The 72,089-nt window shown below is 38.7% G+C and overlaps 2 protein-coding genes across 5 annotated transcripts in view; one reads left to right on the top strand and one right to left on the bottom strand.

Moving 5' to 3' along the window:
- LOC132142213 (2-hydroxyacylsphingosine 1-beta-galactosyltransferase-like) overlaps nt 1-10,546 on the bottom strand; it is a 21,882-nt gene extending 11,336 nt beyond the window's left edge. Inside the window, exons 1-2 of the mRNA XM_059551897.1 lie at nt 10,151-10,546; nt 2,049-2,875 (exon numbers count right to left, since the gene is read on the bottom strand). Of these exons, the coding sequence (XP_059407880.1) occupies nt 2,049-2,873 (825 nt within the window). The 5' untranslated portion in view covers nt 2,874-2,875; nt 10,151-10,546. The remainder of the gene's footprint in view (nt 1-2,048; nt 2,876-10,150) is intronic.
- Nucleotides 10,547-30,667: 20,121 nt separating this feature from the next.
- LOC132142211 (testican-3-like) lies at nt 30,668-58,614 on the top strand. 4 transcript variants are annotated; one of them, XM_059551893.1, is made up of 12 exons: nt 30,668-30,781; nt 30,874-30,990; nt 39,510-39,549; nt 43,128-43,236; nt 44,475-44,580; nt 44,788-44,887; nt 49,978-50,091; nt 50,186-50,407; nt 54,471-54,533; nt 56,835-56,981; nt 58,046-58,216; nt 58,252-58,614. In XM_059551893.1, exons 2-11 carry the CDS (start codon nt 30,874-30,876, stop codon nt 58,189-58,191), a joined length of 1,164 nt encoding a protein of 387 aa, XP_059407876.1. In that variant the 5' UTR covers nt 30,668-30,781; the 3' UTR covers nt 58,192-58,216; nt 58,252-58,614. The 4 variants fall into 4 exon arrangements, with proteins under 4 accessions (XP_059407876.1, XP_059407878.1, XP_059407877.1 ...); XM_059551895.1 differs by having other exon boundaries at nt 30,740-30,781; nt 56,835-56,972; XM_059551894.1 differs by lacking the exon at nt 30,668-30,781 and having other exon boundaries at nt 30,868-30,990; nt 56,835-56,972.
- Nucleotides 58,615-72,089: the final 13,475 nt, after the last annotated feature.

Raw genomic sequence — 72,089 nt, 5'->3', positions numbered from 1 at the left:
TAATGAACTCAAGCATCACGAGCACTGCATGTGCACACAATGCATTTACTGAAAGAACAAGGGAACTTTGGAATAGAAATTGTAACTGTAGTCTCAACAGAGGATTGCAGAGCAAACAAACAAAGATTACTGCTTAAACTGATCCAAATTTTTGCACATTTACTCTGACAGTGAACACTACAGTGGCCAAGTAGCCCATAGAACAACAAAATGTAAAAAACACATAATTTTACAACACTAAGCCACAATCCAACAGAATCCAGCCACAACAAAACTCGCCTTTCTCAGCCACACCAGATGGTGGGCTAAACCTAACACCAGGGCTAACAGTTCATGTGTTCATAAAATGAATGCTACATTCAATTCAGTTCTAAATTTGGATTTCATAAGAACATTACTTCCAGTATACAGCCTGAATGTTCGCTTTAACACACTCTCAATGGTGGCTGAGAAGCATCACACCAAAATGAGCTGAGTGCACAATAGCTGGCTTTGTGTGTATTGCCCCATATGCAAAATTCAAGTGTTCATAAAAAAAAGATTGGTACAGTAAAACTGTTCAATGTTTAGTTTTCATTATTTCATTATCCCTAGCATTAACCACTTGCACGAATCAGACTTATTAAGCAATATGGCAGCTCAGTGTTATTTTGTTAGAGCATTAAACAGTGCCGGTATCTTAGATTTTAATGCAACCTTGAAGGCTGAGAAAGGCCATCTCCAACTGACTGGCTCATTCGACTGTAGTAATTAATATATGTGAATTACTAGTGTCCATAAAAAAGACTGGAACAATAAAAACTGTTCAAAAAGGAATTTATTAAATCATTGGAAACTGCATTAAATCCCAATGTCAGATAATCCTAGGTGTATTTTTTCTTCTTTTAGATGAATACAATCAAGAGTTATATAAAAAAAAATGTCTTGGCTCCTCAAAGCTTTATAATGGTAGTGAATAGTGATCAAGATTTTGAAGCCCAAAAAAGTGCATCCACCCACCATAAGATGTGCTCCACAGGTTTAATAAAGGCCATCTGATGTGAAGTGACAAAAATATCCATATTTAAAACTTTATACAATAATCTCTTGCTTCTGGCTAACTGTCATACATGCATTCACGAGAGAGTGGTATTCCAGCATAGGACATATGTGTAGTGTAAGCTCCAGTGAGAAGTGAACATGGAAGCGCAAAGGAGTGAGCAAAACAAAACACCAGTCATAAATTAGAAATGTAGAGAAATATTTCGATATAAGCCAAGAGAAGACTGGTTTTCCTTTACTGTAAACAAAACTCGGTTCTCGCGAGACTAGCATATTCTCACCAGAATTTAAGCTATGCCCATATTCTATGTCATCCGATGGAATCCCACTCTCTCGTATTCGTGTGTACAGCAGTTTGCGAAAACTAAAGATTACGGTTTATAAAGTTTTAAATATGGATATTTTTCATACTCAAATGCATCACTTTGCTTCAGAAGGCATTTATTTAAACCCCCAGAGCCGTGTAGAGCACTTTTTATGATGGTTGGATGGACTTTTTTGGGCTTCAAAATCTCAACCACCATTCACTGCCATTATAAAGTTTGGAAAGGCCAGAACATGTTTTCATATAACTCTGACTGAACTCATCTGACAGAAGAAGTCAAATACACCTAGTGTGGCTTGAGTTTAAGGAAATCATGGGTTAATTTTAATTACTGGGTTAACTTTCCCTTTAAGGAAGCGTCACATTATTTAAAGGGGAGGTTTACACATCAACAAGTTACTAATGAGTAGGTAGTTGAATTTAGCATTGAGATAGCATAGCATTGAGCATAGTTGGTTAAGTACACTTCCATTAAGAGCATTTCCATATGTTTGTTTCCATTGTGTTGTAGCTTGATTCCACCGTAAAGTTATGCTTGCTTTTTAAATTAAACTGTGCATTAATGAGCCATCATAGCATTATCTTGTGCATACCTAAAAGTGATACCACAAAAAAATATTTTGCAAAAGTAACATAACAATGTTTGGAGAATGTTTTAAATGTAATACCACTTGTTTCTTACCTGTGGCAAGGGGCTGGGGGGTTTGGTGAGGATGCCACCTACATAGACAACATGTGGCAGAGTGGGTCGTGGGAACTCGAGGGCCATGTCAGTACACAGCATCCAGAGTCGACTGTTCTGAACTAGATCATGCATGGACACAGATGGCTGGATGTTGTATTTCCTCATGATGCGATCATACTTGGGCAAAACCAGGAACCGGACACCAAATCTGGAAACAAGGTACACTGCTGTGTTAGCTACCCGTTGGAACAATGACATACGGTCCGTTAGTAGAGAGTTAAATTCTGGGACGTAAGACAGAGGTGCTGGCGCCCCAACTTCCGCAGGGTACCACAGTCCTGTGCTGAATACTGCATACTGGACACCCAAGATGTGAGCTATAACAAATCCACACATTTCATTAGGATCAACGAGCAGGAGGTCAAACTTTTCACGTTTTAGCTGCTCCATAACAGAAGCACTCCCAACAACGGCATCACAGTTTTGAGAATAATGGTCAAGGATGTCGAAAAGTTCCAGTGCTGTGAGACGACCTGAGAAAATGTTGTGAACTTTTGATTGGAGGAAGTCATCGGCTGAGGTGCTGTTAAAGATTCCAGGGTAGCGCTGGAGACGATAATGGTTGGAAGGTGGGACCTCGCGACCTTCGGAGACCAGGAAGACTGTGTCATGTCCCTCAGCATGGAGAGCAGAGGCCAGGGTTTTAAAAATATAAAGGTGGCTCTCAAACATAATTGGAGGAACTACCACAATCTTAGCTGCCCAGGAGAAACTTGCCGTTAAACACCACAGCAATGTGGCAAGCTGGAAAAAAGCCTTCATGCCTGCAGAAAGAAGGACAACAAATGATTAGATATACTTCCATCTATCATTGACCCTTGTACTGAGCAAATACACAAATCAATACTTGAGTGTAAGCATTTTAGCATCCATGCAAGCATAACTGGGGCCTGTTGCAATATTAGCAATGCTAAACAACCCTATCCCCAAACTGAAAGTATATTGTGGTCTCCTGTTAATTGAACTGTTATCACAAAACAATAAATGGAATAAATGGTAGTTGTTACCTTCCCGCCCAATCCCCTATAATACATCCAGGGATGTAACACTCTGGCTAATTACGTAACCTTGGTTCCCTGAGATAAGGAAATGAGCATTGCGTTAACACGCTATCTGGAAACTCCTGTTTACTCTCATACTGAAGCCTGATCTGATCACATTCATGTAGCTGCACAAAACAATGGCGCTTCAACCCGCCAAAATGGGTAAAGCTGACTGCTATATAAGTCGCCTCTGATTACCATTTTGTAAGAATCTTTTGATTGAAATGACAGTCATCGACTCACCTACAGCCTTATAGCACGGCAGCCTATGAAACGCTCATTCCCTTATTTTAGGGAACCAAGCTTACTCAAGTAATTGGAGAGTTCCCTTTAAAATGGTCTCTCCCATTGCGTTAACATGCTATGGGGAACAAATCCAATAACACGTGCTATAAGCAAGTGCAAAACTAAGTCGCTCTGCGGACCCAACCCAGGAGTGCCCATATTGAGGGCTCCTGTAAGCATAGGCTAATAATGAGACCCAAGCCGCTGGGTTGAGGACTTCATAACATGACCTTTCCTACTTACAAAGGGGGACAGGTAGATTAAGCTGACAAAATCCATGCCTGCAGGGCAGGGACATCCAAGTTATAAAAACTGGTGAAGGTAAATGGCGACGACCAGCTGGTGGCTACACAAATATCACAGATAGAAGTTCTGCTGGACCAAACCCAGGATGCGGTCAACCCACAGGTGGAGTAGACCCTCACTCCTATAGGACACTGTAAGCCAACTGAGGCATAACAGAAATATAGCACTGACTATCCAGTGAGATTGGCAGCCCTTTAGAGCAACCTCCGAAGCATACAAAGAGCTGCTATGAGTGCCAAAATGTGACAGAGTGCGGCCAACTGGGCAGAATGGATGAGGACCCTGCTTAACTTCTAAATTGGGGATCGATAGAAGGGTGATGACTTTTCAAGCCTGAAGCTGGATGGCAAGTAGTTTAGTTTTTTGAGTGGCCGATCACCAACTAGGGGGTGAGGGTAGGAAAACAACTTCTGTGCCGCTGTTAACCGCTAGGCAAACCCGTCCATGGAAGGGCCAAACAGTCCTTTGGGAGAGACTTGTGAGTCTAGGAATGCAACCTTGTCAGAGTCTCTGATCTCAGTTAGATTCAATTAAAGGTTCTCTATGGCTGAGGTTGTCCTGCGTGGACTTTTAACCCCAAGGCCGGTGCAGGGCTCCGTAAACAATGGTGAGAGTGGCAGATTGGAAAAATTAACATGTGCCGAGTAGGGGGATTGTTGATGGCGACCTTTCAGGTACCACTCATCAAGTAGGCTGTGGGCAGGCTCTTCTGGGCCGACTAAGCCAGGCCGACATCCTCCACAGTCTTGGTTAGAATGCAGATCATCTCACCGTCCAGACTGGGCCATGCTGCCGGAGTAAGGGTGTCAGGGTCTTTGCCAGAACACGCCCACTCTTCTGCATCTGAAGCGGTCAATTAAAGAGTCATCCATGACAGCTTCCTCCTGACATACAGCCAAGTATGGTGACCCATACTCAGAATTCATGCTCTGCATTTAACCCAGCCAAAGTGCACCCACACAGCAGTGAACACACACACACTGTGAACACACACCCGGAGCACTGGGCAGCCATTTATGCTGCGGCGCCCGGGGAGCAGTTGGGGGTTCAGTGCCTTGCTCAAGGGCACCTCAGTCGTGGTATTGCCGGCCTTGAGACTCAAACCCACAACCTTAGGGTTAGGAGTCAAAAATCTCATAAAAGAGATTTTTCTTTTTTTAATCTAAATCATTCATTTTGGGTGTAGTTACAGATCATTTGAGCTCAAATACAAAGGGATAGCATTTAGAATCAGTGACTGATTCAACCCGCCAGTCCAAGACACACACTGTGTTCTCTGTGTGTCTGAGAAAATGTGCGTCATAACTGAGGTCATATATGTAGGCTTATGATACTGTGGATTGTTTCCTCTAATATGTTGAGCAAAGTTCACTGTGCATTCTGAAAAAATACACTTATAACTATACTGAAATGTTCATGAGTTGTTTACACAGTTTGATTTATTTTTCCAAATATGATCTTTAGGCTTCGTTAAAATAACCAAGGCAGGTTTCCCACACTCTTTTCAACCAGCTGAACAGAAGGAAGAATTATATTTCAGAATTCTAATGTATATGTAGCAATTTAACAAAACGCAATAATGAACAACATATTTACATTAATAAACATTATCATTTGGGGTCAGGTTTAATTTTTTTTCATGTTTCTATTCAGCAAGGACTTGTAAACAGAACAAAAGTGACACTGAAGATTTTTCAATTGTTACAAAAACATATATTTCGAATATATGTTGGTCTATTGAAATACCACATTTTAGAATGATTTCTGAAGTGAAGACTGGAGTAATGATGCAGGTTTGCCATCACAGTAATAAATTATATTTCAAAATAATATCAAATAGAAAACGGTTATTTTAAATTGCAATAATATTTCACAATATTACTGTTTTCAGTGTATTAAATAAATTCAGGCATCACAAGTGTGTTAAATAAATAAATAAATAAATGTTGAGAATTGTTTCAAAAACATTTTTTTTTCAAACTTTTATTTTTTGTTTTTCCTTCTGAAGTTTAAATAATCAAATCTCTCTTTTAGCTTTTCATGCTTCTAAGTCATAAGACTATTCTAATTGCTCTTAATGTAATGCAAGTTAAAAATGAATAGTTGTAAGAGCCTTAAAATACAATGAATCAACAAAAATAACCAATTTAGCTCTGTTGCCCAGGAAACATCTGCATGCCTTAGCAGCCCTAGAGTTTAACAACATGTTTTAAACACAATCCCTAAGGCTTTGGTGTTCTCGTCTGTCATCTATAAGTCTCACTTCTGTCTCACACCTTAATTAAAACACATAACCTACAGCAGGTCATGAGCCTGGGGATCCAATAAACAGGTGTATCTCAATATGTGAAAGGAGAAAGACAAAGATGCACATAAAAAAAAAAAGGTAAAGGTTAAGTGTAGTTTTTATTCTGTTCAGAAATGATGTCTCCACATTGTCTCTCAGGCAGACAGGACCCTGAGTGGTCTGCGTTTATAAATTGCATCTATTCAAACAATTGTATTTTCATTTGGGAGTTCATCCAAATGAGGTTTGCCACATTTCTCTTCCCTCAGATAGCTAAAACAACAGTGCTGCATGAAAAAGCCTTTCCTAAAAACAAAATCAATGTCCCTGACAGTAAAAGTGAAAGCTATGAATCTAGCTGTTATGTTTAAGGCTTACAAACTGCTCCCAAAATTATAAAGAAGGACTGTACTTAAATAATAAGGCATGTCAAATCGAATGTGTTGAAATAAATCTATGAAACCCCTAACAATACCTGTAAATACCAAACAAGTGTTTAGTGGTGTTCAGGCACAGTGAAGCTTTGAGGAGAACAAGTAGACTTAAGAAGGTATGTTTCCCAGGTCATATAAGCCAGCTGCTGAGGTAAATTTCCCATTTCTCCTGCTTTTAAATAACGGCCATTGTTTCTAACGTGACCCTTCCACCATTTGGCTCTTTCAGTTTTAGGTGGGCTATCAGTATTACAACCTTTTTTAAATCAGACTGTTGACTGTTGCCATGCCATGGCGAGTCAAGCTGTACCCTAGCAACGTCATAGCTTGTATTACTAATGGACGGTTTAGGTTTCCTGTCTATCAGAATGGAGAATCATTCGCTATTAAGCACATGGAAAACGTTGAGATGAACGATAGAACCAATAACGTGATCGCACTGTTGCTTAGGCTGCCACACAAACATCACCTGATAAAAGCAGATTCTCTTATTTTATAATGCAATAAAATGAAATAAATAAAATTCAACCAATATTCCCTTCCGTGACCAATACAATATTGCTATGCAACAACTATAACTACACGATCATTAGACTAAAACGATAAAAACATAACCTATTACTATTTTGCAGATATTTATACTGATTAATATTGTTGTCGTCATAACTTTTGGGATCTAAATGGCCAAAAAAAAAAGAGTAAATATTGGATGAATAAATGCCCAGGCTTTGCTGTCATACCCAAAAGCTTGGAGTGTTATGAATTTGTTTGCCATGCTGCTTAAGTTAATACTTTTATTAAAACAATATTTTACTTAAGTGCGTTTGTTATTTAGCACCATTTCATATCTTTATATATATTCCTTAAACAGACAAAGTAACATTTTAACAAGAAACATCGAATTTTACATTTACAAGTGCATTTGTCAGACTAAAAGTTCATGAAGAAGAACTTTCTAGGAGTCACAGGTTATCTACATAAGTAGGCATGGCTTGATGTTATCATCATGACATTTTACATGCCTTACAGACGTGAATAAACATTAACACATGTGCATTTTGATCACGTGACACATTATGATGATTGTGATACCTGATAAGAGAGAATGAACAACCAGACAATCAGAGAGCAAATCCAAACAACACATACAGTGTGATCAGAGCAAATGTGTATCAGGGGTATCTGGGTTTTTCTAACCATAATGGAGGATTTCCCTGCACACGAAAATAAGCTTTTATGGTGTTCACCAAACAATACATACTGTATGTGCTTTTGGTTTTATTTTTGATACTTTAAGACTGAACAAATAGTAGACGATTCATAAAATCAGTTGTGGTGAACTGAACCATGACAGGCCTTTTTCTTCTAGATTAGGCAACAAATGAACTTGATCAAAATTTTGAATTTTTCACTATGGTCACATAAATTAAATACTACAGACGTCTATTAATAACCTCATTCTAGAACCTTACATTGTAGAAGGCCTATGCTTAACGCAGTTCGAGCTTAATGATCAAACCGTCATCTATGACCCCCACTAAAGACATTACATACCAGGAAAAAATGATGTTAGTGAAAATAAGAGATTGGCGAATGGATGCTTTGCGTGTGGTTTGAGACTTCGAATGGACTTTTAATATGTAAAGGAATGCAAAAGCCACTAGGCCACATCCTTTTCAAGGAAAAGATGTCCTCTATTCACAAGAGGACTAAAGAGCTGATCATATCTTACAGTACTAATCCAAATGTCATGGAAAACAGATAAGACTAGTGTGTATAAAAATAATACCTCACACAAAGAGTGAAGGACAAATATCTGTCCAAAACCAAATTATAAACAAAACCATAAAAACCCAGCATATCAGATTTCTGCGATTACACACCTTTTCTGATTAAAACCAAGTACTTTTCTCTAGAATTCCACAACATATACGCACAGGTATCATGACAGCCGACCGTGAGGTGGAGTCCAAACAACAGGTGCTAATGGAGCAACAGACTTTAAACTGGTCTAACAGGATCTTCCCTTCCCCCTGCCACACACACATTTACTAAATGCCCTCTAAATCATACCACTTTGTTAAGATTAAAAAAATTATAATTAATTAATTAGAGCTCTATGAGAAGAGGTGAGAGTTTTTCATATTACTTTTTTATTATTATTTATTTTTTTGCACTACATTAAAAAGGGACACTCACCCAGCACTTAAGTGAGTCAATTTTTAGCTATTGATCTTGAATTTTCTGTGCATGGCATTAATATTAGCACAATCATGCTTGCATTCACCCAGGTTGAGCATGCTTGTTTCTTTTGGCCTGGATCTATTAAGTTAAGTACACATGCTCTATAATAAAACTGTTATCAATTTTTCAAATTAGCTTATGCAAATTTTATGTTTTGATATATATTTAATTTTGGCAGCTAATTTGGCATTACCATTTGTTTTTATTTGATTTATATCTTAACTATAGTATTAAATTATAAATATTTGAAAAAGGTTAGGTAATGTCTAAATAATGAGTGTAGCATAACTATGCATGCAGGCAGTGATGTTGTCATGTGACAAAAAAAAGCCATAAAACAGAGAAGACCCCTGTAAACCCTCGTTACTGTGTCAATGACATTAAGTTTTTTTTTTTTCATCTTAATGAAAAAAAAAACAGGTTTTGTTCAAGGCAAATGCAACAGCATTAAGAAATGTAAATCTAAAAATACATTTTAATTACACTTTTCACTGGTTACATGACTTGGCATCTTTAATTTGGGCTCTCTCAAATTAAGAGAGAGAGAGAGAGAGAGAGAGAGAGAGAGAGAGAGAGAGAGAGAGAGAGAGAGAGAGAGAGAGAGAAAGAGATGTATATTCATACATTAGCGTGTGCGCCTGGATGTATGTTTTTAAGTGCACATCTTAAATAAGAGTTTTAAAAGGTTTCTTCATCATATAGGACCCATGTACATAAAACTTTTTTTCTATCTGTATTAACCCACAAAAAAGGAACTTAATAGACCTATAACCCGACGTTGTGTGAATTTCACAAGTATGTGTATGCAACAAAAATATTACATCACAAAGTTTACAGTCAGTTAGAAACCACAAACTGAGCCACTTGTACAAAAATGTCATTCTTTACAACAAAATGAAGATAACAAATAAAAACACACCGGAGACCACGATGACACTTTTCATTCAGAACTGACATTATCTCTTATTTTAGTTTCTTATACACAGCAGGAGTTAAATGTCAGTCTTACGGTGAGAGACCGTCTGTTAAACTATCGCTGGCCGGTTAAATATTGATGAATGGGGCCGGTAAAAGTGAGGAGGTAAACCTTGAGATCACGTCCCAAGCGTTCACCTGTTCCTCGATCTCTAGGAAACCATTTAAAAACATCATCATGTGACAGGTTCTCGGTCATACCATGATACTGTATTATATAAAAGCCCTATCATGAACGCGAGCTCAGTTTCGATTAAATACCGAGACCTCAGAACATGTCATATGCAGCAGAGCGAACATTTAAATGAACACCCATCTTCTTAAAATAATCCAGAACCCAAAGGGCACAACTAACTGTAGCCTACTCTACCTGGAAAAAAATAGCGAAGGCTAATTTATCCGCACTCCCTGAATGTTGCGAGTAACACCTGTTTCTGAACTGAAACACCGCCCTTCACCGCTTACCTGTACAGGTGAACCCGGCAGATCGGTGTCCGAAAGTCTGGAATTCGCGTCCCCTCGCTCTCCTGAGCTTCTGACACTTTTACATAAATCCACAAATGGTGTTGGCTGGTTAAAACTGCCCCGTTTGCCACAACAGGCGAGGTGGTTATCCTAGTGGCAATGAGATGGGGCGTTGTGTGTCAGAACTCCAGGGAGGGCGGGATATACGAAACCTCTGTTCACAGTCACAGCAGGGAGTGGTTGAACAATTTAAACACTAGAAAAATAGAAAGACTTCAGCCTTCCCTCAGATCCCCCGGGAAGCGTCAGGTTTGCATTTGACATTTGCATTTGAGGTGCGTCATCACGCGCGCTTGTATATAGGTAGAGCTGTGCTATAAATATGACTCACAGGGATCACTGACACCACTTCTGAAGATAACAAACATCATTCCACCCTTAACGTCATTTACTCGCTAACAATAGGCTAATAAGCATGTTGAGTGCCTAATAGTTGTTAATAGGCTATAGTTATAAAAAAAAAAAAAAAAAAAAAAAAAAAAAAAAATCGAGGATTAGGTTTTCTGTTATGATAATGTTAAGGACCAGCTCACAGTACAGTAAAACTTAATTTTCACGAGTTCATAAATTAAGCAGCCCACTAATGAAGTGCATAAAATAAGTTTTCAGAGCATAAAAGTGAAAACTTTTGAAATAAACTAATTTTCAGCCAAAAGTTCATAGTTCTTAGATGAAGATGGGTACAGGACAAAGACGCCTATGTTGCGCATGCGTGTTAGTGATAGCGCGCGACAGAGAGAAGTAGAACATGAGGATTGTGTTTGAATCATTGATGATTCTTTTCAGATGGTGTGGCTCATGTTTCTGTGCAGTGCTTCTGTGGGTGTTACACAGTTTAGAACCCCAACCCTTAGACATGCAAACAAAGGGACAAAAAAATCAAAAAGAAGAAGAAAAGACAAAAGAAAAGTGCTCCATGTATTTAAAAAGAACAGATTCAGCCATCTGAATATGGTAATGGCGATGCTGATGATCTGGACTGCACACTTCCTGAATCTTCATTCAAATGGGCAGACCGTAGCCAAAAATTTTCTTAGATGAGCGTACAGTGTGCTAGATTCAGATGCCATGACTGACTCGTACCAGACAGTTATGGATTATGACTGGGAATATGCGATGATGAACCTCTTGAGATGTCCCAGGAAGTACAACCTTTGTTTTGCCTTTTTAGTTATGACGAAAGACAAACATTGTTACTCAGAATGAAGTTCCCTGAAGAATAAATCCAGATTGGAATCTCCAGTGTTTTTTTTTTTTGTAGGTTACTTAATAGCGGGTGTGGTATTGGACAGGTTTAAAGAGATCTATAATATAAAAAGACTGATAGCATTTCCATTCATCTCAGTCGCAATTGTCAAGAAGACATTAGATGACACAATTTCACCATACATTGCTACTTCTGAAGTTACACAAGAATCCCAACAAAAATTTCCTCAAACATGATAAACCAACAATTTTTTTTAAACAGCCCCTAAGAATAAAAGAGAAGAAAATAAGAAAGAGAGAAGTGAAAAGAAACCATTCTGACATGCCGAGAAAAACAGAGACAGACGGACAGACTTGCAGTGACATGACTGCCGGGTACCAAGCAGTATTTAACATTTGTTTATCACACAAGCCTGCTCTTTATCTCATTCTCTCTAATATATTATTCTCATAAATCTTTCAATATTTCATACGTGTTCATGTACACACATTTTCACAAGTTTGGGGTCGGTAAGATTTTTAATTTATTTTTATTTTATATATTTAAGTTAGGTTATACATTTATTTAGCAAGGATGCATTTAATATGTTGGATTATATATAGTTTTTTTTCTTCACTGTATTATGCAAATTGAATTCACCCATGTTTCATTATGCTCACCCATTTTTCATATCCTGTTTGTTAGTATAAATAGTGTCATGGTTCACTTTACATATTTGGCTTTCCTTTTCTTTCCTCACTGCTATATTATCTTGAACCCTTGTTCTATAACCTTATACTTCAATGAATTAGATTATTTCAATACTTATTTGAAATTTAATAGTGTACCACTTATCATATTAATGCTGGTGTAAATATTATGTGTAAAAAGCACAAATGTCTAAAGCCAAACATGTATTAAAAATGTATTTACCATTATCTTTCAGTTTTAATTTGCTAAAAATGTACTCACTCTCAGGCCATCTGAGATGTAGATGAGTTTGTTCCTTTATCAGAACCAATTTTGGAGAAATGTAGCATTCCATAACTTGCTCACCAATGGATGCCCTGCAATGAATGGGTGCCGTCAGAGTGAGAGTCCAAACAGCTGATAAAAACATCACAATAATCCACAAGTAATCCACACCACTCCAGTCCATCAGTTAATGTCTTGTAAAGAGAAAAGCTGCGTGTTCATAAGAAATAAATTCCATCTGTAAGACTTTAACTTTAAAGCGTTGCGTTACTTACTGCTAAAATATGATTTCTATTTCCATAATACTACATTCTCAAGTGATAATTTAGTTAGTCTGGTTTAAATCAGGATGGAATTATGCACAGATTGTGCACAGTTCAAAACAGCTACAAGAGGAAACGCAAGAGGAAAACAGGAGATGGACTTTTTCAGTGGAATTGATTAAAATTAACAGTACATATTATTACAGAAATTCTATTTCAAATATATGCTGTTCTTTCTGTAATAATATGCACTGTCACTTTTAATCAATTGAAACTCTTTAAAACAACAATAAAACTGAAGTCAAACTTACAAACTTTGAATAAAATTTTTATTTTATTTGTTTAAAGTCAGGCATGTGGAATATGTCTAATAGTTGAGGAACTACACCTGTAGTGTCTCTGCTGGAACACATGTGTGGACATAAATGCAACTGACCTCATACACAGAATTGTTTATTAATCGCATTTACAAATAAAAATGAGGTGTAATGTAAATCTACACAATTATACTTGTACTCTCATGCTTGTGGCAAACACAAACAGAAGGATCTGACTCAGAACCTTTACCAGGACTTATTTACTGTCTGTCATTTGATCACAATTCCAAATGTACATGTAATTTTAGGGTAGTATTGAACGTGTGTCTGTGTGGGGGTGGGTGCGTACTGTCACTTAGCTAGTATCATATGAGACACTTGAGACTGATATCAATACTTAATCACCAACTGATACTGAGAGATAGAGACAGGAGGGGTGGCTGGCGGAGTACAGTGTAGGGTAGTGCAGGAAGAAGGAGGAAAATATGATCATATTGGTTTGTAAACCAAGTCTTAAAAATACCTGTAAAACAAAAATGGTAAATGTAAGACGTAAAAGAGCCAGGACAGAAACAAATTAGAGAGAAAGAGAGAGAAAGCGGTTTACACAAGCTGCTTAATCATTCACAGACACCACACCACGGAGGATAACGTTTCCCTGTTATCACATTTAGAAGCAGCCTTTTTCAAAGTCTAGTTTGAGGTCCAGAGAATGTAAAAGAAAGGGGGAGATAACTTACATTAATCTGTGCTTCTAGTTTAGTTTTGGTGCAATGTCAGAATTATGAGATTCCTCTTGTTAAATACACGTCCTCGTACGACTCATAATTACAACTTTAATCTCTGCGAATCCCAACTGCTGAAACGTCATGCAGAAATAATTAGCTCAAAATGTTGGCAGCCCACATGTATTTGTCTTGAAATAAATGTATTTAATGATTCATGTAATTCCATAATTGATTAATAATTCAAGAAAATAAATGAAAGACATTCACTATAAATTTTTTTTTAAATGACCGCTGTGGTCACCTGAAATTTAGGTTTTTAAAGCCTTAACTAAAAGTTACAGTAAAAACATATTTCATTAACTGATATAATGTTAATATACCCACCTATTGAAATTCTAATGTCTTTTTGTACCTTTGTAATAAACTGACAACCACCAAAATCAGGCAGTGATGAATAAGTCACATGATGAATCAAAGCTTCTGTCAAGCAACTCTTCCATAAGCTGAGGAAGTAAATACTAATATATTAATTGAACTCTCTCTATTGAATGTGTGTAAGACGGTGTGTATGGCAGAAGCTAGAGATCGCTTCACTTAAATTCACTGCCATTAAGCTTGGAAGAGCCAGAACATATTTGAATATAATTCTGATTGCATTCATCTACAGTAAGATGGTTTGAGGGTGAGTAATTCATGAGCTCATTTTTATTTTTGGGTGAAATTAAAGCGTTACTCCACCCCAAAATGTTGTCATTAATCACTTACCCCCATGTCGTTCCAAACCCGTAAAAGCTCCGTTCATCTTCGGAACACAATTTAAGATATTTTGGATGAAAACCTGGAGGCTTGAGACTGTCCCATAGACTGCCAAGTAAATAACAGTGTCAACTTCCAGAAAAGGAATGAAAAGTTGTCATCAGAATACTCCATCTGCCCTCAGACGTGCAATCTGGGTTATATGAAGTGACTGAGAACTTTTTGTAAGTGAAGAAAACAAAAATAACAGCTTTATTTAATAATTCCTTTGTCAACGGTCTCCTCTGTGTCACTCCATTTCTCTTTAAAGGTCACATTTTTAGTGTTTTTTTTTAAGCTTTAATTGTATTTACAGTGTGCAATATAACATGTGTTCATGATTCTGTCATGCTGTCTGGTCTCTGTTTCCCTGAGTCTCCACTAGTGGTCTCACTTCCCCATAGGCACCTCACCGTAGGCACAACAATTCCCACAAAGCCTTGTCCCTTCATCACAGTAATTGAACTCCTGTTAATTGCACTCAGGAGTCTTCACCTGTTAGTCATTATCCTCCCTATATTAACCAGTCCTTTTCTTTTTGTCTGCATGGAGTCCTTTCTTTCCGTCACCCAGTTTCCTCGTCTTCCGAGTTCCTGTTCCCGTTCCTGTTCCTTTCCTGTTTGTTTATTTGTTTGATGGATTTATGGTTTTGACCCCTGCTTGTTGATTTCTCTTTGGATTACCCATTAAAACCCTACTGCGATTGGATCTCTCGTCTCCTGCGTTTCACTGGGTCTCCAATCGTAACAGAAGGACTCCATCATGTCGAGATCCAGCGGTGTGGGACTTCATTCCCGTTCACTTTCCCCCAAGAGGGCAATGAGGTGGGTGCCATGGCACATGTGTTCTAGACCTTGGCGGAGGGTATGGGATATAATGAGGCGGTCCTTAAGGACATTTTCAACACCGGTCTGGATGAACCGGTACCTCGCATAGAAATGGATCAGTTGGACACATTTGGTTTCTGGGAATTCGTGTGCTACTTGCAGCATCGGCTTCCGTGGGATGCCCCAGCCACTCCTGTCTCTCCCGGTTGGATGGCCGATTCTGAACCGGGGACTGCAAACAGGAGGACCGCCAGCCCAGCACCACTGCACAGTATGGTCGCCAGCCCAGCGCCACAGCACAAGGTAGTCGCCAGCCCAGTGCCACAGCACAAGTTGGCCGCCGGCCCAGCGCCACTGCACAAGATGTCTGCCAGCCCAGCGTCACAGCACAAGGTGGTCGTCAGCCCAACGCCACTGCCCAAGATGGCCGCCACAGTTGACCCTCCAGAGTCGAGTCAGGTTCTCGTTGACCCTCCAGAGTCAAGTCAGGTTCTCGTTGACCCTCCAGAGTCGAGCCAGGTTTCTGTTGACCCTCCAGAGTCGAGCCAGGTTCCCGTGGACCTTCCAGAGTCGAGTCAGGTTCCCGTGGACCTTCCAGAGTCGAGTCAGGTTCCCGTTGACCCTCCAGAGTCGAGTCAGGTTCCCGTTGACCCTCCAGAGTCGAGTCAGGTTCCCGATGACACTCCCGAGTCAGGTCAAGTCACCGTTGACACTCCCGAGTCAGGTCAAGTCACCGTTGACACTCCAGAGTCAGGGCTAGTCACCGTTGACACTCCAGAGTCAGGGCTAGTCACCGGTAATCTTCATGGGCAAAGTCAAGTCACCGGTGTTCTTCATGGGCAAAGTCTAAACACCACGGAGTTATCAAGGTCTCTCCACGCCTCTGCGGAACTACCAGAGCCTCCCCACGTCTCTGCTGAACTACTAGAGCCTCTCCTTGTCTCGGTTGAACTACCAGAGCATCTCCTCTTTTCTGCAGGACTTCCAGAGCCTCGTCACGTCTCAGCGGAACTCTCTGAGCGCTCGACTGATCCTGTCGTAGCCACGGAGGCCACCCTTAACTTGTTCATGTTCTCTGTTTCAGACTTGCCTAACCAGAATTTCTCTCCGGTGTCATCGATCCCACTGTGGTGGTCTTCTGCGCCGCCCTGGTGGGCTTCTGTCTCGACCGCACGGAAGTGGTGGTCTTCTGCGCCGCCCGGGTGGGCTTCTGTCTTGCTCCAATTCCACCTTGGTCCTCTCTGGATTCCTGCCCTGTCGGTTCGGCCCTGGGACACTGAACGTTATGTCCTTCCTGGACTTGTGTTTTGTTGTTGTTTTGTTTTGTTTTTTGTTTTTTGCTCCTCTTCTCTCTGTTTCCACCTCCCTCCTGGCCTCTTATCTTTATATTTCTCTCTGTTTCCCTCTATGGACCTGGCCCTCCGTCCCTCCCCCTGATCCTCCACCGGTCCACCTCCCTCCTGGGCTCTTTGTTTTAGTTTTTTGCACTTCTTGTGTCTGTTTACCCATTTTACCTGGCCCTCCGTCCCTCCCCCTGGTCCTCCGCCAGTCCACCTCCCTCCTGGGATCCTTGTTTTTGTGTTTTGCACTTATTGTCTCTGTTTTCCCCATTTTACCTGGCCCTCCGTCCCTCCCCCTGGTCCTCTGCCGCTCCACCTCCCTCTTGGTCTCTGTGTTCCTTGGTCTCTGCTGCTCCGTGGAGGAGGGGGTAATGTCACGCTGTCTGGTCTCTGTTTCCCTGAGTCTCCACTAGTGGTCTCACTTCCCCATAGGCACCTCACCGTAGGCACTACAATTCCCACAAAGCCTTGTCCATTCATCACAGTAATTGCACTCCTGTTAATTGCACTCAGGTGTCTTCACTTGTTGGTCATTATCCTCCCTATATTAACCAGTCCTTTTCTGTTTGTCTGCATGGAGTCCTTTCTTTCCGTCACCCAGTTTCCTTGCCTTCCGAGTTCCTCATCTTCCGAGTTCCTGTTCCCGTTCCTGTTCCTTTCCTGTTCGTTTTTTTGTTTGATTGATTTATGATTTTGACCCCTGCTTGTTGATTTCTCTTTGGATTACCCATTAAAACCCATACTGCGATTGGATCTCTCGTCTCCTGCGTTTCACTGGGTCTCCGATCGTAACAGTTTCACGTTTAAAAAAACACAGTATTTTTCACACAATTCACTTATCTGTATATACCACTGTTTTCACTGTCATAAAACGGGCTGATGTCTTTCTTGTTCTAGAAAGTCCCTCCTTCAGAAGCACTGATTGTGCCAGCGGTTCCTGTGTTGTGATTCGACAGCAGCTTAGTGAAGTGACGTGACATTCAGCCAAGTATGGTGACCCATACTCAGAATTCGTGCTCTGCATTTAACCCATCCGAAGTGCACACACACAGAGCAGTGAACACACACATACTGTGAACACACACCCGGAGCAGTGGGCAGCGCGCCCGGGGAGCAGTTGGGGGTTCATTGCCTTGCTCAAGGGCACCTAAGTCGTGGTATTGAGGGTGGAGAGAACACTGTACATGCACTCCCCCCACCCACAATTCCTGCCGGCCCGAGACTCGAACTCACAACCCTTCGATTGCGAGTCCGACTCTCTTACCATTAGGCCACGACTTCCCCCATAAAGCGCACGTTGCCCTCCTGGAAACGTGATTGGGCTAGTTTTGAGAAGCAAGTGGGCAGGATTTGTTTTGAAAACCTGGCAATCCTGATCTGAACGCACGTGCTGGAGATGTACTTCTAATCTAAGAAAGAACACCTTTACTGACGATATGCGCATGAAAATCTAGTTAACAAAGCTAAACAGTTGCCCTTTGAGTAATAAGTTACAGAAACTGTTAAACGCACCAACTTAAATAATAAAATACACTTACCGTTTGTGGTCCATAAACAGCGCCTTCTCCAGACAAAGAGGGATCTGCTCCATCTTTCAAGAATTATCTTTGTGCGAATCCGACATTAAACCGATTGAGATTGAGGAAGCTGTCCTCAGCAAAATGTGCTGAACATAGTTTTACATGTGGATTATAATTTTCGGGAACCGAGTTAAACAAAAATTGTATACATTGATCTCTAAGTACAGCGTCCCTGGGAAGCCCAAACAAAGATGATTGGACTCCGAGATGAAAATAACAGCGTTTCGACGACATGGCGACAAACGCACTCTTCAAACGCAACTCCTCCTCCTTCTCCGTGCGAGCGCAACAAGACCACGCCCCTTTTTTGTGTATTCATGTGGGCGGAGATTAGTCAAAAACCCGTTTTAGTGATGTCATTACTGCAGGAACTAGCGGGATGTAGTCCAAACTGATCGTTCGATGTAGGCGAATTCTGTTAAATAAAATATCTCGCTTGGCATTGAACTTTGAGCTTTAGAATTTTACAAATATTATTTATACTCTAATATCAACATTACACACTAACTAAACTTTAAAACATGGGATCACGAAGAACGGGACCTTTAATATCTTTCTGTCATATATTTGCATTTAGCAGATAAGAGCTGGGGGATAATATAAATATATTATATAAGCTTTGAAATGATACAACCCATCAAGCAGCTGAGCCGTGTGATAAGTGGTACAGTCCGCTAGATATCAATATTGATTATGATTGACCGGTTGTAAATTATTTCTCATGGAAGATTTTAGATATAGGCTAATATGGCCAGTTCTGCCAGGACCACTATCGTCAAAGATGATTGACAATTGGCGTACAGTTTGGACTGGTGGTATGGTTCTGTTATGGGGAAAAAAATCTCCCTGTCCATCCATATAGCCTAGCATGGATAAGAGCAGGGAGAGCAGTGATAACCCTCTTAGGATAAACATTAATGTAGTAGATATGTAACAACATAATTCAAGATAAAGGGGTCTGATTCAAAGAGGGATATCTGAAAGCCAAGTCCTAACTGTGAACGAAAGAAGGAGCTGGAGGAGGGTAATTAGTTCCTGAACAAAGCAATAAAGCGGCTGAATAATACTGACTAGACTGTTTAAAGGCATGTTGTATTAGGGTTGTATTCCTGTAGAACAAATTTATTTCGTATACTGTGTAATGAAAATCATTCAGAGTGAAGCCAAAGAAGAAACGGGCTACGCAGTCATCGAGCAAAACACAAATACTGACAGTCTTTCTGAAACACAGAGAACTGTAGTAATATAAAAGGTGAACCATTTTCACCAACTGTTATATTAATGATCAGTTTTCCACCTTTTTACTGTCAGATTTTTTTTTCTCTGTCAACTTTAGTAAATAATGTCAGTGTTTACCCACAAGCAGACATTCTCATGGTTCTCTCATAAGTAATAAAGGAGGACACAATGACAGACAAATTTCATGATAAACCTAGATTTCTCATTTTCGCTTCACACAATGAACTTTCACACACTCATGAATGACTCAACTTATTTCCTCTTAAATGTTTTTTCAGGGTAAACCTATATTCAGAAAGAAACATGAACACAATCTCAGGATCATCAGTGCTTACCTTCCACTGTTGTTGGTTTCAGATTTTTCAGATGATTTCAGATTTGCTACCAAGATACACATTTTTGATGTTACTTGACCACTGTTAACAGCTTATTACTATATCAGTGTTATGTATCAAGTCATTTTACAGTTCTGAATGACAGAGCCTTTTAACTTTAATGTGCTCCTACTGGTTACAGCTCCTACAAAAAGAAGTCAGTTTCAACTGAGCTCAGATATAAAGTGGAAAAAGTGAATTATTTCAAGAGTATCTATGTATGCAGCATTGCATTGAGTAATATATATCAAGGTTATGAAGTGGACGCAGTTCCTTTCATTTGTTGCTATACAATACTGTCACCCAGAGGTGAATTTGAAAACTGCACTGGACTGTATTGTCCATGACAAACCAGCAGAGGGAGACATTTCCCACAAGATAAGTAAGCAGTCAGCGTTCCAAGCTGAATATTTCATTCATTGATGGATTTAATGTTTGGTATTTAATATATCATCTGACTAATTGTGCTTGTCCTATTACTATTATTAATTTTATTATTGTTATTATTATGTTGTTGTTGCTCAATCTGGCTGCATTTAAAATTCTTAAGTGAAAATTTACATTTATCATTGTAAAGCTGAATTTTCAGCATGATTACTTCAGGGTTTAGTGTCACATGATCCTTCAAAAATCATTCTTATATGCTGATTTGTCGATATTTATTATCATCAACACTAAAAACATGTCTGCCTTTCAGCACGAAATGACCATAATCTCTTTTGCTTGAGAACAACCGTAAACTCACACCCAAACTAACACTTACACACACACATTTTGAGAACAATGAGTGTTGATAATAACCCTAACTAAAGTGCAGAGTTGCTAAAAGATTCTCTCGTCCTTTCATCTCGCACATAATGAGGGACACAGGCGCACACATAGGCATCCTGTGCTTTCACTCTCACAAAAATGATCTCTCACCTTCCTGTTTCCGTGAACACATGCGTATGTTTTAATTGTTTCTAATGGAGCCATTCTTCCATTTGTGCACACTTGTACCCTGTAAGTGTGAAATCATTACACTTCACCTAAAACTCAGTCGTGCCTAAGGCACAACATGTCCACTGAAAACTCGATTTAATTAAAGATTTATTAATTTACTTTCTCTTATATCTTCCTCTCTGTGGGCAGGTGCACAAGGACAAACTTGTCATGCATAAAAAGCCCTCTGTGTTTAGATAACCCATCATGCATTTCTCTTCAGGCCCTCACTCTTTCTGTTGATCCTGGTGGCTATACACTTCATTTTCCCTTTGTCTTTCCTCTATGTCTATGTCTCTCTCTCTCTCTCTCTCTATATATATATATATATATATATATATATATAAATAAACATTCTTGAATCATTCTTGTGTCTTGTCTTGCCTCTCAACAACTTTTAAAATATTGGCTGTAATTTAGTGACTCTAATACGCTAATTCCAACTTTAATTTACCTGATAATGAGCTAATTCACCTTAAGGAGGTTAATCAATATATTGATAATTCAAGAGCCTAAGACTTTTGAGGTTATTCATTTTTTACAATTGTTTTAAAATTGATATACATCAATATTATCATTTATATTTTTTGTAAATTCATATTTAAATTTGAAACAGTGACTCAAAGCAATCACTTTGAGTAATTAACCTCTGCTGCATCTTGAATCAAAAATCACATCCCCTTTTTTTCCTCAACGGTTTACTTTCACTTAAGAAATAACTGACAGTTTTTTCGAGCATAATTTCCAAGGTGGATATTTTGACATATTTTGTATGTATTTTTCGGCACAAGAGCAAAAATAAGCAAATTCGATGTTCAAGTGTTTTGAGACGCCTTTCTCTGCGTGAGTTTAAGTGCTTTAATGTTTAAATCGACAAGCGGTAAGGCTTAAAAACATGTGAAAAAGATAAGCTTTCGTGACGATGCGCAGCAGTGGCCCGTCAACTGTCCTGAGCATCTTTTTAGGCTGGCCTCAGCCAGTCGGTTATATAAAATATCAAGGTGAAAGTCATCATAGCTTGCTTAGTATAGACCCAGCTCCCAACCCAACTTTGAGAATAGATTAACGGCGATATTACTGTGCGTAGGGCACCAAGTGCTGAGGGGGCACCAAAAATAGCCTAATGAATTTTTTTTTTTTAAATGCCGGTATTATTTCATTAGCCTATAGAAATATTATAGAAATATTAGGCACATTTTAGCCATGTATATGTAACAAAAAAGGGGGAACAAGAAAGATATTTAATAATTGCTCTAGTCTAGAAAGGCTGCGTCACACATAACAGCAACAACAATAATGGCGGACTACATGATTATGTTCCTGCTGCAGAAGCTACTAAGCCTACTGGCTTTATTACAGCAAAATCTATTGCTTCTATGCAATTGTGGTGAGCAACAAGCGATAATGGACAACACCATACGCCACATGCTCTTAGATCCACCGCGGAAGACAGCCAGGAGACCAACCAGGAGAAAATTTTGGATAAGACCAGGTAGAACTAGCAGTTGGTGGGACAACTTTGTCAATGGCATTGTTGGTGAACATGAATGGAGGGAGAATTTCCGCATGTCCAAAGCATCTCTCGTCGCCCTGAGCGAGGAACTCAGTCCGTATATTGAAGGGCAAACAACAAACATGAGGGCACCAATTACTACACTCAAAAGGGTTGCGTTAACTCTGTATTATTTGAGCGACGAGGGACGGCCAAGGAAGACTGCTAACGCCTTCAGCGTGTCGCAACAGGCTGTGTCTGTTGTTGTCAGGCAAACGTGCAAAGCGATCGCTGTCCACCTGGGTCCAAAGTACATCAAGTTGCCTTTTACGGAGTCCGAGGCCGAGGATCTGGTTTTGCGTTTCCATCATGCTCATGGCATGCCACAGTGTTTGGGAGCAGTCGACGGCACACACATAGAAATCAAGCAGCCGTCTGCCAACTCGATGGACTACATCAACAGGAAAGGCAAACATTCTCTCAATGTACAGTCGGTCTGTGATTATAAGTACAGATTTATGGATGTTATGATAAAGTGGCCTGGGAGTGTACACGATTTGCTGCACTGAAAAGGCCTATGGACATCAACTTGCAGGACCTGCCCTTTGTCATTTACGCCTGCTTTGTTCTCCACAATTTTTGTGAAAACTGTAAGGAGACTGTGGCTGAACACACTGTGTTGGGAACAATGCAGGGTGATAATGACTTACAGCCTCCTACACAATGCAACAACTGTATTACAGACTGTAATGATGGAGAGGGAAAGAGAGTGAGGAGAGTACTCACAAAGTACCTTGACCCTTAAAATGCTGGCCATCAAGTTTTTTTTCTATTTTGTTCAGGTTTTTTTTTTAAGTATTTACCTTTTTGAAAATGTACTTATGATTATTTTCAAAGTGTTGTATTGAATATGTCTAGTGAAAATAAATGACTGCAAAAATTCGAGAACTTGTTTTTATTGGAAAATAAATATTTAGGTCAAAGAACCATTTGAAAAAACAGGTAATATTGAACAGGTATAAAGTGCAACAGTGCACAAAACACAATAACTACATACAACATGTCAACTATAACTGTTTTGTGTTATTTACACAAAACAGGTCAAACTGTATAAAGTGCAACCCTGCACAGAACTGAAGTGCAGTGCAAACAATATAAAATCAAGAATTATATAGTGCAACAGGGTAGTCACTCTGTGTCATCTTGCAGCAGTGCACGTCTGTACGAAAATGATGTTTGCTGATGTGGGGTGACGTGGTGTAGGTGTGTAACATTCAGGGCAGTACTGTCAAGGTTGGTTTGCTGGTTCATCGGGCGATCCATTGATGAGCAAGTGATGCAATGCTAAATTTCATCAAATATTTTCTGATTAAGAAACAAACTCATTTACATCTTGGATGGATGAGGGTAATTTTTTTTCATTGTTTTATTAGGTGCACTATTCCTGTAATAACAGTTGTACAAATTGCAAACCACTGCAAGTAGTCCTACTGCAAAGATAAGTTTTGCGGGTTTGTTTGTAAATTGTTTGCAGACTTCCTCTTTTGATTCATCTTCTGAGCCATCTGTTAACACTTTCACATCCCTTTTAAGGGAAATAAAGGTATGCATACATTTACATGTTTTTTTTTTAAATCCCATATTTTATAAGACAGGTGAAAGAGGTCAAATTCTGCAAAAAAAAAAGATATGAAATCAGTCACTTCCCCTGAAAACTGAGAAGAAAACTGAGAAAATGTACCTCCCTTTTCCCACCTGCCAGCATACACACAAGGTGGTAAGAGAGAGCGAGTGAAAGTGTGTGTGTGTGTGTGTGTGTGTGTGTGTGCAGAAAGAAATCACTCTTTGCTACGTCTCAAGCCCAGTATTGCATTTTTAATCATGCTTTAAATAATACAGAACAAGCCATGACCAGAACACTTGTCTGTTGTCCAAAGCGTGTATATGTGTGCAAAACAGAAATGCACTTTAATTTTATTTTTTTGTTTTTATGCAGACTTACTTTGTGTATGTTGGCACACAAATAGTATACTATTTTCCATATTCCATACTGGCCCACTGTATCACTGTCAAAAAAATAAAAAATAAATAACCTGCTAGTCATTATCTATCGGTTGTGACTTTCTTTCAAACAGCAGAGGGCGCTGGACCTGGCTTTTGTTTTCCTTCTCTAAGAAAAATAGTTCTGTCACACATGAAAAACTTATTCCCGCATCACTCTCCCTCGTGGATTCATATGACCATTTTTGTGTTTTAAATATTACATTGGTCTCCATAATTTCTTACATGCTGCGTACTTTCTTTGTCTACCATTACGTATTAATTTTTACAAGCCTAATAAATTCGCCTCTGATCTTTACAAAAGATTCTGAGAAAATACTATGTTCACTGCCTTCCTTTCTTCTGTGTAACATAAAAGCAGATACTGTGAGAAATGTCTCTGTGTTTATTAAGTTGGCTTGAGAAAGCCAACTTACTGAAATCCTATTGAAACTTATTCTTCTTCTTCTTTTTCTTCTTCTTCTGACCCCAAATTTTGCAACTCTTAACTCCTCCTAGAGCGTTAACTCTACAAACTCCAAACTCGGGTCAGACTTTCAGACTGTTTTGACTTGGTGTGTTATATCTTTTCTGTTTCTATCTATCTATCTATCTATCTATCTATCTATCTATCTATCTATCTATCTATCTATCTATCTATCTATCTATCTATCTATCTATCTATCTACAGGGCTGCCAACTTTTGAGTTCAGTTTAGAGTGAGATTATGGGGGCGTGGCTTTGTTATGGGGAGGGGCTTATGGAGGGGCGTGGCTTGATATGGAAAAAAATACAAACACAAAATCCTTGCATTAGCAGAAGTGTGGAGGGCTGATACAAGCGTTTATTTCTTACCTGTCCCTGACACTTTAGATAACATCCTATAACAGAAAATTCAAATTTATCCATACTGACACCGCCAAATATCAAATATCTGACTTGACATTCTGTTTAGAAAACAATAATTAACATTTACTCTTAATTAATTTCACTTTGCTCACCAATGGATGCTCTGCAGTGAATGGGGGCTGTCAGAATGAGAGTCCATACAGCTGATAAAAACATCACGATTTTCACGTACGGGAACACAGGAGACGGAAGATCCAAGTTTAATAGGGTTATCCAAAATCAGAGTCAAAACAAGCCGGGGTCGTAATCAAACATCAGTCCAAAACAGAAACAAACAAACAAACAAGAACAGGAACAGGAACTCGAAGACTAGGAATGCAAGGACACTAGGTGACGGAAAGTAAGGACTCCATGCAGACAAACAGAAAAGGACTGGTTAATATAGGGAGGATAATGACTTACAAGTGAAGACACCTGAGTGCAATTAACAGGAGTGCAATTACTGTGATGAAGGGACAAGGCTAGTGGGAATTGTAGTGCCTACGGTGAGGTGCCTATGGGGAAGTGAGACCACTAGTGGACACCCAGGGAAACAGAGACCAGACAGCGTGACATTACCCCCTCCTCCACGGAGCAGCTACCAGATGCTCCACCCGAACCCAAGAAGAGACCAAGGAATACAGAGACCAGGAGGGAGGTGGAGCTGCGGAGGACCAGGGGGAGGGACGGAGGGCCAGGTAATAAAAGGTAACAGAGACAGGAAGTGCCAAAAAAAAAAAAACACAAGGCCAGGGGAGAACAGAAAGTTCAGTGGCCCAGGGCCGAACCGACAGGGCAGGAATCCAGGGTGGAGCAAGGTGGAATTGGAGCCATGCAGTTGAGTCAGAAACCCACCAGGGCGGCGCAGAAGACCACCACATCCGTGCGGTCGAAACAGAAGCCCACCACAATCGTGCGGTCGAGACAAAAGCCCACCAGGGTGGCGCAGAAGATCACCGCATCCGTGCGGTCGAGACAGAAGCCCACCACAATCGTGCGGTCGAGACAGAAGCCCACCAGGGTGGCGCAGAAGATCACCGCATCCGTGCGGTCGAGACAGAAGCCCACCAGGGCAGCGCAGAAGACCACCGCAACCATGCTGTCGAGACAGAAGCCCACCAGGGCGGCACAGAAGACCACCACAACCGTGCATTCGAGACAGAAGCCCACCAGGGTGGCGCAGAAGACCACCACAGCCATGCGGTCGAGACAGGAGCCCACCAGGGTGGCGCAGAAGACCACCACAGCCGTGCGGTCGAGACAGGAGCCCACCAGGGCAGCACCGAGGACCACCACAGTGTGATCGATGATACATGAGAGCAAGTCTGGATAGGCAAGTCTGAAACAGAGAACATGCCGTGGCCACGACAGGATAAGTCGAGCACTCTGAGAGTTCGGCTGAGACGTGGAGAGGCTCTTGTAGTTCAGCAGAGACGTGGAGAGGCTTTGGTAGTTCCGCAGAGACGTGGAGAAGCTTTGGTAGTTCCGCAGAGTTTAGACTGGATTCAGGAAAATCAATGGTGACTTGACTCTGCTCATGAAGATCATTGGTGACTTGACTCTGCTCATGAGGATCATTGGTGACCTGACTCTGCTCATGAAGATCATTGGTGACCTGACTCTGCTCATGAAGATCGATGGTGACTTGCATTTGCTCATGAAGATCAATGGTGACTTGCCTTTGCCCATGAAGATAGTCGGTGACTTGACCTTGCCCATGAAGAACACTGGTGACTTGACTTTGCCCATGAAGATCATTGGTGACTTGACTTTGTCCATGAAGATCATTGGTGACTTGACTTAGTCCATGAAGATCACTGGTGACTTGCCTTTGTACATGAAGATCAATGGTGACTTGATTTTGCCCATGAAGAACACCGGTGACTTGACTCTGTCCTTGAAGATCACCAGTGACTTGACTTGACTCCTGTGGTCTAACTGTGGTAGTGCTTAACTCATGAGTGTCAACGGTGACTTGACCTGACTCTGGAGTGTCAACGGTGACTTGACCTGACTCTGGAGTGTCAACGGTGACTTTACCTGACTCTGGAGTGTCAACGGTGACTTGACCTGACTCTGGAGTGTCAACGGTGGCTTGACCTGACTCTGGAGTGTCAACCGTGGCTTGACCTGACTCTGGAGTGTCAGCCGTGGCTTGACCGGACTCTGGAGTGTCAACCGTGGCTTGACCGGACTCTGGAGTGTCAACCGTGGCTTGACCTGACTCTGGAGTGTCAACGGTGACTTGACCTAAATCTGGACTCTGGAGGGTCAACTGGAACCTGACTCTGGACTCTGGAGGGTCAACGGGAACCTGACTCTGGACTCTGGAGGGTCAACGGGAACCTGACTCTGGAGGGTCAACGGGAACCTGACTTGACTCTGGAGGGTCAACGGGAACCTGACTCGACTCTGGAGGGTCAACGGGAACCTGACTCGACTCTGGAGGGTCAACGGGAACCTGACTCGACTCTGGAGGGTCAACGGGAACCTGACTCGACTCTGGAAGGTCAACGGGAACCTGACTCGATTCTGGAAGGTCAACATGAACCTGACTCGACTCTGGAGGGTCAACTGTGACTGTCATCTTGGGCAGTGGCGCTGGGTCGGCGGTCATCTTGGGCAGTGGTGCTGCCGGCGGCCATCTTGGGCAGTGGTGCTGGGCTTGCGGCCATCTTGTGCTGTGGCGCTGGGCTGGTGGCCATCTTGGGCAGTGGTGCTGGACTGGCGACCACCTTGTGCTGTGGCGCTGGGCTGGCGGCTATCTTGTGCAGTGGCGCTGGGCTGGCGGTCCTCCTGTTTGTAGACCCCGGTCTAGAGTCAGCCATCCCACCGAGAGAGACAGGTGTGGCTGAGTCATCCCACCGAGATCGATGCTGTAGGTAACTGGTGAACCCCCAAAAGTACAGTATCTCCAGCCCCTTCATCTCCCACCAAGGCAAAGGGTCATCCAGGCAGTCGTTGAATAGGTCCTTCAGGGCCTCATCATTATACCCCATCCCCACTGCCATTGTCCAGAACATTTGCGCCAAGCACCCCACCTCACTCCCCTTTTGACGGAGAGTGGTTAGGTTGGAAAGTCTCCCCATCCGCTCCTCTATGGTGGCTGGGGAATGTATACGAAATCCCACACCGCTGGATCTTGGCATGATGGAGTCCTTCTGTCACGTACAGGAACACAGGAGACGGAAGATCCAAGTGCAGTGTAGGTTTAATAGGGTTATCCGAAATCAGAGTTAAAACAAGCCGGGGTCGTAATCAAACATCAGTCCTAAACAGAAACAAACAAACAAACACAAACAGGAACAGGAACAGGAACTCAAATACTAGGTACGCGAAGACACTAGGTGACGGAAAGTAAGGACTCCATGTAGACAAACAGAAAAGGACTGGTTAGTATAGGGAGGATAATGACTAACAAGTGAAGACACTTGAGTGCAATTAACAGGAGTGCAATTACTGTGATGAAGGGACAAGGCTAGTGGGAATTGTAGTGCCTACGGTGAGGTGCCTATGGGGAAGTGAGACCACTAGTGGACACCCAGGGAAACAGAGACCAGACAGCGTGACAACAATAATCCAAAATTGTCACTTTTGGTTTTACTATTTCTTTAATGCCTTTTTCACATTGCACACACAAGTTAGCATTGTAAAAGACAGCAACTGCAACAGTCTCAAAAGCTTTACACAGACAGGTTTCTGCTGCAGAAAAAATAGGAAATGTTTGTACGCTTAAAGGAGCATTTCACCCGTGGGAACATTGATCTTCATTGAAAGTGGGTCATATATGTAGTCGAAATCTATTAAAACTTTTGAATTTGGTGCCTTTTTGACCGAGTTATTACAGAAAGTAACTTTAGGGCTCATTTGTATGGAAAACCACAACTCCCACAATGCAACACATTTGCACAGCTCCACAAGCCACTCCCACTAATCCAGAACACCGCTGTTAGGCTGTTAGGCGATATTATCTACAAGACATTGAGGACACAGTTAGCGATGTATGCTATTTACGTGCCACAGTAGTAAACAATGCCACAGTAAGCTTTTTGTGCGTTAAAAAAGGTACTGCACAAACAGTTTACAGTTGACGTTACGTAACTTATTAACCGGGAATCATTTCGTGATAATAATGCTTGAAGAAATTGTGTACATTTCACGAAATGAATAATAAATAAAATTGAAACACTTATTTTACAGTTAGACGTCCATTTGTCCCTGCAGGCTTCGGCTGGCGTTTCCAGTTTACCTTCGGAATTCTGAAATATGTCTCCAGGCCGCCTCTGTCCATATGCGGGGCGAAACTAGGATGGTTCACAACGCAAACATCCGTGTCCTTGTCTGCCTCAGACATTTCTTTGAGGAGAAATTGGCATCTTTCAAATTCTTGCAGCAGACGGACTCGAGCTCTGTGTCCGTAGGCGCACAACGAGAGCACAGGCACCACCAGTCCGCACCAGCTCGAGCACGCCCGGGCTCCTCGGACGCAACAGGCAGGTCTCCGGCCTCGGCTGCAGCCGCCGCCTCCTGTTCCTCCATCAGCCTCAGCTGCTCTGCGCTATATTGCGGCTCGTATAGATAGCCACGAACATTTGTTTCGAGCAACAGACTTTCAAAATCCTCTTCTTCCATATCATGAGTTGTTCCTCCAGCCATTCTCGAAAATCTGACTCCATAAGCGCTTGTTAGTTTAGCTACATAGCTTCCAAACAAGATGGCGGATTTTCATTTTCGTTTCTGTAAGTTTAGTCCCACCCACTGATCTGTAATAGGCCTGTAGGGTGAGTGGGTCCCACCCCCTGGAATAATAATAAGCTAGTGTCTGTAGTCTCTACACTTTTCAATGAATTTTGACTTCCTGCTTATTATGACGCAAAATGACGATTTTTACGTCATAATAAGCAGGAAGTAAAACACTTAAATCCTTATTTCTCCCATCTCAGGGAAAAACAAAGGAAAAATCCATGATCATTATAATATATGACTGGGTTTCTAACAATACAAAGCTAAATGCAAATGGGTGAAGTGATCCTTTTACTGAAAATGTACTAGTAATTAACTTTCTGTTTTTCTGCAGAATAGTTTTTCTTACAGTGTAGTTAACTTTTCTGTTAGGCCTTTATGTCTTAAATTATATTTACAAAAATGTGATCAAGATTAATATATATATATATATATAATTTATTTCCTTCCCAGAGTCCTCAATCAAGTTTGATTTTTAGACCTTCTGAGTGAGAAGTTAAAAAGACACCTCTGAGCTGATTTAATGAGTTAACTTATGTCAAATATTTACTTATTTAAATTGCTCATGCTTCTCATGCGGATGTAGACTACATAACTAATATCGAAAGAAAATAACGGGAAACTCGATTTTAAATGGAAAGATAGCGCGCGCCCACGTCCGCCTTCACGAGCATTCGCTTTAAATCTGTAGAGAGACAGATGAAGAGAGAGAGAGAGAGAGAGAGAGGGGTTGGTGAAGGATCAGCTGAGTCTTAGCACAGAGATCTTCAGTCAATGACAGCGCTCACGTTCTCCTCTTGAAGGTGACGCACGAGGGATTATTTTACCGGTTATTCGTCATTTTTCTGCCGCTGTGTTTCTCGGTGTGTTGATTTCTGTCTCTGTCTCAATGCAGATGCTTGTGCTGGTCGGTGTGTGCGCGCTGCTGATCGCTGGAGCTTCTGCCCGCAACGACAACGGCAATTTTTTGGACGACAAATGGTTGACCGGGAGATGGGACAAATTCAGAGATGTGAGTGCTTCATAATAGTTGCTCATTCTCTAAATCTATTGAGCTGCCTACCTAGAAGGCGTTTGTTGGGCATCGCATAGCGCGTTTGAATGGATGCTGACTAGATAGGCAGCTCACTCGGTTTTGAGCACAGTCGGTAATTTGGGTCCGTGTGTGTTGTTTGAGAGTGTGTCATGTTTTTTTTACGGTATGATGCTAAATGTTTAGTTAGCAGCAGCATAAGATTTGGCCTGTGTAAAAGCACAAGCACGGCTTTCGTAAATCCGCATGTTTTTTATTAATTCAGACAGTAACCGATCAATTAGACTCGTGCGTCACTTCTGCGCCGCTAAATGGGCTTTGGAACGGCTATTTTAACCATGCACGGGCTAATACACTAATGTCAAACATCAGTCTGGAATAGTGTATATGTGGTTTGTGCTCCCCACTCAAAGCATTCTGTAATCACTTCCATTTCCCACTCTGCACACTTGTAAACCCTGCTTTATGGAAAAAAAAATAAATAAAAGTATGCCACTCTGCCAATTAAATTCAAGTTAAACATATTAATGATAATGCTAAATATATTCAGTATAATTAAAGGAATATAAATATATATAAAGGAATATAAAGGAAATTAATTGAGGAAACATGGTGCATTGACATTTTAACTCCTGAGATTCTTAATTACTGTTATGCTACTTTAATTTAGACTTGTATTTTATTGCTCACTAAAAACAAAAGTCTCATTCCGCTAATATGTAAATCAAAACAACTAAAGGCTTCTTGTTCAACCAATTGTAAATTACAACTATTGAGATTTGTATTTCCCTTAATTTAATATGAATAATTGTCCCTGAAGAACACAACATTTTGCAAAGCAAAGCTATTACTGTATGTGCATTAGTTTTCTATAGATAACATCGGCCTCAACAATTGTCACAAAAACATTAGAAAAAAAAAGATGGACTATATTAATATAAAACAACTATCTAGTTAAAACAAAAGGTAGTTCACAAAAAATATAAATTCTGCCAAAAGAAATATATTCTTTTGTGTTTCACAAGGAAATGTATACAGGTTTGGCAGTAACCACGTAATGGATTCGTGATGCAATGCATGCTGGGAATTCACAGACCCATAATCAGAAACAATACACTGTTTGGAAAACTTCAAGTCAAGTTTTTTGTCAATTCTTCCACATGTACAGTACATACATACAGAGAATTGAAATTGTGTTACTCTCAGACCCCCGGTGCATACAGATAACACTAACAGTAGAGCCTTAAAATCTAGATCAAATAAAAAATATAAAATACAAAATATAAAATACAACTATACAATAAGGGCATGTAAAAAAATTAAAAAAAATAATAATAAAAATGAAAAAAAAAAAAAGTTTCAAGTTTATTCACATTTCTTAATCTGCGACTCAGAAACCACATTTGCTGGATAAAACATAATTCCCTTTTTATTTTACAGTGCATGCACACATGCACTCACTGAAATCACTCTCTCTCTCTCAGTTGTCTTCTCTTGCATCTTTTCATTTCAGCTTCACAGCTAAAGGCGCGTCAAAGATTACTTAGGCTTTCTATGTGACACTTCAGGCCATCAGTAAAGAGAAAGTGATTTATGCAGATTAGTTGTTCAGCAAATGCGGCTCAGCGAGATTTTTCCCCGTAATCAACTGGCCCTTACAGCAAAGCAATTACTGAAAGACTCTGAGCCCTAAAATCACAGACCCCCAATCACATTTGCGCTTTGAGACGCCGCACATGTAAGGGAAGCACAGGCTGTCAGGCTTTTGTTTGGTGAAGTGTGTGTGGCTTTGTTAGATTGACAGGCTGAAAATGGCCATCAGTGATCCCCCTGCAGTGTCAAACATCTTCAGTCTCTCTTGACTTCACTGTCAGCTGTGCTATAGTGACATTTTTAACGCTCTATCAACTTCAGGCTAATGTCGCCAGAGGAGGTAGGAATGAGAATGGAGAATTTTCTGTGACTTTGTGAGAGGCTTGAATGAGAAGCACAGCCAATCTATGAGCATGTGTTTGACTTTGGTGTAAAGGACACGTCTGGAAAGCATCCTCGAAACAGGAGGGACTATATCTCACAAAAAGGAAACGCTGCAAGGCTTTTGCAGTACTAAAATGACATGTAGGCATCTTTAAATTCACTAAATTTCATCAATCTGAAAGAATTCAAAGTCAGATTCCTTTACTGTTTATTTAAACCCTAAAATGATACATATATGCATTTACATGTGCATTTCATGTATTCCACGTTCAGAACTGGAATAATAATACCATCGGTAATGTCACAGAAAGCTACCATGAGAATAATTATCATTTTTGCATTGATGACAGGTTAGATTGTACCAGAAACATCCGGCCTTGGATGCCAGATCCTATCAGAAAATATCTGTTTTGTGTGGTAACAGAAGAACTAGTCATCAAAGTTGTCTAATACCTAAAATACATTAAACAGTGTTTTGTCTAGGAATGCACCGAAATGAGAATTCTGGGCTGAAACCGAAACCGAAACTTCTGGATGCTTTTGTTAACAGTCTTACAGTATATCAGGTCAAATATGGGAAAATATTGATATAATATGATACAAATGACTTATCAATAAATGAATCAATGAAATGTGTACCGTATATAAATGGTTTAAATTGTTATAGTGAACAATTCTATGATTGAATGGAAAAACAAAATTATTAAATTACATGAATGAACGAAAATCCGAAGAACTTTTTAGCAAGTATTTTGAAAATATTCAGTCTTCCTCCACTGACCAGTTCATGTTTTTAAGATGTAAAACATATTTAAAGATACACATTGCACTACACATATTGACATGCAAATTAGTTTTGAGCCTGATTGAGAAAATATAAAATTCAGGCATTTACATGGTTATTTTTTCCTGATGTTGGGATTTTTGCTGGTCTAAACCAACCAATCCAATCAAATCAAGCTGAGTTAGAACTATTGAGGTATTCATTCGAAGGCTTTCCATTCTGATTGAGCCATCAATCTGATTACTCATGAATAATTTGGTAGCATGTAAACACATCGAGAAATCACAAATTAAAAGCCAAAGTTACTGATATACTTATTTAAGTTTACTTAAAAAGTAAATTAATAAATTATTATTATTATTATTATTATAAGAAAATAATCTAGTTATAATCTCTCTAAAAAAAATAATAAAATAAAAATAAAGTAAATTCAATATGTAAACTTTCTTTTCTTTTGGTTTGTTCTTGAAGAGCAGTTTCTAAAAATGTATGGAATCACAAAATTAACCATGCTTAATGGTGACAGGATGGCTTCAAATTTTTTTTGTTTTTTTCTTTCTTTCTTTTTTGAAAACGGGAGGCCTTCAAGTGAAAATGTTTGAGAACCACAGCTTTAGAGCAAGAAACTTTCCTGTTTAATCATTTGTAGGACTCCTGATCGATTTTGAATGGTGCAATAAAAATGTCCCCCTGGGAAATCATTATTAGATCTTCCCAGCAAAGACATTACCAATATTATTGAGAAATGACAATACAGTAATGCTGAGAATGAAAATGTGATTTACAGATTTTATACTAAGGTCAAATGACAAATGGCTTTTGGACATTTGTGCTTTGTCCATCCATTCGATAGTGTTTCTTACTCTGAATTCAGTTGTGGTTTCATAAACTCCTGTACTAGTATATTGGGAGATAACTAATTCATACTCTGTACTCTCAACTGTATCTTCCTTTTCCTTCTCTCTTTCATCCTCACAGCTTTGTCTCTGTGTCTATCGCTCTGTCCTCTCATTCACCCTCTTTTCTTTGTCTTCTTAATGGAATGGAGGTTGGCAGTCTGCTCCAGGCCTTTAGCTAATGGAGAGAGAGAGAGAGAGAGAGAGAGAAGGAGAAATTTGGCCATGTTTATGAAAATAGTCCTTCGGACAGTCCACATGGACACACCAACACAGGCAGACTTGTGAATGAGGGATGTTATAAAGTACATTCAACTTTCCTCAACAAAATCTAACACAGATGATACTAATCATGAAGCTAATTGAACTTAGATTTGCTTTACGAATCAAAGCTGCTGTGTGACATGACACAAACACAGTCAGTCAGAATATATTTGATATTTAATGTAGTTATGCGGAGTTATTTTGGACCATTGCAAATTTTATGGTAAACGGGAAGAAGGACAAAAATCTGATCTAAATGGTGATCTCTGTATAGGTTGCATAGGTTCTATGATAACATTTTTTAAAACACAGACTAAATACGGACTACTGTATGTGTGTGTGTATATATACAGTATACTGTATATTCTATATCTAGTGAAGTGCTTTTCAACCTTTGTGAATCCAAGGACCCCCATATGTGAAGGCCCCCTGAAATTTTTGGAAAGTAGAAGTGAATCATTCAAAAAAATAATTACTAGGAAAAAACAATCATTTCAGAAGTTTCAGAAACTGAATGTTCCTCAGGCTTAACACTCTTTGTACAAATTAATTTACATGCCTTTTCCAGTTTGTGGTTATGTGATTTATTATTTTCAAACAGCAATTTCTGAGCGATTTCTAAAGGACAGAATATTTTAGAGATTGAAATAAGTCAAAAAATCTATACTTGTTATAGAAATATAAACGTTTTATTACATTTTCTTGACTTTTCATGACACGCTTTTAATATTTCCATATATCCAGGTTTTCTAAGACCATTTTAACCCTTATTCTCAAAAAAAAAAAAGACTTATATCTATGAGAATAATTATGATGTCAGTTTAGGTCTTTCTTCAGTTTTAACTTATTTTAATGCTTGTTGTGTCATATTTTACATGAGTTCAGAATATTCTGACTCCCTGCTTGAGAACTGTTCAAGTAACTTCAATGCAGTAAATACTTTATGTTAGCTTGTAGTTTAGCTGATTACTTTTTGAAAAGAGCGGCTTGACTATAAAAGTCTCAATAGGAGATGACTAAACTTTAAAGCCACAGTTTCAAATTAAAGTCTAGTGAGCAGTGATAGTCTGCAGTCCCAGTGGGAGGGACCTCATCAAATGGGTTTTCATTGCCAACAGTCGCTGTCGCTCATTTTGCCCGAAATCGTCAGCTGTCTTTAAAAATGAATGCTTTGTCACTGCAAATTGCTGTCAGTCTGAATGCCCCTGAAGAGTTGGTTTTTATCGCTCGTCTCATGTAGCATCTGGTGTGGCATGGACTGATTCTGTTCTGATTCTGTGTAGCTTCTGCTCTCTCTGTAGGTTATGTTCCTGTTTGTGGTACCCTTGTGAATGCATGTGTGGTTAAAGACTGGACAGAGAGAGGGGAAGGGGCGGCGGGGTCATAAAGAATGGATGATGTCAGAGGGGTGAGACGCTTCCGGCACTTTCTGCATGAGAGAACAGCCGCCTTGCTGTCATGCTGGCCGCCCTCTCTCTCTCACACACACACACACCAATGACCTGCTTCTCAATATGCTAAATGTGTGTGGTGATAAGAGTAGGATTTTGCTGTACACTGTCCAGTGTCACTGGTTTAATGCTGTACTTCTCTTAGTATTAACAGATTAATGCTACTCTGTTTCTTTATTGGTTATTCATTCAACATATGCTTGAAAGCCTTCTTATAATACCCAAGGAAATCCCTCTGTATGCTCAGAAATGCCCTTAAAGTGATTAGAGTGGAAATAATCATGATTTATAGTGATCAGAGTATGCTAATCTGTTTGTGTATGTGTGTTTGAGGCATGGGAACTGTAGTATTAAAACCGTTGAAACAAATGACTGGTATTGCACACTATAGTTATTTACTATATGTGTGACCCTGGAGCACAAAACCAGTCTTAAGTCGCTGGGGTATATTTTTAGCAATAGCCAAAAAAACTTTTTACGGGTCAAAATTATCGATTTTTATTTTCTGCTAAAAATCATTAGGATATTAAGTAAAGATCGTGTTCCATGAAGATATTTTGTAAATTTCCTACCGTAAATATATCAAAACTTAATGTTTGATTAGTAATATGCATTGCTAAGAACTTCATTTGGACAACTTTAAAGGTGATTTTCTCAGGATTTAGAGTTTTTTGCACCATCTTGGCCAGATATTGTTCTATCCTAACAATCCATAATACATTAAAAAGGAAAACTTATTTATTCAAATTTCAGGTGAGTTATAAATCTCAGTTTTGTGAAATTTACTCTTATGACTGGTTTTGTGGTTCAGTCACACATTCAGATACAAAACAATATAATGTCACTTTATAAATCCCTGAGAAGCTATTTATTTTGGGCACAGGGAAGATCAGACAAACAGATGCTGAGCTAAAGGTGATGAAGACATGGGAATTGAATAAGTTGAGATGGGAGAGTTACTTTCAAATCTCTTACAGTACCAACTGCTGTTTGTTTATTAAAAATGTGCTACTTTAGCATGTCAGGATCCAAAGGAGATAGTGTTGTATTAATAACACAGCTAAGAAATAGTCTGGTGTTATGAGTGCATCTTTAGTAATAGCTCAGAGCTAACATCTTTAATGGCACGCAGAATGCCATTCTTCTCCTGGTCTGCTGTTCATAGTGTCTAGACTTCATAAACCCACTCCAGTGATTTCAGAGCAGATGTTTACTATGGTTTGGAGACTGTTCCTGTTCTTGATTGTGAGAGATGTGAAACAGCAGGAAATGGAGGAGCACAGATTACTCTCAATATAAGAGCTGTCGAAAGGGTCGATGTCTTAATGGAGCATGAAGCAAATGCTCGTGCATATACCATCACCAGAAGAGAATGAGACACTATAGGCCAGGAAAAAAAGAAAACATGCAGGGCATTTAAGCAGCAGAAACTGCTGTAGAACTATTGCATTTAAATGAAATTTAGTTGAAAGTCAGTGTATGGTTTCCTACTGAGCATAATGTTCCTTTATTTAAATACAAACAATAAATAAAGTAAATGGATTACCTGAGGACAATATGTTTGTTCTTTTAATTTGACGGTTTTAATGTTGATATGTTCTAGACTTAAATTAATTTAATTGCCTCATTCAGTTAACTGCATTTTCTAGATAAACAAGGGAAGTACAAGGAATGAGCAGGATTCCAAAAGAGTATCAAGAATATTACCTAATACTGTAAGAATCTCTATCACTACATATATTTTGGGAGCTTTTTAATGAACAGAAAACTTTTTTTAAATACCACCCCCCACCCCTTAAAAAAATTTGTTCCTTCAGAACTAACTTAATTATTAACTACAAGGTTTGACAAATATATATATATATATATATATATATATATATTTTATATGAAGTCTGAATAATTTGCATTGTCTTAATAAGAAGATTATTGTGAGTCTCAAAATAAATAGTTACTTACTGATTTTTCCTTTCACTCATTCCCTTCTGGTGAAAGTATGTGAATGTATGCGATTAAAGCACAAGCAAGACAAGGGGACAGCAACCATTCATTCAGTCATCCTATCACATGGCTTCTATAAAAAGCATGCTTGCAACATAATGGAGGCTATTCTGTTTCTATCTTGTGCTCCCTTACATTCTCTGTGTAGGTCTTAGATAAATACACTGATCTGTAGCCTACATAAAGATATAAAGTAAGACAGAAAAACAAATGCATACATGTGTTTAGCAGCAGAAATAGAGGCACAAACCAGAAGAAAAAGAACAATGACAGTGCAGTGAATCTGAGAAAGATAAAGTTCTTTGTGAGCAGAAAAGAAGGGAAAGGATATTATGAATGACCAACGGAGATGCTGTAATGGATTTCATGTGCTGTTGTTTATTCCAAGATGTATTTGCATGCATGTCGTACACACAAACACACACTCAGACGAAGGAGTGAGAGAAATGGCAGCCATCAGAATATCAGTGTGTGTGTGTGTGTGTGTGTGTGTGTGTGTGTGTGTGTGTGTCATCATATGGTGGTATCAGTCTTCGATGGACCTTTGATGGAATCTGACATACAGTATAAGCTGTCTTAATTAAGCATGAAGAAGAGTGCAGAGAAATGACTGAATGTGACAAATTGTCACAGTGCCAAGCTATACATATGTATTTCATTATTATTTTTTTGTTTATAGCATATTTTGTTGTGGTCCATCTTGTGTTGTATTGTTGAAGTGATGTGAGTTTAATGTTCTGTCTAATGTTTATTTGTTTTGTCCCCCCCCCCCACAATGCTTCATCTACAATCAGGAGGTGGAGGTTTGTATGATTGTGCTTTTGGTTTTCCATCAGAACTGAGTATTGCTAATCTGCCTGTTTGTTTGAAGGGAAATTCTTCCAAGTTTGTGTCCTTAAAGCTGTTGTATTTGCAAGATAAAATAATAAAGCAGTATGCATTAAGTGTAACTGCTTGTATGTTTCAAATGAGTAACTATGAGCAAAGAAGTGTAAAAATGCATAGTTCAAACAGCAAGAGCAGATTACTTTATGTACTGTAACAAACAGAAGCTCAGAAAAATTAAATGCAGACAGTTGATTAAGTTTTCTGCTTATTAACTTATGTTTTTTTTTTTTTTTTTAGGAACCAGGAACATGGAGTCCAGGAAAACCATTTGATCAAGGTAGGACTGTCAGCCATGGGTTAAAACGTCATTGTGTTTTGCATGTGTTCAGAGTTGAAAAATCAAGAAGACATTTTTTCGTTTTTTAGAAAAATTCTTTCTCCTGACCAGCCAGACTCAGCAACAACTGCTTAACAAATGGCGTGAGTTTTAGGGGGTAATATGTGTTTAGTTTTACCAGTTAAGGATTAGTGGAGTTTTCATTAGTTATTATTTTCAATAATGTGACCGAGTCATTTATTCCTGACATCTATGAATATGATTACCTCAAGACATTTTTTTTAAAGTCGTTGTTTTTAAAATGCTCTTCCTTGCACAACTTCTAACATCACTGATTACACAGCCCAGGATGCCACTGCTAATTCACCCAAACCATTGGCTGTTTATAAGCAGTTTTGCAGCAAAAACACATTCAATCCTTAACACAGGATACATTTACTATACTTGAGAAGCAACACAGCATAATGCATTTTGTTTTCATACAGTGCATGTCTTACTGCACTAACAGATTTTTATCTGCACTGGTTTTTAACTTTGTTGTTTTGAAAATGCGAATCCGCAATTTCAGCAAGACAAATTTAAATTGTATTAAATGTCCTTTTCACTGTTAATGAGTAATAGCAACTCATTGCAGTATTGCTTCTCCAGTTAATTTATTTTATTTATTTATTTCATTTGTTTATTTTTGAAGTGCATATTCACTATTGTTCAAAAGTTTGGGCACACTAAGTTTTATTTTTATTTTTATACTTTTATTCAGTAAGGAATGACACAGACATTTATAAAGTTACAAAAGATTTCAGTTTCCAAAAAATACTTTTCATAATGCTGTTAATAAATGCTTTCTAGCAATGTATGAAGCACTGCTTACAACAAAGTCATTTTAAAACCTAGCCCTAGCCGTTTTCTATTGGACAGGATGTTGAATTTGCTTGACCAACTTGAATATCAGAGAAATCTGCATGGGGAACTTTTGCCCTTGCGCAAAACACCCAATCGTACAAATCTTTTTAAAATGAATGGAATATCCTCCAAAATTTTCAAAGCAAAGATAAATGTGACCTCACCAATATGATAACTACATCACAGACATGCAGTTATAGAAAGTTAATCAACATGTTGACACGTCTGTCAACCAATCAGATTAAGGGATTCAGTAGTGGGACTGTATACGTCACAAGTTATGCTTAAAAGCAGTATGAACATAATAAGCCAACATTAGCAACTTTACCAAGGTTTAGATGGGAAAAGTAACTTGAAATTGAATTAGTAACAAAAAAAGCAGAAGATTTGCCTTAATGCTTAAAATGTTTATATGTTACAAGCTATGCATTTTTTTGAGGTCATTGGAAATGGAAAGATGTGAATCTCTGCTCCTTTGAGCCATAGCGTCTTGTCGGTTATCAGTGTTGGGTGGACGTTAATCAGGCATATATGACTCCGCTGTTGTGCTAATTCACAGTCACATGCTGTGTCCTAATACCCGTATCATCACGCTACATCCATCTGAGAAAATGTGAAAACTGTTTTTTAAGACTCTCATCACATCAGACTCTCAGTGTGCAGTAAATCTTACGAGATTATGCATATTTGATAGTCATTAGAACCCTGTTGCATATTCATCAAGAGTTTGATATTTATGCAAATCACTATTGATAGAGCATTGAGTGAGTCAAAAATAGCAAGTAGAGCAGTTTAAAACAGATTCGGATCACACTCAACAAGATGATGCACAAATCTATCACAAATTTTGTCATACATGCGCACACACACACACACATGGACAATGGACTCAGAGGGTGCTGAGGAGATTGGGATTGGATAAGCCCTAAAGCCTGTGCAGGATTTGACTAAGGCTCTTACCATCTGAGGTCAGAGAGCGTTCGAAGTGTGGCTGTGTTTGTTCTTTGACAAGGGGAAGGTAAAGGATGAGTATGTTTGTGAGATTTGAAATCTTGTCTTTCTTCCTCTGTGCATGTGCATGTGCATGTGCATGTGCGTGAGCCTCTTAGGACTATAAAAGCACTTAATGGCATTAGGACTGTTATTCTTTCTTTCTCTCTGTCCTCTGTTCTTCCTTCTCCCTTACTTTTCATCACAGTGCATTAGCTACTTCCCCCATTTCAGGCTATAACAGAAATGTAATTCTTATTTCCACACACACAAATATCAGACAGATCATACTTTGCGAAAGTATGTCTGCAGCTGTAAATGTGGCTTTCATGTATTTTTGTTGAACCCTGCACATGACATACATTATTTGTGGAGTTAAGTGGTTTCGTAGTAAAGGAGTTTACTTTTGCTATTCATTCAAGTATTTCAGTTTACTAAACAGTTTTTTAATGCAAAAACCTGCTCATTATTTACTAAGCACCTGCAATCTAGTTTAACCGGGTACTTAATGTGTTAAAATATAATTTAAAGGGCTAGTCCAAACAAAAATGAAAATTCCGTCATCAATTACCCAAACCCATAAGACATTTGTTCATCTTCAAAACACAAATGAAGACATTTTATTGAAACCAGAGAGATTTCTGCCCTGCCACTGAATGTCAGTGCAACCAAAACATTGATGCTTCAAAAAGTCCTTAAAGACAAGGGGTGTAATGGATCATAGTTGATCCGTGATCTGTATGGACCAGGCTCCACAGACTGATGTGTTTCTAAGTTTTGCCAGTATTCAATCAAGCACTTTTAAATCATTCAAACGCAAAAAGAGGTGAAAATATTTCGTGTATTATTATATTGGGTCTGTGCATTAGGTCTTAAAGGGACAGCAGGCTATAAATACCAGTGTTCTTTATCTTTTTTGTTGTTGTTGATCTGAAAAATTATCCGATCTGTGACTCCGTAATGATCCAAACCATGAGTTTTATTATCTGTTGCACCCAAAAATAAAAAAATAACAAATAATCCATCTGATTTGAGTGTGTTAACATTAATCATACTGTAGAGCACATCAAATATGGTAAAAAGAAGCTCAACCATACACGCTTTACACCCTAGAATGAATTTGTTTTTATAAAAGCTGAAATGTTTTTGCCTCACGTGCGAGAACATACCTCATTGGTTCTTGTGCCTATAAGAAGCATGTATGAGCTCTGTGTATGTACGTACGTACGTATGTTGATCAGTGTTTATATGTGAACACAAATCAGTTCATCGTATAAGATTGTTTATCTTCAAAAGATTTTAATTAAACCACTCGATTCATATTGATTACTTTTACAACATATTTATGAACATTGTGAAGCGTCAAGTTTAGGTGTAAAGGACATAATGTAAAGGGACAGAAATCTCTCAGATTTCATTAAAAACATTTGCGTTTCAAAGGCAAACAAAAGTCTTATAGGTTTTGAATAACAAGAGGGTAAGTAAATGATTGATTTTTGCTCAGTTGGTGTGGTCCTTTGTATGTAGATATTTGCTGCTAAAACATTCAGACTGTGTGCAGCTAAACAACACTATAATATCATGTCAGCTGAATATAACAGTGTTCCTTTATTCAGTATTTGCTATGTTTATCATGTTTTCATTGTTTGTGTTCATGCACATGTCTGTTTTTGTATGTGTTTCAGCTCTGGACCCTGCCAAAGATCCGTGCCTCAAGATAAAATGTGGCCGCCATAAAGTGTGTGTGGCTGAAGATTACCAAACACCCACTTGTGTTAGTCAACGCAGAATGAGGTAAACTTCCTCCGATCTATCTGACTCACAGTTACTGCTCATTACTGAAACAGTAGGAAAACCAGTCTACACATGTGGCTTTGTACACGTGGTTTAAAGATTGAATTTGTGCAAGACATCTTGAATTACAAACATTTTGGACACAGCTATGTATCGGTCAGACATCATGGGTCAGTGATCTGGAACACTTCACAAAACACCCAGGAATGGTTGAAAACAAAACACTGAGTGGAAAGCAGTGAGAATACCACTGAAGAAATCTGAGGAGGAAAAAAAACTGTCAACAAAAACATTGAAAGTGATCAGAAGTGTCCAATGGCTGTGCTACCAAAATATTAAATCTATGGTGTTAATAACAGCTGGTATTTTTTTCCAAGCCGCTACAAATTAAGCAAAGTGTGTGTGTGTGTGTGTGTGTGTGTGTTTGTGTGTGTGTGTGTGTGTGTGAAACCGAGGTGAAAATAAGGCACTGACTTACCTGGATTTTGCAAGCTACAGTTGTCAACAGAGATTGTCGTTATGAAACTAATCAGTTAATGAATTTCGGGTGATAGCATAATACAAACCTTTTTTGTAATGGCCTAAAGAAACAGACAAAGAGGGATACTGAAGAGAAGCATAGAAATGGAGAAGAAATGGCTTTCAGCTCATTCGCTCTCCATGGTCCACAACAATATTCAAAGCACAAATCTAGAAATTAATTATTTATAATCAAAATGTAAATAATTTTAGGTCCTCCTAAGGTGCTCTAGTGGGCTCTGGTCCAAATGGTTGAGAATCACTGTGACCAGTCAAACTATTTCATGGAAGTTAATTTGTAACTTGGTAGAATTTATGAATGAACAGAACTTTACAATGGAAACTAAAATATGAAGATATTCACTTAAAGGGAGAATAAATGCGATCTGTTTTGACCAGAATGACCAAAGTGTGTTTTACATGAAACCATCTTTTAAATCAAAATCAACAGTTTTCCTATTTAGCCTGCCATGCTAATAATATTGCATAATATTGGTTCAAAATAAAATAGATATCAACTGATTCTAGTGACATAATTTCTTTATTGTACTGTATTTGTTTCCCACTGGATCTTCAATGTCATAAATGAAGTAAAACCATCGCAGAACCAGAGCAGTAGATAGTAAGAAGAGCACAGATAGAACAGGCTGCATTTCTGCAGATCAGTATTGTTTGGCTTCTTCATTGTTAGTGCTAAAAGAATCATTTCTTTTTTGCAGTATTAAGGACACGAATTTGAACTCACCACTGCTGAAATGCAAAAGATGTCCAGTTGTGCACCCTTCACCTGTTTGTGGAACAGATGGACACACTTACTCCACCAAGGTAACACACACACTGCCTGTTTGTGAGAATTGCCAGTGTGTGTTTGTTTGTGTGTGTGTTTCTATACAGTATGTATATATGGGTTGAATTGCTTTTCATAATGCTGAGTCACAGAGGTACTGTATTCAACCAAGAGATTAATCCCAGATCGACAATGTACTTATCTAATCTCAGTTGTGTGTGTGTGTGTGTGTGTGTGTGTTGTAGTGTAAAGTAGAATATCAAGCTTGCATCTCTGGGAAGCAGATTTCTGTGAAGTGTCCAGGACAGTGTCCCTGCCCTTCAGGAAATCCAGCAGAGAAGAGAGGTACACACACATTATTAATGCAGTTCTTTTCTGTTAGACCCACAAGGACTTGCCTTTGTTTGCAAAGGAATATGTGCACTCCTTACTGCATACCGTACAGTGTACACTGTTCATTTAATATGCATTAGGACATGATAAACATATGGCTCAATGTGTCAACGATAAAGGAAATTAAAATGTTTTAAAATTCTAGTCTAAAACACATGTGCTAAGTTCTTAGAAATGTGCTTGATATGGTTTTGACAAACAGTTATGCCATTTTTAAGAAAAGTTTTAATTTAATGACAAAAAATGTGATGTAATCATCAAGTAAAAAGCAATAACATTTCTTTGTAATAACATTAGCAAAACCATAACTTTTTCCCTTCTCTTCTTTTCCCCCATCTTCCATATTTTATTTACACCCTAAAATATACACTACCACTTTGGGGCCAGAAAGATGAATTGCATTTATCAAAAATGACAGAAAATGCATTGCTAATGTTCTAAACTATTTTTATTTGACATAAACTCTTTTCTTTTTAATTTTCTATTAATTAAAAAAACCTGAAAAACGATGTCAGTTCACATAAAATATGAAGAAGCGCAACTGTTTTCAACATTAATAATAATAAGAAATGTTTCTTGTGCAGCAAATCAACGTATTAGAATGATTTCTGAAGGATCATGTGACACTGAAGGAAGACAACTGATAATTCAGTTTTCCATCACACGAATAAATTACAATAATATATTAAAATAGATAAAATAATACAATAATCTATCTAGCTATCTATCTATCTGTATATATATATATAATTATAATTTTGAAATAATTTCTTAAATTTCTACATTATTATATTAGGACAGTTGTGTCACTGTTCCAACACTTTATGCCCCCCAAATAAAACACATTTTAACAAAAAACAAAACAAAAAAAAACATGCTCATCACGTGGTGTGTTCATTTTTAAGTATATCCAAACATTGTAATTGACCTATACTACTGGCTTAATTAAGCATGTGGAATCTAGTTATCAGTTTGGAAATCCTTTTTTCATCTGTAAAAATGAAAAAAGTCAAAAAATTATAAATCATATATATATGCTATTAGTGCTTTTAGGGATAAAAGTGTTTTTTTTTCTCCCTTAAACCCTAATAAATGGTAATGATGAGTATCTCATGTCATTACTTAATGAACCAATAAATTATTCTATATCTGAAACCAATCTTTCATTTCGGTAGCTGTGGGAAGAGTGAACCCTTTATGGTGGGTACATCACATGTTTTCATCTGCAACGAGAGCAGCAAAGAGATTTCAGTTCACCAAACTTGGTCTTATTGTGTTCAGGATCTCAAAGCTACTGAATCCCTCAGGAACTTATTAAATGTTTGCTGCTCCAGATTGCTTGTGTCAGTGTGTGTATGCGTGTACGTGTGAGAAAGACAGCGCGGGAATGTTTGTTTTCATCATTATCCCACCGAACATAAGTCCTGTCTTGAATTGCTCTGCTTCAGGCCTATAGAAGAAATTCAGTCAGATGCACCATCAGAAGATTGTCAATGACTACTTAGAGCTTAAAGCATCAAAAACTAGATTTAAGATTATGGAACTGAAGTCAAAATAGATTTACGAAGGTGTGAGAAGAATAAATATTGTTTTTTGTTTTTTTCACTTGCCAAATATCATTGAAATCAAAGCTCTTCATATAGACACCTCCATTCAAAAGTCTGGGATCAATAAGAAATTCATGTTTTTTATTTTTATTTTCATAAAAAAACATTACATTTATTTATAGGGACATTTACAATATCATAAATGAATTCTATTTCAAATAGTTATTTTTAAGTTTTCATCAAAGAATCCTGAAAAAAAAAAATACCTATAACGCACAATATTTTTTGATAATAATAATAAATGTTCCTTGAGCACCAAATAAGCATTTCTGAAGGATAATGTGAAACTGAATTAAAGGCTGCAATCACAGGAATATATTCCACTTAAAATATATAAAAATAGAAAATAGCTGTGGTTTTAAGGATTTTAAGGAAACATTTTTCATTTATTGATTAGAACCGAATCGATTGCATATTTGGCATTGGCAGTAATTATTTAATCTGTTTTTTCATCGGTTTTCTCAGAGCCAGATGACAGCATCAACCTGTGCTGTCTTCACAATCCATGTAGTTTCAAGAGTGCACAGAGCCCGGCAGATATATTACATACGCTTACATGAATACACAAACACTCTCTTGTTTCTCTGTTTGCTTGTAGGAACATTGTATTACAGCTGGAGTGGTTTAACTGTGTTTATCAAAGCTTTTCATACTTTCATACAACGCTGGTTTCTCGCTGGTTTGATTTCTTTCTCCATTACTTCACAGAAGGACTAGTCTTTGAAGCCACTATCTGTATTTTTTATTACTATGGTCTTTTTACTAGTTATTTGTTTGACCTAATTGAAGTGGATGACCATATTTGCTGAAATGTGACTTATGAATTGGCTAGTCTTCATTAGATGTTGTAAAACGCAGATCCGTGATTGTACACTTGTAAACAGCCTGCAGTTAGGCCAATTAACTATATTACCGGCCAGTATTAAAGTTAACTATTTATTGAAAATTGTCCTCTTTTATCATATTGCTTTTGCAGATTTTAATAAATGCAGTAAACCAATCAATACTGTGATTTATAGTGATTTTACCATGGTTAAAAGTCTTTGTGGCATTCATCAATACCTCTAACTTGTAGTAAAGTCACTGTAACATGTGACTTATTTTTGCTTTAATCGGGTTTTCATCTTAATTGTGTATCCGCAAGGGTTTAAATTGGTCAGTGGAGTATTTATTTGTCATCTTGTTTTTTAGCCGTCATGAGAGATCAACCTATATTGACTTTTCCCAGACTTAATTATCTAGAGCTAATTAAAAAACAAGTTAGAAAATCTACAAATCCCATTATTATATACACTCAGTCAAAACTAACGGATTAAAAAAACAAACAACAACAAAAAACATACAAAGTGTCAGAGAAAACACAGCCTGATGTGTCTCTGCTGAATATTTGAACATTTCATCACTGCACATAAAAATGGAAAAAGAACAAATCCCAAATTAGAGAACATGACTATAAGCTCTCGTAGCTGTTTCTGAATGCAAAGAAAGCCCCAGCCCTTCCTTCCTTCCAGTACTACATCTTATCAACAATCAGCACAGATGTATGATGCATTAGCTACAAGAATTCAATCAGTTACGCTCATTAATCACTTACAACAAAACTAGATTTATCAAATACCCAAAACAATATGCACAGACTAGTAAATCTAATGAACATATCAAAACAAAACAAACACCGGATGCAAAAAAAAACAAACAAACAAGTAAATTGGAAATTATTTATACATCGGATAAGTACAAATCTCACCAGCAGGAACAGTTATTGCTGATGTTATTCAATATTATGGGGTTTATAGCCTGCAGTGACACCATTAAGAAATGTCCTGACTCTTCCGAGCTTTATAATGGTAGTGAATGGTGGTCGAGACTTTAAAGCCTAAAAGTGCATTCATCTATCATAAAAGTACTCCACACAGCTCCAAGGGGTTAAAAAAAGAATTCTAAAGCAATGCATTTGTAAAAAAGGACTCGTCTGAAATGCATTTGTCTGAAAGAAGTCAATCATATATACTTAGGATGGCTTGAGGGTGAGGAAATCATGGGGTATTTATCATTTTTGGGAGATCTATTCATTTTATAACCAGCAATGAAGCTGGATGTGTTATCTGTTCCCAATGAAATCACTAATCAAGTTCAGCTGTGATCAGTAAAGCTAGAACACTGTATACTTGAAAATTCATAAATGTAAGTCAATATAGTCCAACAGTGGTTGCACACTTTTTCAGCAACCCTGAAAAAAATTCGGTATTTTCCACAGGTATTGTTTTTAATGCTCTAGAGTTTTAAGCCTTGAGTCAAATCAACAAGCTCCAAGATTAGTCACATTTCCTTTGATTCAAAGCAAAAAAGCATTTGAAAACACCAAAAAAAAAAAAGAAAAGAAAAAAGGTACAAGACTGTCTGCTTAAATTCTGCTCAAGCCATGAATCAACATAAGCACATCATAAACGATGGTAAAATTTTAAGGTGACCTCCAAAAGTAGAGTTTTGGACACTATGAGGAATAAACAAAACAAGTGAATTCAGAACACAGAATAAAAAATATTTATTTATAGACTAAAACAATTATGTTCTAATTGGTCTGTTGTCTACTAACCTTTATTCATAGTAAATAAGCTATAAAGGTGTGCTGAACCAATAACCTTTCATAGTTTTTATTGAAGAACATACAGGTCAAATGAATTGTTGTTAACAGACCTTTATCATACTTCCAAGTTCGAAAAGTGAACTAACTGAAATAACTTCCGCTGTATTCTGTATCAAAGGCAGTGCCCACAGCATAGGATTTTTGTGATGTATTGATATACAGTTCATCAGATACTTCATCTAAACAAATTAACTACAGTTTACAATTATTAATCAGGTATGACAAAACAAAAAAATGGTGTTATATGACACCACTTTTTAATTAAAGAAATGCAAGAATAGAATACAAACAACATCACATTAAAGAGCTAAAGAATTAGACAAGGTCGTACATCTCATAAAACAGTAAACACAAGTAAAGTCTGTACACGTTATGGGTGTAAGGATAAATAGAGGTTTATTGTCAACTTGTCAAGTTAGTTCTGTTTTCTTGTCAAAACTGTTGGCTGTCCATTGACAATAATACCAGCGGAAATTCTTGTATGTTACTAATAGACACACGGGCGTTGATATATCAGTACGTATTATAGTACAAATACATAAGATGTTTGACTCGATTAAATCATTGAAATTATAGGCATTGGTCTAGTCTTGCACAGGAAACTCTGCAACTAAAAATGGAATTGCATTGATTTGTGACTGCTACAGAAACACATATTGTGTAGCCTAACAGCCCCTAAACATTATCTCTAAAAAAGCCTTGTAAAAAGAATGAGATTTTTACTTCTGAAACTTCTTACAGCTTGTGCTTGATTGTTTAATTTATCTTCTGTGTGTTTTTCTGCCTAGAGTGTGGTAATGCGGAGATTACTGAAGTGGTTAGCAGATTACGAGAGTGGATCACAGTTCTTCATGAGAGTGGCAATCCCAGCAAGAAATTAAAGTTCCAGAAGCCAGAGAAGAGTGAGCACACACACACACACACACACACACACAAACTGCTAATATTAGCGCTAACCTAATAACCGTCATAATGGTGTTCTGTGTGTCTGTGCAGTGGTGGACACGAGTAAGGTGCCTCTCTGTAAGGACTCTCTGGGCTGGATGTTCTCCAGACTGGACACAAACTTTGACCTTCAGCTCGATCAGTCAGAGCTGTCCAGCCTGAGCTCAGAGAAGAGTGATGTGTGCACTAAAGCCTTCTTCAGGTCATGTGACACAGACAGAGACAGGCTCGTTTCCAGCCAAGAGTGGTGTTCCTGCTTTCAGAGATATCAAGGTAAACTTGAGCTGTATTCAGACATTAATTGGGATGTCTGTAAAAATAAATCTGCATAAAACACATGTGTTGGGATGCAGATAAATTCATGTTTGAGGTGTGAGTTTGTGAAAATACAAACCTGGATCAGTTACATTGCTTGGGCAATGAATAAATTAAACTTTCATTGAACACAGGTGTGGCCAATATGACAAAAATATATCACAATGTTTTCCAGGAAAATCACGATTTTATCATGATTCAGTCTTGTTGGTTTTACTAATGAGCAGTAAAGCTGAACTAATTTCCCTATTTTAAAAAGAAATACTTACAAGGTAACAAAATATAAAATAAAAAACAGTGGCAGATATTTAGCCCAAAGTGAGCAAAGATAAAAAAAAAAAAAATACTATTAAAAAAATTTAACAAAGATACAAATTGCAAATACGCATAATAAACAAATAAAACAAACAGTGCTTTATTTCTTAGGTGTTTAGCAGCAGCATTCAAGAAACTGAATGAACAAATATAAAAATAAAACCCTATATACAGTTCACTGTACAAATTATACACTGACTCTTATTAAAGCAATGTTTATTAAATTAATGTTGTTCAGTCAAGAGCAGTAAGCGATTTTTCTCTGTGTTTTGATTTTATTAATATTAAAGGCATAGTTCACCCAAAAATGAAAGTTCACCCTTTTACTCACTCTCAGGTTGTTTTAATCCTGAATGAGTTTGTTTCTTCTGTTGAACATAAAAGTTATTTTAAAGAATGTAGGAAACCAAACAGTTGTTGGTCCCCAGTGACTTCATTAGTATTTTTGTCCTACTATAAAGTCAATGGGGACCAGTATTCTTCAAAGTATTCCCACATTCATCAATATAAAAGAATATCTTCTTTTGTGTTCAGCACAAGAAATAAATTAATACAGGTTTAGGACAACATGAGAGTGAGTAAATAAAGACAGCAGAATTGTAATTTTTGGGTGAACTATCACTTTAATGACAAGCGGCAGCATGTTTACTACTATTAGTAAAACTGTTTAAAAAACTGTGCTTATATGTAAACCAGTCTTCTGTGTTTTTGACATTATTAATCATCCATGATCAAAAATCCTGATATTGCACACCCCTGCTTTAACAATAGGAAAATAATAATATATTTATGTATTATTTATTTAAATAGCTTATTTAATAGTAAAAAAAGGGACCCGCTATTGGTTTAAATGATTTTGTGTGTTGCATTTTCTTTCAGAATAGAAGTTATTTTAATAAAGCTAATGCATCCTTTTATTAACATAAGGTAAACCCAGTTACTTGATTTATATTTTTAATGTATATAATTGTATATTACACATGTTTTAAAACTGTGTTGGAGCAGTGATGAAATATTGTTCTTCTACAACCCAAATTCCGGAAAAGTTGGGACGTTTTTTAAATTTTAATAAAATGAAAACTAAAGGAATTTCAAATCACATGAGCCAATATTTTATTCACAATAGAACATAGATAACGTAGCAAATGTTTAAACTGAGAAATTTTACACTTTTATCCACTTAATTAGCTCATTTAAAATTTAATGCCTGCTACAGGTCTCAAAAAAGTTGGCACGGGGGCAACAAATGGCTAAAAAAGCAAGCAGTTTTGAAAAGATTCAGCTGGGAGAACATCTAGTGATTAATTAAGTTAATTGATATCAGGTCTGTAACATGATTAGCTATAAAAGCTTTGTCTTAGAGAAGCAGAGTCTCTCAGAAGTAAAGATGGGCAGAGGCTCTCCAATCTGTGAAAGACTGCGTAAAAAAATTGTGGAAAACTTTAAAAACAATGTTCCTCAACGTCAAATTGCAAAGGCTTTGCAAATCTCATCATCTACAGTGCATAACATCATCAAAAGATTCAGAGAAACTGGAGAAATCTCTGTGCGTAAGGGACAAGGCCGGAGACCTTTATTGGATGCCCGTGGTCTTCGGGCTCTCAGACGACACTGCATCACTCATCGGCATGATTGTGTCAATGACATTACTAAATGGGCCCAGGAATACTTTCAGAAACCACTGTCGGTAAACACAATCCGCCGTGCCATCAGCAGATGCCAACTAAAGCTCTATCATGCAAAAAGGAAGCCATATGTGAACATGGTCCAGAAGCGCCGTCGTGTCCTGTGGGCCAAGGCTCATTTAAAATGGACTATTTCAAAGTGGAATAGTGTTTTATGGTCAGACGAGTCCAAATTTGACATTCTTGTTGGAAATCACGGACGCCGTGTCCTCCGGGCTAAAGAGGAGGGAGACCTTCCAGCATGTTATCAGCGTTCAGTTCAAAAGCCAGCATCTCTGATGGTATGGGGGTGCATAAGTGCATACGGTATGGGCAGCTTGCATGTTTTGGAAGGCTCTGTGAATGCTGAAAGGTATATAAAAATTTTAGAGCAACATATGCTTCCCTCCAAACAACGTCTATTTCAGGGAAGGCCTTGTTTATTTCAGCAGGACAATGCAAAACCACATACTGCAGCTATAACAACAGCATGGCTTCGTCGTAGAAGAGTCCGGGTGCTAACCTGGCCTGCCTGCAGTCCAGATCTTTCACCTATAGAGAACATTTGGCGCATCATTAAACGAAAAATACGTCAAAGACGACCACGAACTCTTCAGCAGCTGGAAATCTATATAAGGCAAGAATGGGACCAAATTCCAACAGCAAAACTCCAGCAACTCATAGCCTCAATGCCCAGACGTCTTCAAACTGTTTTGAAAAGAAAAGGAGATGCTACACCATGGTAAACATGCCCCGTCCCAACTATTTTGAGACCTGTAGCAGAAATCAAAATTGAAATGAGCTCATTTTGTGCATAAAATTGTAAACTTTCTCAGTTTAAACATTTGCTATGTTATCTATGTTCTATTGTGAATAAAATATTGGCTCATGTGATTTGAAAGTCTTTTAGTTTTAATTTTATTAAAATTTAAAAAACGTCCCAACTTTTCCGGAATTCGGGTTGTACTGTACTCTCCAGTATTTCAGTAGTTTTTAGGTACTGTATGATGCTTGGCAGTAGTCAAAAAGGATTTACAAAATGACTTTTGGATTTGGATTCTTACAGCGGTTAAATTACCACACTTGTTTTTCAAAAAGAAAAAAACAGGAGGTAATTCGACGTGAATTTTTCATGCCGGCTGTGGGCGGAAAAACTCTTGACTAGATTCAGATAGAAATAAAATCACAGACTAGTCCTTGCAAATGCTGAAAGAACTTTATGTCCCCAAAAGAAACAATTACTGTCCGATTAGGGATTTACACGTACTTTTCCACATGCTTCAAGAAATTCAACATAAAAAAGTACTTTGCCTCAGCCAAACACAAAAGTGTGTTCACATACTGTCTTCTAGCTAAGAAAGCTTCTCACAAGCACACTGCCTAACAGCACTAAATACATTAAAGTTAAAGAGGAGTTACATAAGGCATGATAAACCCTGACAGGTCCAGGACCAAAACAGACATGAGAGTAGAACCAGTACAGATTGTTTCTATGGCCAATGAGAATGAGTACTGAAGTGTGAGATTTCCAGAATATATAGATAACATTACAATACGCTTGTTTATGTTAACATGAGTTAATTTGTTCTGATCTAACACTGTTTTGAAATAAAATGTAAAATTAATTGATCTTCTCAGTGTTATTTTATAAATATACTACACATGTACTGTATGTTTATAATGCAATGTTTTAATGGTTAAAATGAACTATTTATCATAAAATGAATAAATAATGTTCAAATATTAATATTATCATATACAACCTTATTGTAAAGTGTTACTGTATACTCTACAAAGCACACACAACCTGTGTAGTTTGGTGTGTAAGTTCATCTGAGAAAGAAAATTAGGACATGAAGACAGAAAATCATTTAGCATTAAGACTGAAAGACATTCTGGAAATGATGCAGCACTGTGGGATAATCTGTTTCTGAGATATTTATATACTAAATGACATAATGCCTGCAGGTAAAATCTCTGTACCAGAGGAATAATGGTGGAGGTGTCTTTCTCACTGCTGATCTGAAATCAATGTGTTTCAGAGGCTCCCTGCCAATCAGAGATCACCAGCATCCACAAACAGCAAGCCGGGAAGAAACTACTGGGTGAGTTCATTTTCTTGTGCATTTTGTTTATTTGTGTAACTTCCGCATGGACAAAGTGGTTTTGTTTGTAATGCAAGATCATGTGGGCCTTGGGTGTCTGGTCTTATTGAGATCATTAGCATTGACTGATACTCATTTCCACTTAGCTTAATAACAGATTTTCCAAAATCTCCCAGCAGGCTTCTCAAAGGACAGTGTACATACAATAAATAAATAAACAGACATCTATAAGAACAAATCTTTTAAATAAACACTATTGTTCAACTTCTGATCAGTAAGGATGCATTAGATTCAACACAACATGACAATAATGAGAAATGTTTCTTGAGCAGCAAATCAGCATATTAGAATGATCTTTCAGACTGGAGTAAAGATGCTGATTCTAATAAATTCAGCTTTCTATCACATTGCATTTGACATTATATATAAAACATATAAATAAAATACAATTTCACAATATTATTGGTTTTACTTGGTTTTATGCAGGAATTTAATGGGTATTTTTATTATCTATATTAACTAATTAATGCAACATTGCATATATATATATAGTAAGGATATATATATATATATATATATATATATATATATATATATATATACAGTACAGACCAAAAGTTTGGAAACATTACTATTTTTAATGTTTTCTTCTGCTCCTCAAGCCTGCATTTATTTGATCAAAAATAAAGAAAATTGTTTTAATATTGTGATATATTATTACAATTTAAAATAATTGTTTTTAAATGTATTATACTTTAAATTATCATTTATTTCTGTGATGCAAAGCTGAATTTTTAGGATCATTATCACATGATCCTTTAGAAATCATTCTAATATGATGATTCATTATCAAAGTTGGAAACAGTTCTGCTGCTTAATATTTTTCAGGACATGTGATACTTTTTTAGGATACTTTGATGAATAAAAAGTAAAAAAATAAAATAAAAAAAGGAAGCTATGTTTTAAAAATATAAATATTTTGTAATAATATACACTACTGGTCAGTAATTTGGGGTCAGTATTTTTTTTCTTTCTTTTTTTTAAATAAAATCAATACTTTTATTCAGCACGGATGTGTTAAATTGATAAAATGTGATAGTAAAGAAAATATATTATTAGAATATATATTATTAGAATTTGTTTTTTGTGTTTTTTGAATAAATGCAGTTCTTTTTAACCTTTTATTCATCAAATATATGAGACAGCAGAACTGTTTCCAACACTCATAATAAATCAGAATATTAGAATGATTTCTAAATGATCATGTGATAGACTGGATGTTACATGTGACACTGAAGGCTGGAGGAATGATGCTGAAAATTTAGCTTTGCATTACAGGAATAAATTATTTTTTTAAAGTATATTCAAATAGAAAACTAATATTTTAAGTTGTAATAATATTTCACAATATTACTGTTTTTTTCTGTATTTTTGATCAAATAAATGCAGGCTTGATGAGCAGAAGAAACTTCTTTCAAAAACATTAAAAATAGTAATGTTTCCAAACTTTTGGTCTGTACACTATATATATATAATTCTTACCCGAAACACAAAAAGTAACTTCTTTCAGTAAAAGTGCAGTCAGTAGTCTACATCATATTTGTAGATGATTTTGAAACATATACTTTGAAATAACCAAATAGCAATCCCATCACTATACAAAAAAAAATAAAATCTAATGTCACCCAAACATCCTAAACAATAACACTCTGTGAGCATCAGCTATAAACACCACACTTACAAAGTTACACATTTTGTAACACCATTTTCATACAGAAAGCTCTTGAATTTAATAACCATCTCAATGTCAACACAATCTGAACACAGTTACAGAACAAGCAAGGTGTCAAACAGAAGAAAGCCAATATTAATTCTATTAAAGCTGGAAATCACTCAGAGTTTCTGTCCCTCTCTCTGAAGGTCATGTGTTTAATTTGAGCAGGGGAATGAGATGAGGAGAAATTGGACATGAACAGATGGATATTTTTAACTACTGTTTCTCCCCTGAGTGGAAAGCACAGTGACGGCTCTATGGCTTCTGGCACTAAATTATAAAAAGACAAAAAAAAAAGATTTACTATGGTTATTCTGTAGAAAGAAACTGTGATTTTGAAACACGATTAATGTGTGTGAGAGACACAGAGAGAGAGGACAGTTATATTCTCTGACAATAAATATATCATCTCCCTATCTGTGTGAGTGTGTATAATCTTGCCTGTGATGTAATGTTTCCTGACATTAGGATTGATGCTATTGTGTGTGTGTGTGTGTGTGTGTGTGTGTGTGTGTGTGTGTATGTAGGTCCGTACACCCCCTCCTGTGATGAGGATGGCTTCTATAGGCCTCAGCAGTGTCACAGAAGCAGGGGTCAGTGCTGGTGTGTGGATCGCAATGGAAATGAGATTGCGGGGTCTCGTACCCATGGGCCTGCTGACTGTGGTAAGAGGGGTGCATCCTACTGTACATTACCTCAGATCTTTTGATTCATTATCTAGTAAGAGAAAAAAGTGAAGTAATGTGTTTAATCTGTAACATGTCGGGATGCAATGAAATTGAACTTGTGTTGATGTGATATCTTTCAACTGGAATGGCTAACAAAGTAGCTAATAAACTAAAGTTGATGCAAAATAGATCGCAATTAAAAAAAAAATCATATGATTTACTGTACAAGTATTGTATATTTAAAGTACTGCAGGTATTTTAACTATCCAACCATACTTGTGAAATCACTTGGATTCGCAGAGGATTAGTTCTTTTGTTTAATAATAAATCCTTTGATTTTGTGAATCTGAACTGTTTTTAACTTGACAAAAAAAGTGGTGCTCATGACATGAGATGCTGAAAGAAAATCAGTGAGATGTGGCACAACAGCCAAAGAAGTCTATCTGACCTCAATTACACACATGAAACGAACGAATGTGTCTTTTGATCAAAATGAGTGTGTAAAGCTTGAAATAATCCATGACGAGTTCAGGTCTAATGTACTGTGTATGAGTACAAGCTTAGACACATTAAACATTTGACATTAGCTCTGCACTACCATTTAAAAGTTTGGGGTCAGTAAGATTACTGTGAAATTTTATTAATATTTAAAATAACTTTTTGTGTATTTTAATACTTTAAAATGCAATTTATTCCTGTGATGCAAAGCTAGATTTTCAGCATCATTCCTCCAGTCTTCAGTGTCACACGATCTTCAGAAATCATTCTAATATGCTGATTTGCTGCTCAAGAAACATTTCTGATTATTATCAATGTTGAAAACAGTTGTGCTGCTTAATATTTTTGATGATACAGAATTCTTTGATAACTCTTTGATAATCTGTAAAATTATAAATGTCTTTATTGTCACATTTCTTTAAATAAATGCATCCTTTCTAAATAAAAGTATCTCTTTAAAAAATCGTACTCGCCCCAAACTTTATTCTCAAAAAAGAAAAAAAAACAGCAAAGAGATGTGTTACTCTTAACAAGTCAAGAAATCAAAATGAAAGAAACCGTTTCTCTTTCAGCTGTGGAGTCTTCTGGAGATTTTGGCAGCGGTGATGCTCTGCTCTCAGATGATGAGGATGGTGATGTTTTAAATGATGAAGATGAGATGGGAGATGATGATGATGAATATGAACAAGTTGATGATGAGTATGGGTACCTGTCATAATCCGTTTTCCGCTGTCTTTTTTTAATATATATATATATATATATATATATATATATATATATATATATATAATTATTTTAAGACATTTAAAAACAAGGAACCAAATAATAAAACAAATAAAATAAACAGACTTTGATTTGGTTGTAAAGCAGGTTTCTAGGTGACCTCAGCAGAGTGCAGTACTAACAATACTTAAGAGTTCATCTACCCCTGTGCTGTATAACATTTGAGCAAAATTAATACCAGTACTCAATAGCCACCTTTCATTTTTATTACATTTCTAATATCCATCCAAAGCAAATAAGTATATTGACAGAACTAGAAGATTATTGAGGGTTAAATGTTTGCACTTATAAACATGCGTATGAAATACATGTGAACACAGCTGATGTCATGAGGACTTCACATCTTCTAGAATGTGATTTTTTATCAGCAGAATGATAATTAAAATGACATTTAAACTATTAAAATGTATCATTAATTGTATGTAAGACATTCTAGAACAAACGGTTAAGACAAGGCCTGTAGTGACCACACGTCAGACACACAGTAACACAGATGTGACTGCGGTTGGTTTTAAGAGAGGACAGAGTCATGCTATTTACAGAGGCTTAGACACACTCACACACACTTATCTTGTGAACACTTTGGCAGGCTTTGGGCATTAGGTGCCTTTGACGCAACCTCGGAGAAGAGGTCTGGGGAAAAAAAGAGAGAAGGAGCTATTTAGTGTTAGAATGTAGAACTTGACTGGCATATGAATCTAAAAAAGTTTTTTGCATCACGTTCTTTGTTGTTTTGGTCTATAGGAGAAATTGAACATGATTAGTTATATTGCATATGTTACTGTAGACGACAAATCATACGATAGATGCTGCTGCTGTCATTTATTCTCCTCGTCCCTCTCAGTGCTTTTGCATTTTCTGTCAGATTTGTTTTCATAATGTGCATATGAATATATAAAGTTCCTTCTATGGACATTGTGGTGTTTTCTTTTAAAAATTAAAAAGGTAATTTGGTTGAATCAGTTTAAGATCATCAGTTGCAGAGGTCAAAGGAACCACCTTTATCAGTGTTGTCATAGAGAGAACACATTTGTTTGGTTTATTTGTTTTTTACAGTATATATATATAATTTGCTCAAATAAAGTTACAAAGACCAAAACAGATTTTTTGGTATTGTAATTGTGTGTGTGTGTGTGTGTGTATGTGTGTGTGTGTGTGTGTGTGTGTGTGTGTGTTTTATCCTAATGGGGAGTTAAATCTGAAGACACACAGACTCATGGGGACCTCAATTTACGTCCTCACAGGGAAACAAGCTTATAGATCATATAGAATAAAGCTTTTTCTAAAAATGTAGAAAGTATTCTGTGAGTGGTAGGTTTAGGTGTAGGACAATGGAAAATATTGTTTGTACAGTAGAAAAACTGTTACACATACAGTATGGAGAGTCCCCACACAGATAGTAAACCAGATGTGTGTGTGTGTGTGTGTGTGTGTGTGTGTGTGTGTGTGTGTGTGTGTGTGTGTGTGAGTGAGTGAGAGACAAAAATTTGATGCGTTTAGTCTGGTCAGTGCTGAATTATGTATAAATGCAATTATTAATATTTGATATGCCACAATTTCTCATCTGTACACACACACGTAAACTGGGGCATCTGCGAGGCTGAACACTTATTTAATCATTAAAACAATCATGTTCCTGTCAACTAATGTATGTGTGTGTCTGTATCACAAGTACACTGTAGTTCTGTTGGATAATTTAATCTCTTGCTGAATTAAAATGCATATCCAAAATTAAATTAAAATATGATGCAAAGAGGAATCAATGGTTTGGAAACTACTAGAACACATACTAAATATGTTTGCATATCGTACTGTGCATGTGTGTAATGAAAGGCTGTGTGAGTGTGTGTCTGTCCACAGCTCAGTACAAGGAACCAACTGGATAAACATGAAGCGTTCAACAGCTTTTCCTCTTCCGGTCTTAGAAAATCACACTACTGCTGGCTTTGGATTAAAGTCACACAGACACACACACACACACAAACAAAGAATCCAGAATGCAAATACAGTGTGGTTTGAATGCAAAGAGAGCCTACAGTACAGCACACAAAATATTATGAATTCTATAAATATATATAAGATTTGCAAGCAGTTCTTAAAAACAAAACACAAACGGTTATTACAGGTGATGGTGATCATCAGTTTTATCATGTTTTCAAGATTACAAGATCAGTTTTCCTCGTAATCTCACAGAGACAGAGGCTTTAGATTGAAATTCTCTTACATAATCTGCCAAATTAGAAAAAGGTCAGCCTAAAACCACTTAAAATACAAAACAACATGAAGACCCATTTCATTTCCCTGGAGCATACACACGGCTGTGATCTAAATTAATGTTTCACAGCAGTTCAGATTGTTCAGAGGATCAGAAACCTAAATTTAGGAAACAATAGCAGCAAAATCTAACCATTGGAGAATATCTGTAAAACTTGTAGATTATATATTGTGTAGTTGGTTGGGAATGGTTCACCTAAAAATGGAAAATCTGTCTATTAAATCAAAGTCTTGTTGTTTCAAACCTGCATGCTATTTTTTTCTTTTTCATCAAAACCGAAAAGTACAATTGTTTACATTTTACGTCAACTTATAAGCATATATTTTCTTTACTGATATAATGTGAATACACCAAACTATCAAGATCTGCTTTTTACCTTAAAATGTACTGTTAAGCACTATAATAATACACACACACAAAAAGCCACATGATGAATCAGATTTCATTCTAGGTTGCATGTCCATAAAACATGGCCAGTGAATAGTCAAGCACATGAACACTATAGCACGACACTAAAATAAAGCAATTAACTTTATCACTAAATAATGTACATATAATGTACCTAATGTACAAACCCGATTCCAAAAAAGTTGGGACACTGTACAAATTGTGAATAAAAACAGAATGCAATGATGTGGAAGTTTCAAATTTAAGTATTTTATTCAGAATACAACATACAGTACAGACCAAAAGTTTGGACACACCTTCTCATTCAAAGAGTTTTCTTTATTTTCATGACTATGAAAATTGTAGATTCACACTGAAGGCATCAAAACTATGAATTAACACATGTGGAATTATATATGGAATTATATACATAACAAAAAAGTGTGAAACAACTGAAAATATGTCATATTGTAGGTTCTTCAAAGTAGCCACCTTTTGCTTTGATTACTGCTTTGCACACTCTTGGCATTCTCTTGATGAGCTTCAAGAGGTAGTCACCTGAAATGGTCTTCCAACAGTCTTGAAGGAGTTCCCCGAGAGATGCTTAGCACTTGTTGGCCCTTTTGCCTTCTGTCTGCGGTCCAGCTCACCCCTAAACCGTCTGGATTGGGTTCAGGTCCGGTGACTGTGGAGGCCAGGTCATCTGGCGCAGCACCCCATCACTCTCCTTCTTGGTCAAATAGCCCTTGATGCCTTCAGTGTGACTCTACGATTTTCATAGTCATGAAAATAAAGAAAACTCTTTGAATGAGAAGGTGTGTCCAAACTTTTGGTCTGTACTGTAGATGAACATAGAAAATGTGTCATTTTAAGGGAAAAATAAGTAGATTTTAAATTTGATGGCATCAACACAACTCAAAAAAGTTGGGACAAGGCCATGTTTACCACTGTGTGGCATCCCCTCTTCTTTTTATAACAGTCTGCAAACGTCTGGGGACTGAGGAGACAAGTTACTCTAGTTTAAGAATAGGAATGTTGTCCCATTCTTGTCTAATACAGGCTTCTAGTTGCTCAACTGTCTTAGGTCTTCTTTGTCGCATCTTCCTCTTTATGATGCACCGAATGTTTTCTATGGGTGAAAGATCTGGACTGCAGGCTGGCCATTTCAGTACCCGGATCCTTCTTCTACGCAGCCATGATGTTGTAATTGATGCAGTATGTGGTCTGGGATTGTCATGTTGGAAAGTGCAAGGTCTTGCCTGAAAGGGACGAAGTTTGGATGGGAGCATATGTTGTTCTAGAACTTGGATATACAGTACCTTTCAGCATTGATGGTGCCTTTCCAGATGTATAAGCTGCCCATGCCACATGCACTCATGCAACCCCATACCATCACAGATGCAGGCTTCTGAACTGAGCGCTGATAACTACTTGGGTTGTCCTTGTCCTCTTTAGTCCAGATGACATGGAGTCCCAGTTTTCCAAAAAGAATTTCAAATTTTGATTCGTCTGACCACAGAACAGTTTTCCACTTTGCCACAGTCCATTTTAACTGAGCCTTGGCCCAGAGAAAAAACCCCTGGGCTTCTGGATCATGTTTAGAAGATTCATAAAATATGAAAATTAAAATGAAGACGGAGGTTAGATGTGAGCTTTGTTAGAAGTGAAGATTATCAGTGAATACAGTCTGTTCTTCGAACTTCTGTATTGTATCGTTTCAGAAAACTTGTCTTGTGATATATGAAACTGGTTTCTACTTGTTTCTATGTTTGGAGATTGACATCTCCTGGTCACAGAGTTTTCCATTTTCATTGTATGGCAAAAGCTGTTTCTGTACATATTTACTTCTGTGTTGCACAGAAAAAAGTGGTTAGAATTTCTCATGGTGAAAAACAAAATGTAAAAAAAAAAATTGGGTGACCTATTCCTTTAAGACTCTTACAAATATTTTGCTGTTAAACCAAGAAGTCATTTTCACAGGTCCAGACAGGCTGAAATATCTCCGTAGTTGCATATTTGAACTGTTTACTGTGTTTACAGATCAATATCAATGTAAAGTATTTGATTTTACCTACTAGGCCTGAGTTGCTGGCTAACAAACGGAGCACTGTTCTGTACACTTCTGCTGGAAACTTTATCTTCACATTTCATTTCTACAGCAGGATTAGAAGAGGAAGAAACATTTCCCCCATCCTCGCTCTCTCTCTGACTCTGTCTCTGTCCTTTCCTCCAATTTAATGTGTAAATCATTAGCTTTGATCAATGGCTGTTCCACCTCCCTTATCTCATGTGGAGCAAGCTAGCGGATTTTTTTCCGCCTATATCAGCGTTCAAGAAGCCCATTAAAATGAAGTGGTCACATGGTCAACACACCTCTTCTCCGCTGCTCATCGATTCATATTTCTGTTATTATTGCTCTGTGCCGTTTTTATCAGAACGGTTTTAAATGGGTTTTCACCCAAGCACAGATTTTACTGTAAATGCAAAATACTGTCCGTAACCTTCCCTAGGGGTCATATTGATCTATTTGTGTGAGTGTGTGTGTCTGCACAGTCTGCAGTTCCCAGTAGAAAACTGATGGAGGTGGAATTGCATTGGCTAATAAACTATTTCCAGCATCGCTTAGCAACCAGAGCAAATAGAAAAGCTGGAGAGTTATAGTTTGTAACTACTTGATGGCACAGTTTAAGCTGATGCCACTTTGTCCAATTCTGAGTCTTTAAAGAGAGAGACAAACACAGCACTTTCTTTTTTTCTTTTTTCTTTTTTTTTTTTTTACGAAACCTTATTGCATCAGGCACACATCACAAAGACCACATGAGCAACTTTATCTGCATTTAAAGTTGATTTAGATGTTAAATGGGTTTCATTATACAAATTTGCCAGTCCATCAAGGATATGCACCATTAATAACTGAATTGGGAATGTTTTTAAAATGACATTTATAGTGCCCAAACTGAACTCTGGTAGCAACCAGGATTCATAATTGTGATTAAAAGTTGAATTTAAGAAATAGAATGAAACTTATATTCTGTAACAACTGGAACTGTCCCCATTTTTCAAAACGCTTATAAATCATACAGAATGAGTTTTTTTGAGAAAGCAAAAATGCACAAAGTTTCCTGTGAGGGTTAGGGTTAGGTGTAGGGTTGGTGTAGGGCCATAGAATATACAGTTTGTACAGTTTAAAAACCATTACGCCTATGAGATGTCCCCACTTTTCACAAAAACAAACGTGTGTGTGTGTGTGTGTGTGTGTTTTAGTTCAAAATAATAATTTAATTCAGTTCAATTCAATTCACAATCATGAACTGAAAGGTAGTTGTTAAATTCTAAATTGTGCCTGACAAAATTGTAACCCATTTCATAATCCTATCAAAATACTCTCATTTTTGGGGAAAAACAATCAACGTGTGTTTCCTGGAATTACTGTGGGTGATTGTGTGGGAATAATGGGGCTTTCCAGTTAGCTGAGAGGTGGGTGATAAAAGGCTTTTACTGGCAGACAAAAAGAGTGTAATGATCATCATCATGATTAAAAAGAGGAAGGTGTTCAAAGACAGAGATAGAGAGAGAGAGAGAGAGAGAGGAAAGGTGGAGAAGAGAGGAGTGACGAAGAGAGAGAGAGTGTGTGTGTGTGTGTGTTGCACAGATGAATGCAACTCATCCACTTAAATCTCCTGATCCATTCATCAATACAAACTAATGAAACAACCAGACACAGACGGACACAAATAGAGAATTGGGAGAAAAGGAAAATGAGAAAGAAAGACTGGAGAAAAGTAATTATTGCTATTTTTACATATATACTGTATTTTTCAGAATATAAGTCGCACCTGAGTATAAGTCGCATCAGTCCAAATATACGTCATGAAGAGGAAAAAAACATATATACAGTAAGTTGCACTGGACTCTAAGTCGCATTCATTTAGAACCAAGAACCAAGAGTAAACATTACTCTCTACAGCCGCGAGAGGGCGCTCTATGTTTTCAGTGCAGACTACAGGAGCACTGAGCAGCATAGAGCGCCCTCTCGCGGCTGGAGACGGTAATGTTTTCTCTTGGTTCATGTCTCTTAGTTCATTTCTCTTGGTTCATGTCAAATTAATTTTGATAAATAAGTCGCACCTGACTATAAGTCGCAGGACCAGCCAAACTATGAAAAAAAGTGCGACTTATAGTCCGGAAAATACGGTACATTTATATAACATAGCATTAAAACTATGACATGTAGCTAGATGTTAAACCTCATGCCACTGAATGAGCATCTATAGTCTTTGGTTAGAAACAGCTCTAACTGTTATACAGTAATATCACGAGCGCTATTGGAGTTAACTATTCAATAAACTAGCTAATACAGAACAACAACAGCGACTGGTTTCTGACCGAGTCAGTGTTTTAAATGAATCTGTTAAGTCAATTATTCAGATTCACTCCACACCATCTACAGGAGCAACATTGGCCCTGTCCCAAATGGCATACTTCATGTGCACTTTCGGCCTTGAGTACTTACAATGGCCGCTGCATACACGTGTCCATTAAAGCGATTAGTTCAATTCCAGAATAAAAAATTCCCAATAATTTACTCACCCTCATGTCATCCAAGATGTTCATGTCGCAAAGAAATGACAGTTTTTGAGGAAAACATTCCAGGATTTTTCTCCATATAACGGACTTCAATGAGGACCAATGGGCTGAAGGTTTAAACTGCAGTTTCAGTGCAGCTTCATGAACGATCCCAGCTGAGGAATAAGGGTCTTATCTATCAAAACGATCGATCATTTTCTAAAATGAACATTTGTAAAAATAAAAATATAAACATTTATATACTTTTTAACCACAAATACTTGTCTTGCACTAGCTGGACTTCACACATTACGTAATCACGTTGGAAAGGTCACGTGTGTCATAGGCAGAAGTACCGACCCAGTGTTTACAAATGTGTAGAGAAACCCAAATGGCCTTTACGATTTTGAAGTTGGAGGAGAAAATGAGATGGGAGTTTTTAATATCTACTCTAACTTTCTGAACCAGAGTACACAGACTAAGAGCTAACCGCTTGACCTTTCCAAGGTGATTATGTAAATACATGAATTTGTGGAAATATATCGCGAAATTAGTGCAAGATGTGCATTTGCGGTAAACTTTTTTTTTTTCATTGTTTTTTATTGTTTCACTAGATAAGACCCTTATTCCTCGGCTGGGATCATGTAGAGCCTTTTGAAGCTGCTCTGAAACTGCAATTTGGACTTTTAGTCTATTGGTCTCCACTGAAGTCCATTATATGGAGAAAAATCCTGGAATGCTTTCCTCTATTCGTCCTTCTACTGAGCCTGCGAGCTACACAGTCTACTTCTACTCGGCAGTCAAAGCAGCATTACTTCACGAAAGTGCGCACTCAGAGGCCGACCATAAAGGTTTAGGGTGCCATTTGGGACAGGGCAAATATAACCTGCAGTAGGTCACTGAAAAACACAACACTGCCAAAACGGAGTGATAGAAACAGCTGTGACTGAACATACCTTTATAAATCCGAATCAACTGAACCCACTAAAAACTGCATGCCTGCTGGTCTCACTCAAAACATGCACAAAACACATTTTACAATCATCAAGAGCCAATGTATGAGGTGTGTTTTATACATGTTATTTAGAGTATTAATTAGCCTACTTAAAATCTTGTTTTGTGTATTTTATTGAGGGCTTGACTAATCAGGCCAATAAGAAACAACTACTATTCATTTTTGTATTACCCTTTTTATTATATAACGTGTAATTAAAAATGTCTACATTAACAAATTTATCATATAGATCAATTTATTTTTAAAGTAGCCCTTACAAGTGGGACAGAAAGCCAAGTCACAAAACCCTTCAGAATGATGCATACTTGATCTTTAACACTAGTCCTGTGCCTTAATTTATATATTTTATAACTCAATATTTTTTGGGGTCAAAGGAACTGGATATTAAAAAAAGAAATTATTGATCAATCATTAATATTGTCTACAGTGGCTCTGCATTATTAAAAACAACAAACGGGAGTCTTTTCTGAAATGGTCTGTTGGCTCCAATCTAAAGACACCTTATTAGAGCTGAGGGAAAATCCAATTAAAATACCAATGTTATCTCTGAGCAATTACACAGAAAAAAATGAGGGAGAGAGAGAAAAGAAGAATCCTCAAGACAACAAACGCAATCCAAACAAAACATAAAAAAAACTTACACTTGACCTGAGGTCTAAATGCTCAGAATTCATTTCCAGCCCAGACCAAGCTCACCTGAAGACACAAATACACACTAGACAGAGTTTGCTAACTCCATCTGTTCCAGAGTCCACCACCGTGACCTCGTGTTGATGTTAAAGAGCGTGCTGCCATCTGCTGCTAGTTCTCTGATATTACTATCAGCAGGCATTTTAACTATTATTAATTCAGGCTTCATAATATATGTTGAAGTTTACCTGGTAAAACTACTTTTTAAAGTAAAAAAAAAAAAAAAAGACAACTGTTTAGCAATGTTTTGTTACTAATTTTTCATGAAGACATTGGATCCCAAAACGTAGATAGATAGATAGTATTACAAAATGATACAATCACTGTGCATTTGTGTCAAAGATCTATAGTGATACCTATATTGAGACATGTTCATAAGTAAATGACGACTAATATGATCATGAACTGTTTTTTGTCTAGGATCCTAATTACCAGATTCTCTAGTAATATCGATAAAGGTATGTTTTACTTTTTACTTTTAAATATAATGATTTGATAATTTGTTCCAACACTGGGCAACAAAAACGTCTTTAAAAAAATACAGAACATACTTTTTTAATGGTTGCCAAGTAATTACCTATTTAAAAGAAGCCTTTAAAAAAACGTCTCAAGGTTACGTATGTAACCCTAGTTCCTTGAAGGAACGAGACGCTGCGTCGAAACGCTTTTGGGGGAACGTCCCTGACGAGACCGACTCTGAATATCGTGTGCAATCAGTCCATCGGAAAGGCGTGACGTCACGGGCGGGGTGACGTAGCGACCAGGAAGCTATAAAAGCACGTGCCGTGCAGCTGGCTTCAGCTTCGAGTAGGGAAGCAAGCGCCGGCAGGGGTGCCGGGAGTATGGCTCTGCGACGCAGCGTCTCGTTCCTTCAAGGAACTAGGGTTACATACGTAACCTTGAGACGTTCCTTTTCAGGAACTCGAGCTGCGTCGAAACGCTTTTGGGGAACGATGTGCCCACGCTGCCAGACTTCCAAATCCCTGCCTAGTGTGTAGTCAAAAGAGCACAGCTAAGACGAGAGAACAGAAGAGCCCGGCGTGGCTCGCATGTCAAGATCGTAAAATCGGACAAATGTGGAGGGCGTGGACCGCCCCGCAGCGTTGCAGATGTCCAAGAGGGACACACCTGCTGAGAAGGCCTTGGAGGCCGCCATACTCCAAGTAGAGTGAGCCTTGGCCCCCAAAGGAGGGGGAAGACCAGAGGACTCATAGGAGACGTTGATAGCCTCGACTATCCAACGACTAAGGGTCTGCTTGGTGGCGGGAGAACCCTTGTTAGAAGGACCGTAGCAAACAAGCAATTGGTCTGATTTTCTCCACAGGGCAGCTCTGTGGACGTATGCGTCCAGTGCTCGCACTGGACACATACAGTTTAGCTTCTCTTGGTCTGGCTCCCGAAAGGGAGGAGGACAGAAGGCCTGCAGTACGATAGGTTGTGGTGTAACAGAGGGAACCTTCGGAACGTAACCCGCTCGAGGGTATAAGAATGCTTTGGCCATACCAGGGGCAAAGTCTAAGTAGGTAGGGGCCACCGAAAGGGCCTGAAGATCTCCAACTCTCTTTAGTGAGGTGATTGCCAGTAACAGGGCAGTTTTAAGTGTCAGATGTCTATCTGAGATATCTTGTATTGGCTCGAATGGAGCTTTACAAAGAGCCTCTAGAACCACAACCAAATCCCAGGGGGGAACACGGGATCGTACTGGAGGTCTCAGCCTCAGCGCACCGCGGAGGAAACGTGTAACTAGGGGGTGTCTACCCACTGACTGACCATTGAAAGGGACGTGGAAAGCAGCTATGGCCGCCACGTAAACCTTTAAGGTGGAGTGGGATAACCCCGCAGAGAGCCTGGCTTGTAAAAACTCCAGAACTGTACCAACTGGGCAGTCTGCTGGGTCAAGCTGGCGGTCTCTGCACCATGAAGTGAAGAGCTTCCACTTCAGGGCATACAGTTTCCTCGTAGAGGGAGCTCTGGATTGGAGTAGGGTCTCAACAACCTCGGTTGAGAGACCAGCTGCTAACAGCTGTGCCCCCTCAGGGGCCACACCCACAGCTTCCACAACTCCGGGCGAGGGTGAATTATCGTGCCCTGCGCCTGTGAGAGTAGGTCTGTCCTGATCGGTATCTCCCACGGAGAGCCGTCGAGGAGCGAGACTAGATCTGAGAACCATACTCGGCCCGGCCAGAACGGGGCTACTAGTAATAGACGGGCCCCGTCCCGGCGTACTCTCGCCAGAACTCCCGGGAGCAGAGCGATAGGGGGAAAAGCGTACAGACGAAGCCTCGGCCAGGTCTGTACCATAGCGTCCAGTCCCAGAGGAGCTGGATGAACTAGAGAGAACCAGAGGGGACATTGCGATGTCTCCTGAGTCGCAAAGAGGTCCACCTGGGCTGTACCAAATACTCTCCATATGTGCTTCACCACCTCGGGGTGAAGCATCCATTCCCCGGGCCTCGGCCCCTGTCTCGACAGTATGTCTGCTCCCACATTCAATCTCCCAGGAATATACGCTGCTCTGATCGAGAGGAGCTTGCCCTGGGACCACAGAAGGATCTGGTGTGCCAGCTTGTACAAGGGGCGCGAACGCAGACCCCCCTGGTGATTGATATAAGAGACCACTGATGTGTTGTCGGTGCGCACCAACACATGGTGACCTCTCAGGTCTGGGAGGAAATATTTCAATGCTCGATAGACCGCTAGTATCTCTAGGCAATTGATGTGCCATGTTAGATGGCGACCACTCCACAGACCGCGGGCAGGGTGGCCGCTCATGACCGCACCCCAACCGATGAGGGATGCATCTGTCGCTAGCGTTACACGGCGACAAGGAACTCCCAGCACCGGGCCCTGATTCAAGAACCAAGGTTTCCTCCACATGTCTAAGGCACGAAGGCACCGCCGCGTGACCTTGATAACTCGACGTGGATTTCCCCTCGGGGAAAAGCCCTTGGACTTGAGCCACCACTGTAGGGGTCTCATGTACAGCAGGCCAAAAGGTATCACGTTGGACGCAGCTGCCATCAGCCCTAACAATCTCTGGAATTGTTTGACAGTGAGTGACTGGCCTTCTTTGACTCTCTCGACTGATGTGAGGATCGACTCGATCCGAGCAGGAGACAAGCGTGCCTGCATCGTGGTCGAATTCCACACTACGCCTAGATAGGTGGTTCTCTGAACTGGAGAAAGTACACTCTTCTTGGCGTTTAGTCTCAAACCCAGCTCCCCCATGTGTGCGAGAACGACATCTCGATGTCGAGCCGCCATCTGCTCTGATTGAGCTAGGATCAACCAATCGTCGATATAATTTAAAATGCGGATGCCCTGCATACGGAGGGATACCAGAGCCGCATCCATACATTTCGTGAACGTGCGGGGTGAGAGTGCGAGGCCAAAGGGAAGTACTCGATATTGATAAGCTTTGCCCCCGAAAGCGAACCTCAGAAACTTCCTGTGTTGTGGAAGGATGGATATGTGGAAGTATGCGTCTTTGAGATCTATTGTGACAAACCAGTCCTCGGATCTGATTTGAGCTACAACCTGGTTGACAGTGAGCATCTTGAACTTCAGTGACATAACTGAGCGGTTCAGGAGACGCAAGTCTAAGATCGGACGCAACCCCCCATCCTTCTTTGGAACTATGAAATACCGGCTGTAAAATCCGGATTCCCTGTCTAGAGGAAGGACCACCTCGATGGCCTCCTTCCTTAATAGGGTATTCACTTCTTGTTCCATAACCAGAGCCTGCTGGGGGCCGACCACAGTCGGTGTAACCCCGTTGAACTTCGGTGGTGGATGACCGAACTGAATGCAATAGCCTCTTTCTATTGTACGCAGGACCCATTGAGATACATTTGGCAGTAGCTTCCACGCTGATAAATAATCTACTAAGGCAATCAGTCTCTCGAGACTGACCTCTGGTGTAAGAGGCCCCCGAAGGGGCGGCGAGCATCCCAGCTCCGCTACGCTCACGGGCGGAAGTAACTGGGGGTGGCGCTCGCTGGAGGCCGCTGCGCCCTGAAGCTCTGGCAGGGTTGGCAGACCGACCTCCTGAGGGTACTGAGGTGAGACGGGCACCGTGTAATGAGGTGAACCGCGCTCTACCCCAGCAGGGGCTACCCTCTGGATCCTGGCGTCAGGATCTTTTCGTCGAGGACTTCCGGGCTTCGATGACAGATCTTAAATCGGTTTTCGCCCTAGAAGCCCCCGACTCAGAGCGTGGGGGAGCACGAGTGGCGACGCTCTGCTTTTGCGCTTCCCGGTGTGAGGAGCCGGTATGTGGCGTGGTCATCTCCCGCCCAGATGTACCACGAGAGCGACGAGGGAGGAAACTCTGGAACGCGCAAGGCTTGAGGCTTGAAGCGGGGCGTCCAGGAGGCAGACCCTGTCTCGTTCTTTAATTTCTGACAGGGTCAGCCACAAATGCCTCTCCGCGGCCACTAAGGCTGCCATAGACCGCCCAATTGCGCGAGCGGTCTCCTTAGTGGCGCGGAGGGAGAGATCAGCGGTCTTTCTGAGTTCTTCAATATCTTCAGACTTAATCCCCTCCCCCTCATCGACATCTCTCAGCAGGTCAGCCTGATAAGCTTGCAGGACTGCCATAGTATGAAGGCACGCCCCAGCCTGACCTGCTGCCACATAACCTTTGCCCACTAGCGATGATGTAACTCTAAGCGGCTTAGTGGGCAATGTCGGAGCCTTTAGAGACGAGGCCGAACCGGGTGACAGATAGCCCGCGAGCGTCTGTTCAACCCGTGGCATCGCTCTATAACCACGCTCTCCCAGCCCCATCACGTTGCCATAATATAGTGAATCAGGGCCAAAGAGGCGGGTCGAATACGGGTGATTCCACGATCTCGATAACTCATCATGGAGATTGGGAAAATACGGAAGGCTCCGACGT

This window comes from Carassius carassius, chromosome 6, assembly GCF_963082965.1.
Source record: "Carassius carassius chromosome 6, fCarCar2.1, whole genome shotgun sequence".
Lineage (NCBI taxonomy): Eukaryota > Metazoa > Chordata > Actinopteri > Cypriniformes > Cyprinidae > Carassius > Carassius carassius.
Note: the sequence above shows the minus strand (reverse complement) of the source record. Positions and strands in the feature narration are given on the sequence as shown.

Bases quoted from the DNA above. Each gene is read 5' to 3' on its own strand.
- LOC132142211 (XM_059551892.1), top strand. From the start codon at position 30,868: ATGCAGATGCTTGTGCTGGTCGGTGTGTGCGCGCTGCTGATCGCTGGA. The intron at 39,550-43,127 runs GTAGGACTGTCA...TATGTGTTTCAG, and splicing joins AGGAAAACCATTTGATCAAG to CTCTGGACCCTGCCAAAGAT. The intron at 54,534-56,834 runs GTGAGTTCATTT...GTGTGTATGTAG, and splicing joins AGCCGGGAAGAAACTACTGG to GTCCGTACACCCCCTCCTGT.